Source organism: Mauremys reevesii, linkage group 12 (assembly GCF_016161935.1).
Source record: "Mauremys reevesii isolate NIE-2019 linkage group 12, ASM1616193v1, whole genome shotgun sequence".
Lineage (NCBI taxonomy): Eukaryota > Metazoa > Chordata > Testudines > Geoemydidae > Mauremys > Mauremys reevesii.
Genome location: NC_052634.1, coordinates 25,184,363 through 25,235,262, shown reverse-complemented (window position 1 = coordinate 25,235,262; position 50,900 = coordinate 25,184,363). Strand labels below are relative to the sequence as shown.

At 49.7% G+C, this 50,900-nt stretch overlaps 13 non-coding genes across 13 annotated transcripts; 6 read left to right on the top strand and 7 right to left on the bottom strand.

Annotated features, from left to right (window-relative positions):
* Positions 1 to 329: 329 nt before the first annotated feature.
* TRNAS-AGA lies at positions 330 to 411 on the bottom strand. Its single transcript has one exon. It is a non-coding gene; the product is annotated as a tRNA-Ser (tRNA).
* A 5,068-nt stretch (positions 412 to 5,479) lies between these two features.
* TRNAK-UUU lies at positions 5,480 to 5,552 on the bottom strand. Its single transcript has one exon. It is a non-coding gene; the product is annotated as a tRNA-Lys (tRNA).
* A 6,312-nt stretch (positions 5,553 to 11,864) lies between these two features.
* TRNAR-UCU lies at positions 11,865 to 11,937 on the bottom strand. Its single transcript has one exon. It is a non-coding gene; the product is annotated as a tRNA-Arg (tRNA).
* Positions 11,938 to 13,091: 1,154 nt separating this feature from the next.
* TRNAF-GAA lies at positions 13,092 to 13,164 on the top strand. The gene has a single exon. It is a non-coding gene; the product is annotated as a tRNA-Phe (tRNA).
* A 2,520-nt stretch (positions 13,165 to 15,684) lies between these two features.
* TRNAI-UAU lies at positions 15,685 to 15,778 on the top strand. The gene is made up of 2 exons: positions 15,685 to 15,722; positions 15,743 to 15,778. It is a non-coding gene; the product is annotated as a tRNA-Ile (tRNA).
* Positions 15,779 to 17,175: 1,397 nt separating this feature from the next.
* TRNAS-AGA lies at positions 17,176 to 17,257 on the bottom strand. Its single transcript has one exon. It is a non-coding gene; the product is annotated as a tRNA-Ser (tRNA).
* Positions 17,258 to 19,290: 2,033 nt separating this feature from the next.
* On the top strand, positions 19,291 to 19,454 carry LOC120376286. Its single transcript, XR_005587184.1, has one exon. It is a non-coding gene; the product is annotated as a U1 spliceosomal RNA (small nuclear RNA).
* Positions 19,455 to 21,391: 1,937 nt separating this feature from the next.
* Positions 21,392 to 21,507, bottom strand: LOC120376021. The gene has a single exon (XR_005586947.1). It is a non-coding gene; the product is annotated as a U5 spliceosomal RNA (small nuclear RNA).
* Positions 21,508 to 25,214: 3,707 nt separating this feature from the next.
* On the top strand, positions 25,215 to 25,378 carry LOC120376092. Its single transcript, XR_005587012.1, has one exon. It is a non-coding gene; the product is annotated as a U1 spliceosomal RNA (small nuclear RNA).
* A 1,935-nt stretch (positions 25,379 to 27,313) lies between these two features.
* On the bottom strand, positions 27,314 to 27,428 carry LOC120376053. The gene has a single exon (XR_005586977.1). It is a non-coding gene; the product is annotated as a U5 spliceosomal RNA (small nuclear RNA).
* Positions 27,429 to 36,065: 8,637 nt separating this feature from the next.
* LOC120376214 lies at positions 36,066 to 36,228 on the top strand. Its single transcript, XR_005587119.1, has one exon. It is a non-coding gene; the product is annotated as a U1 spliceosomal RNA (small nuclear RNA).
* A 4,731-nt stretch (positions 36,229 to 40,959) lies between these two features.
* Positions 40,960 to 41,075, bottom strand: LOC120376058. The gene has a single exon (XR_005586981.1). It is a non-coding gene; the product is annotated as a U5 spliceosomal RNA (small nuclear RNA).
* Positions 41,076 to 41,975: 900 nt separating this feature from the next.
* On the top strand, positions 41,976 to 42,049 carry TRNAN-GUU. Its single transcript has one exon. It is a non-coding gene; the product is annotated as a tRNA-Asn (tRNA).
* The last annotated feature ends 8,851 nt before the right edge of the window (positions 42,050 to 50,900 follow it).

Here is a 50,900-nt window from a genome sequence, read left to right as displayed (position 1 = left end):
CCCTAAAGTTCAGAGTGGGGAAGGAACCTTGACAGAGGGTGATGGAATAAACCCTCTAACAAGTACGTCTTTCAGGGTGTGAAAAACCCCGGATCCAGTATAATTAAGCTGACCTAAGCCATGGTTAGATAGTGCTAAATGAAAGGAAAGATTGTTCTGTCAATGTAGCTATTACAGGGATGGAAAACCCCTCCAGTCACTGTAGCAGCTGTCTAGTCCCCAGTGCTACAGCAGTATTTTAAGTGTAGACAGTCTCAGAGTGACATCAGATCTGGCTCCATAGATGCTCAGGCACTAAGACAACACTAATTACAATGCACTAATGTTTCCGTAGTTGGCAGGATTTTAACCTGCGTGGGGAGACCCCAATGGATTTCTAGTCCATCGCCTTAACCACTCGGCCACAACTACTTGATGTCCAACTGCTGCACTACACCATGATTCTCTTCTCACTGAATTGTCACTTCAAATTGCTCAGACCAGCTCCCCCAGCACACTCACGGCTGCATTAGTGTAAGTGTGTCCATGGCTGAACAGCAAGAGTTCCTGCCCATTTCCCTTCCAGCTGGAGCATGATTAGAGTGTGTTTGTGTGAACGACATTGCTATAAATTGTTGTTCATTCCCCACACTGACAATTCACACAGTCCCTTTCCTATTCGAATCTCCACCAGATCCTTCCAATAGCCAGGGTCAGGATTTCTCAGGGGCACTGAAATGTTTCAGGGGTTTGGTGCATGAACTCAGCCTTGCATTCCATCCCTGATGTTTCATGGACTAACAACAGCAGCAGAAAGAAAGAGCGGAGCCAATATCTCACTGTCAGAGGTGAAGGTGGCCACGTCCCCTCTGTCTGACCATTGCCATTGCAGGAGAGAAGGTTTCAATACAATTGAATGCCCTGGCTCAGACAAGAGACACAGGGAGGTTTTTGCTGTTCATGGATCTGTGCAAAGGAAATTGTGTCTCTGTGTGAAATTGAGGAGGGAAAAGAAACGTCCACATGGTGGCCCAGTGCCTTAAGGAATGTGGGTGAAGGACTCTGGCTGAGAAATTATTTAACAGGAATTTGTATCAATGTATTGCCCTGATTAAAAGCTATGGCTAAAAGGCAGCCACTGTTGTTAGTACTTGAACCAGCGTGGAGACACCCGAGTGGGTCTCAAGTCCATTGCCTTAACCAGGGATAGTCTATTATTTTATCAAGATCCAAATTTCTTGGTCAAGGTCTAGTCAATGTCTAGATGCCAGAGAAAATAATACACTGATGATAATAAGAAGAATATAGAAAGATTTTGCAGTCACTATGGGCATAACTATGATCATTGTTTCATGTTTCACTCTTAATATCTGGCACCACCACTGCCTTTCCCTTTAGTCTTCTAGTTAACAAAGGATAAAACTAAACATCTCTTCAGATACCAGGGAGTGTTTTTGTTCATTCCTGCTAGCTACACAGGGGTTTGATGTAGCTGCTTTCAATCCTCCGGCTCTGCCGGGATAAGTAACATTTCAGGCTGTCACTGAACTGAAGGAGAGAGATCATTTTTTGACAGATGACACCTTCTCTTAACAGTGTTTGGCTGGCTGGCAGCCCTGGTCCCAGGTCTCTCCTGAGGGAAGAAAGTTTCTGTGCAAAATACTAAAACTTTTAACAGAGAGGAGGGAAAGGCGATGGCCACATGATGGGGCCAGTATGTACCACAACATGGTTCTTTTATGTGGGATGACTCTGAACATTGACTGATCTCCACTCCCTTGTGTTTGAAGAGATGTTTAGTTGTGCAGTTAGGAACCTATAAGGCTGAAGCAATGTTATGGATGGTGACACTATGATTGAAGGGTTATTTAATGTTGTAGAAATTGTTAAAAACACTGAGCTTAAACTGGAACTGCCTGTTGTTAGAGGCTGGTTTCCCCACCTCAGTTCCATAAGCTCTGCTAGAAACACCCTGGGTTCTCTCCTGCCTCGGTGGGAACTGGAGGGAATCGTCCCCTGCTGCCCTTGGCTCCAGGCTGGTTTTTCTGGGGAGGGGATGTGGAATTGATTTGTTTGCTGTTGAGAAGGGAGCCGGGCCAGTTCTCAGGGAACGAGAACTCCCAGCATCTTCCCAGCCCAGCCCAGGCTGCTGCCCTGTCCCAGCCTCTGTTCCCCTTGGGGCCCGGCATGTTAAGAACATAAGAACATAAGAAAGGCCGTACCGGGTCAGACCAAAGGTCCATCTAGCCCAGTATCTGTCTACCGACAGTGGCCAATGCCAGGTGCCCCTGAGGGAGTGAACCTAACAGGCAATGATCAAGTGATCTCTCTCCTGCCATCCATCTCCATCCTCTGACGAACAGAGGCTAGGGACACCATTCCTTACCCATCCTGGCTAATAGCCATTTATGGACTTAGCCACCATGAATTTATCCAGTCCCCTTTTAAACATTGTTATAGTCCTAGCCTTCACAACCTCCTCAGGTAAGGAGTTCCACAAGTTGACTGTGCGCTGCGTGAAGAAGAACTTCCTTTTATTTGTTTTAAACCTGCTGCCTATTAATTTCATTTGGTGACCCCTAGTTCTTGTATTATGGGAATAAGTAAATAACTTTTCCTTATCCACTTTCTCAACATCACTCATGATTTTATATACCTCTATCATGTCCCCCCTTAGTCTTCTCTTTTCCAAACTGAAGAGTCCTAGCCTCTTTAATCTTTCCTCATATGGGACCCTCTCTAAACCCCTAATCATTTTAGTTGCTCTTTTCTGAACCTTTTCTAGTGCTAGAATATCTTTTTTGAGGTGAGGAGACCACATCTGTACACAGTATTCAAGATGTGGGCGTACCATGGATTTATATAAGTCTTATTATATAAGTCTTATTCTCTATCCCCTTTTTAATGATTCCTAACATCCTGTTTGCTTTTTTGACCGCCTCTGCACACTGCGTGGACATCTTCAGAGAACTATCCACGATAACTCCAAGATCTTTGACTCGTTGTAGCTAAATTAGCCCCCATCATGTTGTATGTATAGTTGGGGTTATTTTTTGTTTGACTATAGAGCAGGCCGGGAGCAGCAGCTGAGGCAGAGGACAGCCTGGGCCAGGCAGATAAGAAGGAGTTTAGCAAGCAAAAAAGGTAAAATGGCAGTGGAGTGTTACCTTGGACTCGACGGCATTTCTCCATTGGTCTGTCTGCTTTGGGGCAGGGACAATAACACGTCCTGCTGCTTTCGTTATTTCAAAGGGCAGTTTAGGATTTTCATTCTCACACACGATGCACAAAGCAGGATCCAACCTTTGGCATCAACTAAACAAGCTGCTCAGAGATTCTGGCAGCCACAATGAGCATTTGGGTGAGAGCTCAGACCAGCCCCTGTCTCAGAGGGAGGGATCATCTGTGTGGGGACTGGACCACTGAGCTATAGCTCTTAACTCCCAAACGTTCAGTAACTCTATTATCAGTGCCTGTGAATGTAATTTAAACCATGAGAAAAACCACACTGGGCCAGACCAAAGGCCCACCTAGCTCTGAACCTTGTCTTCTGACAGTAGCCAAAAGCAGGTGCCCCAACAACCAGTCAACAAGGCACCACTGGGAGTTGAACCCAGGCTCTCCTGTTTACAAAACAGATGCTTTAGCCAGCTAAGCCATCATGCCTGTGAGAGACTAAAACACACTGTCTGCCCACACCTGACTCCCTGCCATCACCACCAGGGCCTGATAAGCTTTGCTTGTGTTTGGATTCTGCAAAGCAGAGGAGCAGGTGACGTTTTCCTTGCAAGCTGTGTGTGAGTGAATCTTTGGCCAGGTCTGCACTACAAAGTTGTTTCAGCAGAATTATATTGCTCAGGTGTGTGAAAAACACACAACGCTCTCTCGGTCGGTAGCTTGTGGCTAGTGTACACACTGCAATGCCACGTCTGGCGACAAAAGTGCCCTGTTTTGCTGACAAAATAAAACGACTTCAATGAGAGAGCTAGAGCTTTTTGCAGCAAACTTTAAGTAACAGAGTAAATGCTCCTGTTCATTATATCACCATAACTGGCCTTCCCCAGTATCCCACAATGCCCGCTGTGAACTTGCCTGCCCTGCATTCCTGCTACAGAGGCTGGGCCCCTCCCCTTTCATCGCTCTGGGAAGTACTGACAGCTGAGCCTGCTGCTCTGCTCCGGCAGCCAGGAGCAAATCACTGCCGTGGATGCTGCTCTCTTCCACCCTGCGAACACAGAGCAGGGTGGTGGGAACTTCCTTACATTGCGGGGGGTTATCTGAACTGTGACATGCCCATGACACCCCTTCCCTCGAGGAGGCTCTTACCTTCTAAACAGGGACGGCTGTTTTCTAGTAAAATCACTAAAAGGGAAGGAGAAAACTCAAAAGAGGTTCCTCCTGGCGCTCACGTACATGAACCCAAATACTCCCTCAGTCCTCAAAGAGAGACCTGGAGAAGGAGACTTGCTGAAGCAAAGCCACAGGGGTCTCTGAGGTTTCCCTGGCCCCTCGCCCCTGTCCTGCCTGGCTGATGTCAGCATCTCTCTGTGAGGTCACCACCTCCCCACCACCTTTGACCAATAGTCTGAGGTCCTGCAAAAGGCCTTTGTGATGTCACTGCCACACCCCTCCCTTGCTGTGCTAATGTCCTGCTCCTGGCCAGGCACTTTGGAGGTTTGAGCTACTCCCTGTGGATAACCCCACTCAAGGAGCGTTCGTTCTAGGAAGCAAGCCAGCTAGACAGTAAAACATCAGATGCTGCTCCCAATGCAACACTCAGTTTTTCAGAAATTAGTCGACTTTATGGCCAGAAAAGACCATTAGAGCATCTAATCTGACCCCCTGCATATCACAGGCCTCCTGTATGACCCAATAGCTACTTTTGGGCAAACACATTCCAGAAAGGCATCTAGTCTTCATTAAATGACATCAAGAGATGGAGAATCCACCACTTTCCCTAGAAGACATTTTTCTCCAGCCCTCAGAACATTTGGTGGCTCTTTGCTATTGAACGAGCTCAACCTGTTTAGCTTATCAAAAGAAGATTGAAAGATGATTTCACTGAAGTGTTGAAGGGCCTTAATGGAGAGAAAAGACTGGGTATGAAAGGGCTCTTTAATCGAGCAGAGAAAGGCATAACAAGACCCAATGGCTGGAAGGTGAAAAGAGACAAATTCATATTACAACTAAGGCACAAATATTCAACAGCCAGGACGATTCACAACAGGACAGGAACAAGCTCCCAAGGAAAGTGGTGGATTCTAATTCTAATTCCTTATGAATATTCTGTGTGTTTGTGTGTGCAGGGGAGGAACATGCTATATGCCCAGAGGACTTTATTCCTCCAGCCTGCAAGGACAGAGGGGATGTCAAGGAGTTGTTCCTTCAATCCCCGCCACAGAAAGGCCCTTCTTAGGAAAGGCAAAATCCTGGAGAGAAAGAGTAACACTGAACAAGACTCCAGAAAGACAGATTTTTATAATCGCAGTGAGAAGTTTTTCACCTGGCCAGGGACTTGAACCCTGGACCCTCAGATTAAAAGTTTGATGCTCTGCCAACTGAGCTAGCCAGGCTCACATATGAAAAACACAAGTTGGTGCAGAGGTGAAAGCTAGTCAAGAAAAAGCGAGACAGCCACAATAGGGGAAACTTGCTGTGCTCTCTCTCTTCCCAGCCCTGGCCTGGCTGGGTATTAGTGCTGGTTAAAAAGACGGGAAAATATCGGCATCTACCAGCCTTTCATAGCTGTACAAGACTCAGGCACAATACAGAGGTGCCCATCTGCAAGTGCCGAATGGTTGGATTGGCTAATGCAGCCTGTAGACGTCCAGGGCACTCTGGGATACTCAGCCAAGTGTCCATCACCATCATCATTTCAAAGGGATAATGATAATGGTAGCAAGGTTCACAACTGACTTAGCAGTTGCATACAAAGGTGCATGTTTGGCAGTTACGTTGGCTCAGGTTGGCCACCCCGGTCTAGATGTAGAAGTTACAACATTTAAACTTGAAAGAGGAGCCAATTTCTCCATCATTTCCCACCTTTACATCCAAACACGATGAAGGTAGCAGATAGAGCCAGAGCAGGTTGTCTATGGGACCAAGTATATGCAGAGTATCCTCGACGGAGGTTTGTTCAACCTGTTCTTAAAAACCTCTGAGGACAGAGACACCACAGACGCCTTTGGGAGCCTATTCCAGAGCTTAACTGCACTCAGAGTCTGACATTGGTGACGTAGGAGGCTGAGAAAAACAACACTGGCTGTCAGAAAAAAACAGTCCTCCCTGGTCCTTTAAGCAGTAGGCTCTGGTGTTTTAACAGCCATGGCCTGGGTTCAATTCCCCCTAAAACCCAGAAGTTTTTCAATGAAAATCTCCATTCATTTCGCATTTGAAATGGAAAGGCAAAGAGGGCTTCTTGTCCTTATCAACAAGGCAAAGAATGGCTTTTTGCTCAGTAAATATTTTTAAAAGGTGCTGACTCGACCTGAAGATCTCATTTCATTTGTATTTACAATGGAATGATTCTCTCTAGGATAGACAGTAATTCTTCAGCTAGACTCGGATTCCATGGGAATACGAGAAGCGATTGTGTCTAACACCTGTCTTTTTCCGGACAACAGTGATGTCCAAGTTTTCCATGGACATTTCCCTTCCAGCACCTCAGGCCCCATCCAACAATACAAGAAACTGAAATGCACAGAAAGTTTCTCACCATAGAATTCACTGACCAGGTCGGGGGAAAAGTTTTGCCGTTTGAAGATGTTTGAATTCCTTCCAACTTCTCTCATACAAATGCTAAATAGTTGGTGGTGTAATGTTACAGGAGAGGTTGAAATTAGGCTATTTCGTCAGATAGAAGACAGTGATTGTGTCAGGAGTGGGATGTGAATGTGCACGTACATATGGAGCCTAGAGCAACAAATGACAGTGTTAGGGGGCTTATTCCTTCACCCTCCTACTTCCCTGGTCCTTCTCGCATGAACAGAGAGCAACAATATCCGAAGTCCAAAGGCGCAAACAATTTGATGTTTATTGGGGTGAACGTCCAGCAAGCAATGATTCCAGTTTCCTTCCTTAGTGTCCCCCTTCCCAGCTCTGACAACACAGAGCGTTGTCTGTGTCCCTGTTTCTGTTCCCATCCCCTGTTCCCATTTCCCCCTGTAGCAAAACAGGATCCCAATTCCCCCATCCCCAGTACCTGGTCCCATTTCCCCCCTCCCCCCACCTTCCTGATTGACTGCAGACTATATAGTAAAACCTGAGTTCTGCTTAGCTATTCCTTAACCAATCATTTTACTGAAATTTAACTAACCAATCTTAATATACTGTAACATGGTTATTTAACCAATTATATTCCACCACCTTCATTGGTTTACACCCAACAAAATTAATTATACAGCAGACAGAAACAATCACAGACCCAGACAGAGACCATGTAAATAAACATACAAAACAATACAGAAGGGAGGATTTCACAACTACATCTATACAGACATAAGGGTTTTCCAGCTGTGTCTATTGATAAGTGAGTTCTTGCCAGGCAGGATGCTACCAAACTAAGTTTCCCTTTCTCTGGAGGTGATGGAATATCAGGACAGGATTGTATTCCTAACAGCCCAATCGCACCTTATTTCAATGTGACTAGTTGGGAATGTGAGGATGTGACCAGACACTTCCCACCTTATGGCTGCCTTTGCTGCTTAGCCGAAGAACCAGGCCTCAGACTGTCACAGTAAGAGAAGGCCATTACACAGATAGACAGTGATTTTTTATTCTTTCTTTTATATCTTTATAACTAGCTAAGTGATAAAAATACACCTAAATTCTTACAGTACAGGCCTTTGCAGACTGGCCTGAATCTCTGTATCCTAACAGTCCTCGAAGTCAGGCAGCCTCTGGGTAAGGGGGTGGGGACTCAGATCCTTCCACTGGCCAATTCCACCAGGGTCGTGTATAAACCAGGCAAGTTCCCCACAATAGCCAGACCAGATGCCCCCTGTACACTTGTGCTCTGTCCTCATTGCTTCTCTGTCTCCCTTCCCCCCATCTCTGCTGCTCCCCCTCTGGGCTTTCTCAGCACCTGCCCCCACAGCACTTCCTGCCAGCCAGAGACACTGTGTTCTAGGCCTGCTCCAGTGGATGTGGCCTCTCTCCTGATTCCTGAGGGAAGGAACCTTTCCAGGAAATGGCCACAGCTTCTGGGAATCCCTGTGTGGCTGTGAACAGAGTTTGGCTCCTGGCACACAAGGCAACTTAAAAGCTGAGCACCCAGACAGGGGCTTGAACCCTGGCCCTTCAGATTAAGAGCCTGATGCGCTACCAACTGAGCTACCTGAGCTTGTTAGGAAATATCTTCACTATTCACCACAAGAGTGATTATCCCAGTGTGCAGGCAAGAGTGAGCAGGCAGGTAAAAGAGAGGCAAAAAAAAGGCCCAGGAACCCCTCCTCTTTTTCTGCACAGCCACTGCCTGTCAGCACGATTCCTCCTCCTCCTCAGGGAGACAAAATCTCTGTGCCTAGACAGCCGGTCCATCCGCTGCACCTCAATCCCCCATGCCCGAGCCTCCCTGCCAAAGCCCTGCACCTGGCCCCATACAATTAAGTCTCACTTGTCGCTGGGAACTTAACTTCTTGTGCCCAGAGCGTCTCGGCCCCCCTCAGCAGATGACCTGAGAAACACAGTGTCTGGCTTTTCCAAAGAAGAGGTTAGACCCCCTCATCATGTGGCCTAAAGGATAAGGCATCTCCCTGTGGATCCGATGATTCAGGATTTGAGTCCCCTCGTGGTTGTGCTCACTTTGTGCTGCAAGTCCTGCTCCCTTCAGGGCTGGAACCTCTTCTTGGCCGCTCAGGCCAATGCTCTGGCTTCAGCTAGAGCTCCGGGAAGGAGTTGGGGGTTGGGTGTCACAAAGGCTGGGACCTGAGTCCCAGGTGCTTCCAGTCTCACCTTTGCCCTTCCTGACTTGCCAAAGAAAATGGGCGGCTCCACTTCCAAAGTGAGCACCATGAGTGGGAACGGTCAGAGGCCCCACCAGGGGGGCTGGCCCTGCTTTCCTACCCTCTTCTGATGTTGGCCACAGAGCATCAGCAGCCGCCCTGCATGCTGGCCTGTGGGTGGCCTTCAGTGGGGTTCAGCACAGCGGGGAGCAGCCTGGCCCTGTGGCTGTCTGCTGGCCACACATAGGCATGGTCCTCTCCTCCTCTTCCCTGACCTCTGCTGCTTTTAAGCCTTCCCTTGGAGCTGTCAGCACCAGCCGCATCTGCTCTAGGTGCCCAGAGGAGGAGAGGTGCCGGACTCCCACCTGCCCAGCCCTGCTTCCTTCAAGCACAGTGGCAAGTGCCAGACTTGTGGGCACCAGGTGAAGCTGTGAGAATCCCAACCCTCAGGTGTCAGTTCTAGAGCCCTGACCCATCCAGCAGGAGGGGAAAAAATTGCTCTTGCAGAGCTGGAGACAGGGAAGTGGAGCAGTGGGAGCTCCAGGACTTTACCACAAGGTCCCACTGATATTTGAACTCAGATTGCAGGATTTAGAGTCCTGAGTGTGGCCCGTTACACCATGGGACCAGCTCACGCTGCCTTCTCTGGCCATCAGTGACCCTCATGTGGCCGGCTTGAGTAAGGGACTGTTGGCCCCTTATTAAAGCTTAGTGGGGGTTTTGGTTGGCTAGTTCCCAGTCCCAATAGAAGGGGGAAAGGGCCAATGGGAAATCAGGACCCTGAGACCGACAGTCCCCAGGGGCAATGGGGAGAGGCCAAAGCTCCAAGTTAGCCGCACTGACAGGCCAGGCAGTGTAATGAGGGAGTCACCAGGCCAGGGGGTCCCATCCTCCGTGGGAGCTGGAACTGCCTGGGACAGAGTGGGGCAGAGCTAAGGAGAGAGCAGGAGCCCGGGAAGAGCCGGGGAGCAGAGCTGCACAGGTGTAGTGCCAGAAACTGCTCCCTGTAGGACTTTGCTACCTGCAGCAGTTACTGAGACCTGAGGTTGTTCTTATTTGCTGACTTGTCCTAATTGGCTAAAACTTGACAGTGGTGGGGGATGGAAGCATAAAGGCTTCGTCCTCCAAACAACCCTGCCTGGTGTCCATCTGTATCTATTACCTCTTAATACCGAATTGTAAAAAATAGAGTGAGGTCATTTAAACATCATTTATTTTGCAGCTTCATTTACTGTGCTAACAATGTAACATCCTGACACCGATACTTCTGCCCACGTGCCCTGTGGGTTGGCTTCATTTTAGTGGGACGCGGGACATGTGGAGGATAATTTAAACTCTTATTTTCCTTATGGTTTCCCTGCAATATACTTCTCTGCTGGTGCAATTTCTGACCATTGCACGTCTATTGTATTTATTACAATAGCACAAGTAAGTCACACAAGTGACATAGTCTAAGGGCTTGGCTACACTTGCAAGTTAGAGCCCATTAAAGCAGCCCCGGGTGCCCTAATTCCTGAGGTGTCCACACTCGCAAGGCACATGGAGCACCTGGGCTCTGCAGATGGAGTGCTCCTGGTAATCCACCTCCATGAGAAGTATAAAGCTTGCTGAGCCCTGCTGAAATACCCGGGCATCAGTGTGGATGACGTGTTGCATCACTGCACTGTGTTTGGCCTCAGGAAATGTCCAATAATCCCCTGAAGTCAAGTGCCCACTCTGGTCATTGTTTTGAAATTGGCTGCAGGCATGCAGATATCCCCTTTCAAAGCTCCGTTTCTGACAGCCGGCTGCTTATCTGCCCCGGGACAAAGCAACCATTAGTGTGGAATGCTGCTGTTGTGAGTGTGTGTGTGTGTGGGGGGGTCTGCTGATGTCTGAACACACAAGACAGCATGCTGACACACTCTCAGCCCCCCAAACACACTGTCGCTCCCCCCACATACATACAACACACTCCCTGTCACACTCCACCCCCATCCCCCATTTGAAAAGCACGTTGCAGCCACTTGCACACTGGGATAGCTAACACACTACACTGCTCTCTGTGGCATTGCCAGAGCTGCTAATGTGGCCACTCCAGTGCGCTTGCAGCTGTCAGTGTGAACACACAGCAGCAGTTTCCCTGCTGTGGTTTAACTCCCAGCGCTCTACCTCTGAAAGTGTAGCCAAGCCCTAAATTTCCCAAACCAACCGAACTCAGTAACTGCCCTCCACCACCACATGCAGGGAGTAAGGGCACCATGGAGCACACGCCACACTTACTGGCTCAGCCTTGTGCATTCTGGGGTGGCCACCTCCCCATTGATGAGACCTGGTCCCACCATCCCCGCGGAGCTCCAGTCTGCCCTGCTGCCATCCCTATCTGTGTTGTCTTCTCTAGCAGTTGACTGGAAGGTGAGCACTGGCTGCATGCCATGTAGCCGTGTTGTCTCGAAGGGCGAAAGCAGGAGGAATGGTGCCTTCATAGCCCACCCAATATTCCATAACATAGTTAAGGAAAATATTTCTCAATGAATTCTCAGTAAAAGATCAGAAGCAGCCAGTGTCTGCATCAGTCTACGAGCATTGGTATTTACTTGAAATTTGTCAGACCAACCTAACACCTAACACACATTTGAAGTTCTTCTTTTCACACTGTTGCTCATTCTCAGGTTCTGCTTTGTCTGCAGACAGATCCATTCTCTTTCAGGACAGCCTTGTTCTTTCTGTCTGTTTCACTCACTGAGGTGTCGGAGTAAACACTCCCCTTCCTCTATTCTCAGACAAACACTAGTATTAACTGTTTGCTACTGATGGGTCTAGACAGCATTTGTCAAGTGGAAGATACCGTTTCTGGGGGATTGCTCCCAAGATCCAGTACTTTGGGTTCAAACGTCTCCCAGCTTCCTTGGGGAAAATAACACCAAGGCTTTGTTGCAATATACAAGAAGGAAGGAGTTTTGCCACCCCAGATGGGACTTGAACCCACAATCTCTGGCTTAGAAAGCCAATGCCTTATCCATTAGGCCACTGGGGCCCTGAAGAGCAGTAAAAAGAAGGATGGAAATTCCCTCTCATGATTGCACATTCCTCACATTCTCTCAGAAGCCAAATACCCATTTAATGGCCTTACAGAAACGTCTGCATCCCCTGGCAGCGAGGCACCTGGGCAGGTGGCTGACAGAGCTGAGCACCACCTTTCTGCCAGCCATCGTTAGAGAAGAACCCCACCCTAGAGTCACCCCTCCCTCCTTCAGCACCTCCATGGCTGTGGCTCTGAGCGGCAGTAGGATGATTAGGGGGCGAATCCGGGGCTGGAAGGGGGGTAAGGTCGGCCTGTAAGGAGTAACCAGGTGGGGCAGACCCAGGGGGAGGCTGTGGGCTGCTGGTTGGTTGTAGGGATCCAAGCTCTAGATCAAAGCTGGGCAGTGACCTGACACCCAGGGTTATAGGGCCGACATAGTGACCCCCTTACTGGCCTCGGTGACCCCCAAACCCTTGTTACTAAGGGCATTGAGGAGTCTCTGTCCCTTAATAACTTCTGGGAGCTCCCCAGCAGGCTGCGGGCGTCAGCCGCCTCCTGCCGCACAGGTTAGACTCTTGGCGCTGTGCCAGCCACCCCCCTCGCTTGCAGGCCCAGTGTAAGAAGCAGGAGGCCCGGTGCTGGCAGACGAGGGTTTTGATTAATCGAGCTCTGTGTGATGGGCACAGGACGCTTCCACTCAGTAGCACAGCTGGGGGGGAGCAAGGGGAGCAGCTAAGGGTGTCGGGTTCCTCCGGTGGGGGTGTGGAGCAGCCGTTCGTTTTCCTGTTCACACTCCTCTGCGGTGTGAAAATCGGGGAGGGGAGGCAGAAGCCCCACTTCCCTCCCGAAATGACGCCCAGTGGGGGAAGCCAGGACAACAGGGTGGGGCGGCAAGCGGTGGCCAGACTCTCGCCGCCAGGGTCTAGCCTAGCTCAGGGTCCAGCTCAACTTCCTCCCCGCGCCACTGGTCCCCAGTCCCCTTCCACCACCAGGTCAACCCGGGCACTAGGGCAGGAACGGGGTGAGGCAGCAAGTCAAGCCGAGCAAGGCAGGTAAAAGCGAGTCTTGTCTTCATGGGCCGTTCCCAATGACGTCCTTTTTGTGTGCAACTGCTGCAAAAACATCCTGGACAGAGAAGCAACAGGCCCAAACATTGCCATGCAACTGCCAAAGTAGCTCAGTTGGGAGAGCGTTAGACTGAAGTTCTAAAGGTCCCTGGTTCAGTCCCAGGCTTTGGCAGGTTCTTTTATCCCTCTGTGTGCAGTGGTGGCTTGTTTTCTGGGAGCACAGTGGTCCCTGCACCCAAGGTGAGTCCCTGAGCTTGGGCTCTGCAGTAGGAAAGAATATTGTGGGCTTCTGCCCCTAATTGGCTGGCCTGACATTTAACAATGAGGGACAGGAGCTGTCTCTCCTAAGTGAGTTATTGGTGGACCCAATATGGCAGGAAGAGAGTGCTAGAGGGGGTGCTGGGCAGTGACAGGCAGGAATAGAGGATGAAAACTCTTCTGTGCAGCTGAGGGAGGGCAGTGCCAGGGAAGGGGCATGTGTGAAAGTGGCCATGTGGAAGGGAGTTGGGGGCCCAGGAGGAGGCACTTGATGTTCAGTGTCTTGGAGCAGCTGGACTTGGCCATGGTGGGTGTTCAGGAAATGCACATTAACAACTCTAGGGTAGCTTGATGGGCAGAGGGTGATTGGTGGAAGGGCCCATCTCTCTGGTCCTCCAGGCCAGGGAAGAATGATGGGGTTGGAGTCTTGTTCTTCACATTAGCAGTGCGAGTACAGAAGGGGCTGGAGCTCCCACCAGGGAGGGCATTACTGGTGGCTTTGTCCTCCGTGTCACTGGTTACTGCTATATTAGTGTGTATGGTCCCCAATTAAGGCATGAAAGGAAAGTTCTATGAAGGAACTGGCTCCCTTCTTCTAGACTGCACGGTGTTTGGTGTCGGGGGGGATTTCAATTGTTGCACCGGCCTGAGGACTGCTGGTCCTGTTTTCCCGACTGTCAGAGGAAACTCTTCTATGATGAGCACTACCTGGTGCAGGTCTATAGCGAGGTCGGCTTAGAGGACGTGTTTCTCCAGTGGAACCAGTGGATGGTGGGCAGTAACCTCCTATTACTCTGACCCGAGCTCACACCAGCCGCAGAGGGGATACACCTTTCTGCAGGGACAGGCCAGGAGTCACATTGACCGGATTTACGTGAAGGAGAGCACGTCGACAGCCCAGTGCAGGGTGGTGCCAATGGACTGTTCGGATCACGCAGCTCTCACCGTGTGCTCAATGTGGGCAATTCCCTGACCCAGGGCAGAGGATATTGGAAGCTGAACATCTAGAGCTTGCAAGATAAAGGAGCAGGGGGGCGAGGCCTGGAGGTGTTGGCAGAACGGGAAAGCATCAGAGGGTTCTGTGGTTACCAGGGGGATTGGTGGGAGTCGGTGAGGGAGGAGTTGGCGGCTTTGTTCCGGCGGTCGGGCAAACACCACAACATTAAAGAAACCAATGGTGCCACATCCTGCAGTGTCGCCTGTGGGATTTCCACAAGAGCATCCAGGCAGGGTAGCCAGTCAGCGTGTGACTGTACGATCGGATCAAGTGACAGCTGCCCGAGTTCCAGGAGATGAGGCTGCAGTTGGCTGATATGAGCAGGAGCATCGAGTGAAGGGAGGAGCAGACTCCCCTGACATTTTTGCAGCCTGCAGGGAATGGAGACAAAGCAGGGGGATGCAGGGACTCAGGGCAGGACCGACGGATCTGGTAGTGCAGGACCACAGTCACTGGAGGAGGAGAGAGAGTCCTGCGAGAGGAAGCTGCTGGTGGGAAGCAATAAGTGCAGAGTGCAAACCAGCCAGCTGAGAGTCACAGGGGTCTAGAAAATGAAATAGTAGCTGGTCCCATGGTGTAATGGGCAGCACTCAAGACTCTGAATCATAGAATCTGAGTTCAAATCTCAGTGGGACCTTGTGGTGATATGTTGCTTTGCTACACAAGCCCTGGAGCTCAATGTGCTTGGTTATCCTCTCTCAGGGTGAACTAGAGTGAGTTTTTTCCCTCACGCTGGGTGACTGATGCCCACTGGAGATAGGTCTTTGGTCTGGCTGGTTCAATGGGCTGGCGGCTATAGGTTGGGGTCCTAGAACTTAACAGTCTGGCTAGAGTTTCCTGTGGATTGATCATATGGTTGTTTCTTGCTGCTTCACCTGATGTCCACAACTTTGGTCCCTGCAGCTGCCACACTCTTCCTCTTGCCCACGTGGCATTTAAAGGAAGGAGGGCCAGGGCCAGGCTTCATAGTCAGGGCTAGGCAAGAGGGAGGCAGAGTCCCAGGCTGGAGCCCAACACACCTCTCCTCCTCTGGGCACCTGGGGTGTTGTTCCCCCCTGTTCAGGCACCCCTGGGGCCCTGCACTTCACACAGCTCTCCCTGATTTCAGCTGTTAGTGAGGGAGCCTCACTGCTAGCGCAGACTGGGCAGTTTCTTGCATGAAAAACACTGTCCCAAAGCAGGACTAATGCTTAGAGCTGGTTATCAGTGATTTCAGATCTGTTGGTCTGCAGCAAGACTCTCCATTGAGTCTTAACCAGCTCTGTTATTACACAGGGAAGAACAAAAGGGTCAAATGGGGCCTGGAAGCCTTAAGAAGAATCCACCCCACCCAGTACAACACTTGTCGCTACCTACTCTCAGCCCCACTGAGAATGTTTAGGGGTCACCCGTCGCCTGTATCAACCTAGGAGTCTCAGAGAATTCTAATTAACAGGTGCTCCAGTGGCGCAATTGGTTAGCGCACAGTACTTATGGGGCAGTGCTGAGAGGAGCTATGCTGAGGTTGTGAGTTCAAACCTCACCTGGAGCTCTGGTTTTCATTAACCAAGTGGTGTCACCCCCTCATTTGGCCTGTGGAATGTAGAATTCAAGCCCTGGGTACCCTCAGGAGGGGGCTAATAAAAATGCCCCCTTCACTTATTACCTCCTCTCCAGGTCAGAATCTACCATCCTTTCTCCCCCCCAGCCCCTGTGCCAGGATCCCTCAAGCAGAGCCTGGAGTCCTGCCCTGTACTATTGACAAAGACTAAGTGTCAGGGACAAAACACTCAAATCCCGCCTGGTGCGGGGAGCCAGGTTTGCTCTTCAAATTCTGTCCTTGGTACATTTCCAGGCCTGGGAATGTCCCACAACAGCATTTAATGGGAAGCTGCCTGCAGAACAGTGACACTGCACAGAGCTCCTGTGGAGGAGGGGTAGGAATTAGTAACATTTTGAGGATCGTTTGGGAAATGAGCCTTTGCTGACAAGGTTTGTCTCTGTTCATATTTCACCTTCAGGTGTTATGTTGAGGGATCTTTAGTATATTTTTGTGAGGTTAATAACTATCTCCTCAACTTTATTTACTCAACTCAAAAATTGGTCACTTGATTTTTGCATCTCCCTGTGAAACTACAACTGACACGTGTGGCTTTCTACAGGGGGTCATGATGTTAAAGTTGGGGAATTCAGTCTCTGTACTTCTGGGGGGGTGGGTTGCTTTTTTACAGCTGCCTCAGGGCCAGGCACACCAGGCTGTTAGCTGCACCCACTGTCCTTGCCAGGGGCCCCTGCTGAACCCTGGGCGGCTGCACTGCAGTGCTGGGGTGACTGCAGGTAGAGAAACTGCTGTGGAGCAATGAATTAGTCATCACTGACAAGATTTGTCTCTGTTCCTATTTCACGCTATGGTGTTAGTTAGAGGAATCAGTACAGATTTTTACTATATTAATTAAACACTTAATTTTATTTAATCAAGCCAAAAACTTAGTATCACTTATTTTTTCTCTGTCCTAGCAAGAATGAATTGAATTTTGTGACTTTCTGGAAATGTGGGAAATTCAGTCTCTGTGTTTGTGAGCTGATGTTTTCCTCTCACAGGTCAGTGCCTGCATTGAAATACCCAGAGGGATCTAAGGGCAGGTGTACGCTGGGCACTGAACTGGCAAAGTGATGTCTCCCAGGGTGTGACCCCCCCCACAAACCCATATAGTTAAGGTGACCTAAGCCCGGGTTAGATAGTGCTAAAGAAAAGGAAGAATTGTTCTGTCCATGCAGCTATTACAGGGATGGGAAAATCCCTCCAGTCACTGTCTACTCCAAAGTGCTATAGCAGTGCCACAGCAGCGTTTTAAGTGTAGACACAGTGAAAGTAGATTTATCTCCAGTTTGCACTATGGATGCTCAGGCACTAAGACTACGATAATAACAACAACAGCGCAGCGCTTGCGTAGTTGGCAGGATTCGAACTTGCGCAGGGAGACCCCAATGGATTTCTAGTCCATCGCCTTAACCACTCAGCCACAACTACTTAACATGTGTCTGTTTCACTGCATGATGATTTTGTTCTCACTGAATTGTCACTTCAAATTGTTTGCTCAGACCAGCTTCCCCAGCACACTCACGGCTGCACATCAGTGTAAGTGTGTCCTGGGCTGAACAGCGAGAATTCCTGCCCATTTCCCTTCCGGCTGGAGCAGCATGAGAGTGTGTTTGTGTGAACGACATTGCTGTAGATTGTTGTTCATTCCCCACTCTGACAATTCAGACAGTCCCTTTCCTAGTCAAATCTCCAGCACATCGTTCCAATAGCAGGGGTCAGATTTCTCTGGGGCACTGAAATTTTTCAGAGGGATGGCGTGTGAACTCAGCCTTGCATTCCACCCTTGATGTTTGATGGACTAACAACAGCAGCAGAAAGAAAGAGCGAAGCCAATATCTCCCTGGCAGGGATGCAGGTGCCATGACCCCTCTGTCTGACCGTCGCCATTGCAGGAGAAAAAGGTTCACTGGCATCGAATGCCCTATCTCAGACCAGAGACACAGGGAGGTTTTGCTGTTCATGGATCTGTGCAAAGGAAATTGTGTCTCTGTGTGAAACTGAGGTCAGAAATGAAACGTCCACATGGTGGCCCAGTGCTCTAGGGAATGTGGGTGAAGGACTCGGGCTGAGAAATGATTTAACAGGGTTTGTTTCAATTTATTGCCCTGATTAAAATCTATGGCTAAAAGGCAGCCACTGTTGTTAGTACTTGTACCTGTGTAGGGACACCCCAGTGGGTGTCAAGTCCATTGTCTTCACCAGGGGCAGTCGATTATTTTAGCAAAGTACAAATTTCTTGGTCAAGGCCTAGGCTCCGGAGAAAACAATACACTGCTGATAAGAAGAAGTACATCAAAAGATTTTGCAGCCACCATGGGCATAACTATGATGTGTCGTGTTTCACTCTTTATAGCTGGGGCCACCTCCTTTCCCTTTAGCCTTGTAGTTGACCAAGGGCAAAGCTGAACATCTCCTCAGATACCAGGGAGCGTTTATGTCCATTCCTGTGAGCTACACAGGGGTTTGATGTTGCTGCTTTCAGTCCTCTGGCTCTGCCGGGATAAGGAACAATTCAGGCTGTCACTGCCCTTCCCCCAACACAGTTGCATGGGAACTGACCAAAGGAGCCTGCAGCACTGCCAACTCCTTTAGCACCCTCGGATGCAGCGCATCCGGCCCCACGGATTTGTGCTCATCCAGCTTTTCTAAATAGTCCCGAAGCACTTCTTTCTCCACAGAGGGCTGGTCACCTCCTCTCCATGCTGTGCTGCCCAGTGCAGCAGTCTGGGAGCTGATTTTGTTCATGAAGACGGGGAGGGGGGAGGGGGGAAGCATTGAGTACATTAGCTTTTTCCACATCCTCTGTCACTAGGTCGCCTCCCTCATTCAGTAAGGGGCCCACACTTTCCTTGACTTTCTTCTTGTTGCTAACATCCCTGAAGAAACCCTTCTTGTTGTTACTCTTCACATCTCTTGCTAGCTGCAACTCCAAGTGTGAGTTGCCCTTCCTGATTTCACGCCTGCGTGCCTGAGCAATATTTTTATACTCCTCCCTGGTCATTTGTCCAATCTTCCACCTCTTCAAACGGCGCTGCCTGCCAGTGCACTCAGCCTCACTTGGCAGATAACAAAAGGGATCGAGTGGCCGTCCAGTTTCTGGAGAGTGGCTGACAACACCCGACCTTCTGCCCTGAGGAGAAACTGACGTGAGACAAGGCAGGGGAGGTCATTCTTGTATTGGACCAACTTCCGGTGGGGGGAGAGAGAGAGAGAGAGAGAGCGAGAGAGAGAAGCGACACGCAAGCTGCGCTCTTTCCCCAGCAGCAGGTGGGCCACGTCGTCTCTCTGCTGGCCTGGCTACCACCGGTATCTCGGCGTGGAGAAGAGAGGGGCTCCGGGGGATGCGTCGGGGCAGCTGTCGGCAGTGGGGGCCGGTGTGGGCGAGGCCGGCGGTCGGTCTGCCCCATGTGTTATAAGTGCGGGGCGAGCGAGGGCGGGCGGCGGCCGGGTAGTAGGAGCTCATACTTATCTGGTGGAGGAGATTCCATGATCATGAAGGTGGTTTTCCTAGGATGAGGCTCATCCATTGCACTGCGGGTGTGCTGATCTCTGCCATTTCCCCAAATGCAGGAAACTTGACTGCATAATTTGTGGTAGTGGGGGACTGCATTTGTGCTCTCCCCTGGCAATTGGTTGGAACAACAGAAAACCAAAAATGTGCTGCTTAGGCTTAATGCACTGCAAAGCAAACTCTAAAGAAAGCAGGGTTTTTTTCTGTATCTTTGGGAGTGCTTTTTTCCACAGGTCTTGTACTTTTGGGCACCTTTGTCCTTCCTCCTTGTAAGCAAAGCTCAGCTCTGAAACTTTACTCGGGCCTTATAAGGCTCTCTGTCTTCTTGGGTTTTCCTGGTCTTTTGCAGCTGGTCTGCTCTCTAGTCTGCTTTTGGGGGTCTTGGACCGGTGCCTTCTTTGGCTCTAAGGGGAGCTGCCTGCCTGCTCTGCTTCTTTGCCTGCTTGTAGTTTCTTGCCCGGTGCTCCTTCTCAGGCTCTTCCACCTTTGACGGGAGGACGGCCTGTCCAAAACGCCTGTCCCACCTGGTCCCCTCGTCCAAGAGGCAGCCTCGCCCCCTGCCCTGGGGCCGCTTTGGCTTTCGCTGTCTGTTCCTGTCTCTTGGTGGCCACCCTGTCTGTGCTACGGAGACTAGGCTGTCACAACCCCATGCTGGAGGAGGGCTTTCCGTTGCTTGAGGCCCACCCACCGCCTCCCCGAATGCCCTTTAGCTACGCTGCGGGTTAGGGCGGCGTGGCCGTGTCGCCCAGCAGCGGGTTTTCCCTTTTGCACACCTCTGACGGACGGAGCTATTTTGACTTAACTGTTCAGCACGCACCGACCCTCGGGCCTGGGCTGCACGGGGAACGTAAATCGGCGCGGCTACATCAGTCCGCGCCTTGGTCGGAAGAATTCTTCCGTCGACCTAGCTCCCGCCTTTCGGGGAGGTGGATGGCCAGCACCAACGAGGAAAACCCTCTCCAGGACCCTTCTCCGGGAACAGTGCCCTTCCGTTTGGGGAGATTATGCTGCTTTAAAAAAGAGAAATTGTTTAACTGCCTTTCTCTGAGGCAAGGTTGACTTTGTATTGCTTCCCTCGTGGCTCCTTATAGCAGTTGTGTTCTGAAATCTTTAGGGTTTGACTTCATTTATGATGAAATCTTGCTGTAACTTTATTCTAATTTTCAATGAGTAACTAGACCTGAGCTGTTTGGTGTGTTAGTGGAGGATTGTTTAAAAACCTGGGATTCCACTTTCGGCTGCCTTTCCATTACATTTCCTCTGAAAGCCCACCGAAAGCCTCCACTTCCCACATAACTCTCTCAAACCTGCAGTCATCAGGCATACAGAAGATGCTTACAGTTTCACTCCATACGAGTCCAGTTCCTTGCTGTTTCCTGTCTAACCACTGCACACATATGGTATCCCCTCCCTACCCGGAGCTGCTTCCTGGCTTTTCCGCTCAGGGCAGGAAAACGAGAATGGAGAAGTAAGCTGTGCAGGGAACTCTTCCTCAGCTCGCACTCCACCCCCCAAGGGCCTTTCGAGGTCTTCTACGGACTTCAGGTTTCATTTGATTTCCAAGGTTTATGGGCTCGTTAATTAGCCATCTCTCCTAATGCAGGGATCCCACGGGTCAGACCAAAGATCGATGGCCCAAAAGAGCTAAGAAACAGAAATAAAGGTGAGAGCTAGGCGTTACATTCAGATGAGCATCCAGAATCTGACTGTGCCCTGGCATGTTCAACGCTGCCGAAAAGAAGGAGCTCGTCAGGTCCCTCTGCTAGCACCCAAATCTGGTGGCTAGTCGGTCTGCTGGGAAATAAGGAAAAGGAAAAGAATTAAAGGAGTCAGGCAATAACAAGGAAATGAAAAGGTTTGTCGAAGGGGTTCTGTCTGATTGACCGTCTTCCCAGCTACCCGTCCAAGTTAAAGACCTAGCCCAGTATCCTGTCTGCTGACAGCAGCTAATGCCAGGTGCCCCCTACTATACTTTTTTCATACTATAGAAAAGCTTCAGCCAATGACACCAGCTCAGGGAGCACTCTTCTGTTTTTCTCACAGCAGGCAACAGCCTTGCTAAAGCAAAGCCTTAAAAAATTGGGTACAAACTCATCAACATTCCTCTCCACGGAAATCTTTAGTAAAAGGCGAAAGATTTATATGAACTGAAGAGAAAGCAGAGTATGTAGAACTTGTGGCAGAGGCGCTGCCGGGGCAACCGCCTACGCTCCCAAAAGTCAGGGTGACTACTCTCCCAGCCCGCTACACCGCTAGCTTTCAGAGGAAATGGAATTGAACCGATTGGCAGCCCGAGTTGGATCATCGAAACCGGGGACACAGGGAGCAAAACCAGCCCCTCGACCAGGGACTCGCTTCGCTGCACGCAATGCACTGTGGCTATGCAAATAAGATGCTCCGGCCGTCTCCGGCGCTCAAAGGAGTCTTTTCTCCGGGCTGCCTCTGCTCCTTCCCCGGCTGGGCGGAGATTGGGATGGGGCAGCTGCTCTCCTGAGACAGTCCCGCTGATGCCCAGGCGCATGGAGGACGGAGCCCGGACGAGAAGCCAGAGGGCACTTGGCCCACAGCTAAAACCCGGAGCAAACGCACACACTTTGCAAAGTAACAGGAGCCGGGATCTCGCACATGAGATTCTATCTGCCGGCCGGGGTGCGACCCCGCGTTGTACCTGCTGCTTGGTCTGCCTCTGCTGCAAAGTAGCTCGCCTCGCTCAGATCCTTGGGGTTCGCTGAGCTGCAGCTCACCTTGATACACGGGAACAGCTTCAAATCATGGAATATCAGGGTTGGAAGGGACCTCAGGAGGTCATCTAGTCCAACCCAATCCCCAACTAAATCATCCCAGCCAGGGCTTTGTCAAGGCTGACCTTAAAAACCTCTCAGGAAGGAGATTCCACCACCTCCCTAAGGAACCCATTCCAGTGCTTCACCACCCTCCTAGTGAAAAAGGGTTTTCCTAAGATCCAACCTAAACCTTCCCCACCGCAACTTGGGACCATTGCTCCTCGTTCTGTCATCTGGTGCCCCTGAGAACAGTCTAGATCCATCCTCTTTGGAACCCCCTTTCAGGTAGTTGAAAGCAGCGATCAACTCCCCCCTCATTCTTCTCTTCTGCAGACTAAACAATCCCAGTTCCCTCAGCCTCTCCTCATAAATCATGTCTTCCAGCCCCCTAATCACTTTTGTTGCCCTATGCTGGACTCTTTTCAGTTTTCCACATCCTTCTTGCAGTGTGGGGCCCAAAACCGGACACGGTACTCCAGATGAGGCCTCACCAACGTCGAAGAGAAGGGAACGACCACATCCCTCGATCTGCTGGCAATGCCCCTACGTATACAGTCCAAAATGCCGTTAGCCTTCTTGGCAACAAGGGCACGCTGTCGACTCATATCCAGCTTCTCGTCCACTGTAACCCCTAGGTCCTTTTCTGCAGAACTGCTGCCTAGCCATTCGGTCCCTAGTCTGGAGCAGTGCAGGATTCTTCCGTCCTAAGTGCAGGACCGGGCACTTGTCCTTGTTGAACCTCATCAGGTTTCTTTCAGCCCAATCCTCCAATTTGTCTAGGTCCCTCTGTAGCCTATCCGTACCCTCCAGCGTATCGACCGCTCCTCCCAGTTTAGCGTCATCTGCAAACTTGCTGAGAGTGCAGTCCACACCATCCTCCAGATCCTTAACGAAGATATTGTACACAACCGGCCCCAGGACCGAGCCTTGGGGCACGCCGCTTGAGACCGGCTGCCAATTAGACGTGGAGCCATTGATCACTACCCGTTGAGCCCGAGGACCTAGCCAGCTTATAGTCCACCTTATAGTCCATTCATCCAGCCCAAACTTCTTGAACTTGCCGACAAGAATACTGTGGGAGACCGTATCAAAAACTTTGCTAAAGTCAAGGAAGAACACATCCATTGCTTTTCCCTCATCCACAGACCCAGTTCTCTCCTCACAGAAGGCAATTAGGTTAGTCAGGCGTGACTTGCCCTTGCTGAATCCATGCTGACCGCTCCTGATCACTTGCCTCTCCTCTAAGTGCTTCAGAATTGATTCCTTGAGGACCTGCTCCATGATTTTTCCAGGGACTGAGGTGAGGCTGACTGGCCTGTAGTTCCCCGGATCCTCCTTCTTTCTTCCCTCTTTTAAAGATGGGCACTACATTAGCCTTTTCCCAGTCACTTGGGACCTCCCCCAATGGCCATGAATTTTCAAAGATAATGACCAGTGGCTCTGCAATCACACCCGCCAACTCCTTTAGCACCCTCGGATGCAGCGCATCCGGCCCCATGGATTTGTGCTCATCCAGCTTTTCTAAATAGTCCCGAAGCACTTCTTTCTCCACAGAGGGCTGGTCACCTCCTCTCCATGCTGTGCTGCCCAGAGCAGCAGTCTGGGAGCTGATTTTGTTCGTGAAGACAAAATCACGAAGGGGGAGGGTGGGGAAGCATTGAGTACATTAGCTTTTTCCACATCCTCTGTCACAAGGTCGCCTCCCTCATTCTGTAAGGGGCCCACACTTTCCTTGACTTTCTTCTTGTTGCTAACATCCCTGAAGAAACCCTTCTTGTTGTTACTCTTAACATCTCTTGCTAGCTGCAACTCCAAGCGTGAGTTGCCCTTCCTGATTTCACTCCTGCGTGCCTGAGCAATATTTTTATACTCCTCCCTGGTCATTTGTCCAATCTTCCACTTCTTCAAACGGCGCTGCCTGCCAGTGCACTCAGCCTCACTTGGCAGGTAACAAAAGGGATCGAGTGGCCGTCCAGTTTCTGGAGAGTGGCTGACAACACCCGACCTTCTGCCCTGAGGAGAAACTGACGTGAGACAAGGCAGGGGAGGTCATTCTTGTATTGGACCAACTTCCGGTGGGGAGAGAGCGAGAGAGAAGCGAAATGCAAGCTGCACTCTTTCCCCAGCAGCAGGTGGGCCACGTCGTCTCTCCGATGGCCTGGCTTCCCGGGACGGGACCCGCTACAACTTAGATAATTTTTTACCTCAAGGTTCCCAAGACACAGACAAGGTTTTCATCTCGAGGCCAAAAGACCAAAAACATCAAGACACTTGATCACGGCCTTGGATAGGCCAAGATTTAAAAGTTTATTAGAAAATATTTGAAAATGAACGATACAGAGAGTTGAAACGTCAGATATTGGTCATCGGGGGTGACATACAGAGTATAGGGCAATTTTAGTTTTAAATGTTTATTAGAAAATGTTTAAGAATAGATACAATTTAGATAATGCTTTCCCAGCCAGAAGGACAGAGAGTTTGTAACATCAGTTACTGGTCATCAGGGGTGACATAGAGAGTATAGGGGGATGCTAGCACTTTGGTATTGGACAGCACATAACTTTTATACAGTGTGCAATGTCCCCAATGTGGGGTATACTGTGGGTGAGTTCAAGATACCTTCAGCAAGCAGTGAGGGTACATCACGCATACAACAGTTAAAGACAGTCATAGGTATAAATAAGCAAGCCAGGTAATGGGGATAGAATGACCCTCACATGGCAAAGTTAAGGTCTGTCGCACTCGATCTGAGCACTACACCCCATCTGAGCTCAAAGAGCTGAGCACGCAAGAGCGGCGGCCCGGGCGGGCAGGGGAGGGCCCAGCGGAGGGGCGGAGCCGCGTGAGCAGGTATGCAGATCTGTGTGCGAGCAGAGAATCGTGGGAGCGGACGCAGGCTGCCAGGCAGGGCCCGACTTTGGCACCGGGAGCTCGGGGTGGGGAAGGGACGGTCTCCGGGGGCCGCGTCGGGGCAGCTGTCGGCAGTGGGGGCCGGTGTGGGCGAGGCCGTCGGTGGGGGCGCGGCGGTCCGCCCCGTGTGTTATAAGTGTGGGGCGAGCGAGGGCGGGCGGCGGCCAGGCAACAGGAACTCATACTTACCTGGCAGGGGAGATACCATGATCACGAAGGTGGTTTTCCCAGGGTGAGGCTCATCCATTGCACTGCGGGTGTGCTGACCCCTGCGATTTCCCCAAATGCGGGAAACTCGACTGCATAATTTGTGGTAGTGGGGGACTGCGTTCGCGCTCTCCCCTGCTGATTGCTTTGAACAACAGACAACTGACAGTGGGCTGTTTAGGCTTAGTGCACTGCAAAGCAGATTCTTAGGAAAGCAGTTGCTGTTCTGGGCTTTTGGGAGTGCTCTTTTCCACAGGCCCTGTACTTCTAGTTATCTTTGTCATATTTTCCTTCTTGTAAGCAAAGCTCAGCTCTGAAACTTTACTTGGGTCTTTCTGTGTTCTTGGCTTTCCCTGGTCTTTTGCAGCTGATCTGCTCTCTAGTCTGCTTTTGGGGGGCTTGGACCGGTGCCTTCCTTGGCTCTATGGGGACCTGCCTGCCTGCCTGCTCTGCTTCTTTCCCTGCTTGTAGCTTCTTGCCCGGCCCTTCTTCTCGGGCTCTTCCTCCTTTGACGGGAGGACGGCCTGTCCAAAACGCCTGTCCCACCTGGTCTCCTCGTCCGACAGGCAGCTTCGCCCCCTGCCCTGGGGACGCTTTGGCATTCGCTGTCTGTTCCTGTCTCTTGGTGGCCACCCTGTCTGTGCTACGGAGACTAGGCTGTCACAACCCCATGCTGGAGGAGGGCTTTCCGTCGCTTGAGGCCCACCCACCGCCTGCCCGAATGCCCTTTAGCTACCCTGCGGGTTAGGGCGGCGTGGCCGTGTCGCCCAGGAGCGGGTTTTCCCTTTTGCACACCTCTGACGGACGGAGCTGTTTTGACTTAACTGTTCAGCACGCACCGACCCTCGGGCCTGGGCTGCACGGGGAACGTAAATCGGCGCGGCTACATCAGTCCGCGCCTTGGTCGGAAGAATTCTTCCGTCGACCTAGCTCCCGCCTTTCGGGGAGGTGGATGGCCGGCACCAACGAGGAAAACCCTCTCCAGGACCCTTCTCCGAGAACAGTGCCCTTCCGTTTGGGGAGATTATGCTGCTTTTAAAAAGAGAAATTGTTTAACTGCCTTTCTCTGAGGCAAGGTTGACTTTGTATTGCTTCCCTCGTGGCTCCTTATAGCAGTTGTGTTCTGAAATCTTTAGGGTTTGACTTCATTTATGATGAAATCTTGCTGTAACTTTATTCTAATTTTCAATGAGTAACTAGACCTGAGCTGTTTGGCGTGTTAGTGGAGGATTGTTTAAAAACCTGGGATTCCACTTTCGGCTGCCTTTCCATTACATTTCCTCTGAAAGCCCACCGAAAGCCTCCACTTCCCACATAACTCTCTCAAACCTGCAGTCATCAGGCATACAGAAGATGCTTACAGTTTCACTCCATACGAGTCCAGTTCCTTGCTGTTTCCTGTCTAACCACTGCACACATATGGTATCCCCTCCCTACCCGGAGCTGCTTCCTGGCTTTTCCGCTCAGGACAGGAAAACGAGAATGGAGAGGTAAGCTGTGCAGGGAACTCTTCCTCAGCTCGCACTCCACCCCCCAAGGGCCTTTCGAGGTCTTCTACGGACTTCAGGTTTCATTTGATTTCCAAGGTTTATGGGCTCATTAATTAGCCATCTCTCCTAATGCAGGGATCCTACGGGTCAGACCAAAGATCGATGGCCCAAAAGAGCTAAGAAACAGAAATAAAGGTGAGAGCTAGGCGTTACATTCAGATGAGAATCCAGAATCTGACTGTGCCCTGGCATGTTCAACGCTGCCGAAAAGAAGGAGCTCGTCAGGTCCCTCTGCTAGCACCCAAATCTGGTGGCTAGTCGGTCTGCTGGGAAATAAGGAAAAGGAAAAGAATTAAAGGAGTCAGGCAATAACAAGGAAATGAAAAGGTTTGTTGAACGGGTTCTGTCTGATTGACTGTCTTCCCAGCTACCCGTCCAAGTTAAAGACCTAGCCCAGTATCCTGTCTGCTGACAGCAGCCAATGCCAGGTGCCCCCTACTATACTTTTTTCATACTATAGAAAAGCTTCAGCCAGTGATACCAGCTCAGGGAGCACTCTTCTGTTTTTCTCACAGCAGGCAACAGCCTTGTCAAAGCAAAGCCTTAAAAATTGGCTACAAACTCATCAACATTCCTCTCCACGGAAATCTTTAGTAAAAGGCGAAAGATTTATACGAACTGAAGAGAAAGCAGAGTACGTAGAACTTGTGGCAGAGGCGCTGCCGGGGCAACCGCCTACGCTCCCAAAAGTCAGGGTGACTACTCTCCCAGCCCGCTACACCGCTAGCTTTCAGAGGAAATGGAATTGAACCGATTGGCAGCCCGAGTTGGATCATCGAAACCGGGGACACAGGGAGCAAAACCAGCCCCTCGACCAGGGACTCGCTTCGCTGCACGCAATGCACTGTGGCTATGCAAATAAGATGCTCCGGCCGTCTCCGGCGCTCAAAGGAGTCTTTTCTCCGGGCTGCCTCTGCTCCTTCCCCGGCTGGGCGGAGATTGGGATGGGGCAGCTGCTCTCCTGAGACAGTCCCGCTGATGCCCAGGCGCATGGAGGACGGAGCCCGGACGAGAAGCCAGAGGGCACTTGGCCCACAGCTAAAACCCGGAGCAAACGCACACACTTTGCAAAGTAACAGGAGCCGGGATCTCGCACATGAGATTCTATCTGCCGGCCGGGGTGCGACCCCGCGTTGTACCTGCTGCTTGGTCTGCCTCTGCTGCAAAGTAGCTCGCCTTGCTCAGATCCTTGGGGTTCGCTGAGCTGCAGCTCACCTTGATACACGGGAACAGCTTCAAATCATGGAATATCAGGGTTGGAAGGTGTGACGGAGCGATTCTGGCGGGACCCAACTGAGAGTGCCAAATCAGGACCAATTGCTTAAACAGGGCAGTTACAGCCCTAGGCTGGGGTTTTTCCACCTCTAAGGCAAACCAAACCAGCCAGACAAAAAGGACTTTGGTCTCACCCCACTGGCTAACCACAAGTCACACAAGCAATTTCCTTAGACACTCCAGTCTCCCAGTATCACCACCAGTGCACTCGTCCTGGGGATAAATGGTTATGAAAACCAACACCCCAATAAAAGAAAAAGGTTCCCTCGATCCCAAAGGACCAAGCCCCAGACCCAGGTCAATATACACATCAGATCTTACCCACAAATCACGCTGTTGCCAATCCTTTAGAATCTAAAATCTAAAGGTTTATTTACAAAGGGAAAAAGGTAGAGATGAGAGATAGAATTGGTTAAATGCAATCAATTACATACAGTAATGGCAAAGTTCTTAGTTCAGGCTTGCAGCAGTGCTGGAGTAAACTGCAGGTTTAGATTAAGTCTCTGGAGAGCATCCCCCACTGGGATGGGTCCTTCAGTCCCTTGTGTAAAGCTTCAGTTTGTGGCAAAGTCCCTCCAGAGGTCAGAAGCAGGATTGAAGACAAGATGGAGACGAAGCATCAGGCTTATATAGACTTTTCCAGGTGTAAGAATCCCTTTGTCTTCACTGTGGAATTTTACAGCAAAATGGAGCCTTGAGTCACATGAGCCAGTCCCTGCATACTTTGCTGAGTCACAAGGCGTGTCTGCCTTCTCTCCATGGGTCCATTGTGTCCTTAATGGTCCTTAATGGGCCATCAAACAGGCTAGGCAGAGCTAACACCAGCTTGTCTGGGAGGCTTCCCCCAGAAGCACAGCACAAACTTGAAATATTGACAGCATAGAGCCAACATTCATAACTTCAACTAAAAATGATACAGACATACAGACAGCATAATTATAACCAGCAACCCGGAACCTGGTCTTAGACACCTTATATGACCCCCTTTACTTAGGATTTGGTGCCACTACAGGACCTTGGTTGCAACCCATGTTCTATATGGTCCCCATTTATATCAATAACGTCACACCCCCAACGCAAAATTGATGCAGGAAGGGATGACAAAACATCGCTGACTGCATCCCAAGAGCCCCCTTTCCTTGGGTCTGTCTCACTACAGCTAGTGTTGGGCTAGAGGCCGCACCAGTGTATAACCGAAATGGTTTATCAAAGTCATGTTCAATAACATGAATGGATCTCTTTACAAACTTAAGGTATAACTTGGTCAGCTTTTGCAGCATGGTTCCTGTATGTTTCATGTGATCTTGCCAAGAGCTAAAGAAAACAGCTACTTTATCCATACCAGCCTTGGCCAATGTTTTGAACCCAATTAACATTAAACCAATGTAGATATTGATGTTGTTCATAGTACAGGACTCTTGGCATTTAGCCATGAAAGCAATATGGTAGTGTGCCTCAGTTTCCCCTTTCATACAGCACATCAGGTCTGGAATGTATTTTGCCCTGTGAAAAGTTCCAACATTGTTTACATGCATTAACTGTGAAACATCAGTATAGCAAGGCCCTTTAACATAAAGTGTGTTTTCATGTATTCCTTTCAACATGTTTAAGGGATTTTCCAAAAGATTAGGCACATTGTACATTGTTACAGTTCTTGGCCATAGCAACACATTAGTTACAAAAATTAGCATCAGCAATAACAACAAATTCATTGCAAGTGTCCATTTACAATCATATTTGTCATGCCATACCCTTGGCTCAATACCATTGGAGATTGGGCATTTTAGGGTTAACCTGTGGCTTCCCTTTGCAAAATTCAGTCTTCTCTTTCCTTCTTGTCCTGCAGGATGAGACCCTGATTTCTCTTGCTTAACGGAATTCACTGGCTGATGGGGTGGGCCCTCTGTGCTAACAGCTATTAGCAATTCTGTCTTCTCCCTGCCAGCCAAGTAATCCGCATCAACACAGACCCTAGCTTTTAACTCTTCAGCTGCTATGGATTCCAAGGCTGGACTTTGACTTACAGAGATACCACACAAATCCAAAGAGTCTGAGGGTGAGAGCTGGCTTGCTCTCCCCTGCCTCCTCAAGCATTTAGCCATACAACTGTTCTGCTCTGAAACACCAGTAACTGAATCTGTCCTCAGATCCTGAAGCACAGACTGCTCACTTACAGATTCAGCATGGAGACATTCCTGTCCCAACAGCATTGTCTCCCCAACAAGCTGGCTACACACAGCCAGGTGGTTATAGGGCTGCTCAACTTCCTTAACAGCTTCTACTTCACCTGAGACCTTTTCAAAGCTGCCCACACTGGATCTCTCAAAAGGAAAGTCAGTGGATCCATTCATAACAGAAAATTTCTGGCTGTTAGGAACTGAAACTTTCTTGATTAAATCACTTTTACACCCTTCAGTTGCAGTAAACTGCTTGCACAGGCTACCATGAGGATTCCTTTCCCTAGGAGCTTCTCTAAGCAGCAATTCACCCCTCTCAGAAATTCTGCCCTTCCCCTCTTCACCTAGGGCTTGCTCTACAGGAACACTTCCCTGAGCAACCACAGCCGCTTTCTGGGTCTCACTTACACTTAGACTCACTTCAGGCCCCACAGGCGTATTTCTACACAATCCCCTTTTAGGCACATTGCCTCTCCCAACAGATAAGCTGCTGCTCTTTTCACTACACTGAGCTACTTTTAGCAAATCACAGTTACCCATTTCAGGTTTACTTCTACAAGCTGCACTAGCCAACAATCCATTACCCATTACAAATTTACCCTCTCCTTCCTCAGTTATGGATTTAACCTGAGAAACATTTTCCTCCCCAATGAGATCTTTCTGCTCTTGATCTAACTCCAGATTTTCTTCCGAGACATCAGACAGACATTCAGAAACTTCATTCCCAGAAATACTGCTTTTTTGCACAGACAAACCTTTGGAGCAACCCTCCTCAGGCAAATCATTGCCCACAATAGACACAGGTTTAAGATCATTCCTCTCCTGTAACTGGCTATCTGGACTGAACAAAGCTGTAACATTTTCCCCAATTAAAAGATCTTTAGGCAATAACTTCCTGACGCCAGCTATCACTTCATGCTGAGCCCCATTCCACCCAAGGTGGATTCTGGCTAAAGGCACACGGACAGTAAACTCACAGAGGATCACAACATTCACACTCTGATTTGGTAAATAATCTTCCTCTTTGACCAGATCTGCTCTAACAAGAGTGATGTTAGAAGCCATAGTTTGCCCTAAACAGCTTTTACCATTGACTTTTACACTCTCATACATAGCACTGCCACAATTTATGGGGCCACCCCCTACTGAACCCACAGTAACAGCATTGACATAAAAGGTGGCATTGTTGGGGTACATGTGGTTACCCCCAGACAACTGCTCAGAGTGATACAACATACCAACATTGTTACAAACTGGACTTTCAAGAGGATACAGTCTCTGCTGTTCTTCCATTGCTTTTTTGACTTGGAGTTGGAATCTAGCTGTCTCCTGTTGCATCTGTCGAGTTTTCTCCTCAGCAGCCAGCAGCTCCAGACGCCTCTTACGAGCTTTTTCTTCTCTCTTAGCAACTTCTTTCTTTCTCTCATCAGCCTCTTTCTCCATTCGAATTTCTGCCAGTTCTTGCTCATAATCAAACTGCAGGCTGTCTCTCAAGGCTTGCAGTTTCCTTGCTTTTCCTGATGCTCTCTGTCTCATGGTCCCTGATCTTTAACCAACCAAACTCTCAATCCCAAAGTTAAAATTTGGATAGCGTGGGGTTCTGACCCAAAGCTTAATTGACCTGGTTCTGTGGATCCTGCCGACTACGCCACTGTGACGGAGCTGTTCTGGCGGGACCCAACTGAGAGTGCCAAATCAGGACCAATTTCTCAAACAGGGCAGTTACAGCCCCAGGCTGGGGTTTTTCCACCTCTAAGGCAAACCAAACCAGCCAGACAAAAGGGACTTTGGTCTCACCCCACTGGCTAACCACAAGTCACACAAGCAATTTCCTTAGCCACTCCAGTCTCCCAGTATCACCACCAGTGCACTCGTCCTGGGGATAAATGGTTATGAAAACCAACACCCCAATGAAAGAAAAAGGTTCTCTCAATCCCAAAGGACCAAGCCCCAGACCCAGGTCAATATACACATCAGATCTTACCCACAAACCACGCTGTTGCCAATCCTTTAGAATCTAAAATCTAAAGGTTTATTTACAAAGGGAAAAAGGTAGAGATGAGAGGTAGAATTGGTTAAATGCAATCAATTACATACAGTAATGGCAAAGTTCTTAGTTCAGGCTTGCAGCAGTGCTGGAGTAAACTGCAGGTTTAGATTAAGTCTCTGGAGAGCATCCCCCACTGGGATGGGTCCTTCAGTCCCTTGTGTAAAGCTTCAGTTTGTGGCAAAGTCCCTCCAGAGGTCAGAAGCAGGATTGAAGACAAGATGGAGACGAAGCATCAGGCTTATATAGACTTTTCCAGGTGTAAGAATCCCTTTGTCTTCACTGTGGAATTTTACAGCAAAATGGAGCCTTGAGTCACATGAGCCAGTCCCTGCATACTTTGCTGAGTCACAAGGCGTGTCTGCCTTCTCTCCATGGGTCCATTGTGTCCTTAATGGTCCTTAATGGGCCATTAAACAGGCTAGGCAGAGCTAACACCAGCTTGTCTGGGAGGCTTCCCCCAGAAGCACAGCACAAACTTGAAATATTGACAGCATAGAGCCAACATTCATAACTTCAACTAAAAATGATACAGACATACAGACAGCATAATTATAACCAGCAACCCGGAACCTGGTCTTAGACACCTTATATGACCCCCTTTACTTAGGATTTGGTGCCACTACAGGACCTTGGTTGCAACCCATGTTCTATATGGTCCCCATTTATATCAATAACGTCACAGAAGGGACCTCAGGAGGTCATCTAGTCCAACCCAATCCCCAACTAAATCATCCCAGCCAGGGCTTTGTCAAGGCTGACCTTAAAAACCTCTCAGGAAGGAGATTCCACCACCTCCCTAAGGAACCCATTCCAGTGCTTCACCACCCTCCTAGTGAAAAAGGGTTTTCCTAAGATCCAACCTAAACCTTCCCCACCGCAACTTGGGACCATTGCTCCTCGTTCTGTCATCTGGTGCCCCTGAGAACAGTCTAGATCCATCCTCTTTGGAACCCCCTTTCAGGTAGTTGAAAGCAGCGATCAACGCCCCCCTCATTCTTCTCTTCTGCAGACTAAACAATCCCAGTTCCCTCAGCCTCTCCTCATAAATCATGTCTTCCAGACCCCTAATCACTTTTGTTGCCCTATGCTGGACTCTTTTCAGTTTTTCCACATCCTTCTTGCAGTGTGGGGCCCAAAACCGGACACGGTACTCCAGATGAGGCCTCACCAATGTCGAAGAGAAGGGAACGACCACATCCCTCGATCTGCTGGCAATGCCCCTACGTATACAGTCCAAAATGCCGTTAGCCTTCTTGGCAACAAGGGCACGCTGTCGACTCATATCCAGCTTCTCGTCCACTGTAACCCCTAGGTCCTTTTCTGCAGAACTGCTGCCTAGCCATTCGGTCCCTAGTCTGGAGCAGTGCACGGGATTCTTCCGTCCTAAGTGCAGGACCGGGCACTTGTCCTTGTTGAACCTCATCAGGTTTCTTTCAGCCCAATCCTCCAATTTGTCTAGGTCCCTCTGTAGCCTATCCGTACCCTCCAGCGTATCGACCGCTCCTCCCAGTTTAGCGTCATCTGCAAACTTGCTGAGAGTGCAGTCCACACCATCCTCCAGATCCTTAACGAAGATATTGTACACAACCGGCCCCAGGACCGAGCCTTGGGGCACGCCGCTTGAGACCGGCTGCCAATTAGACGTGGAGCCATTGATCACTACCCGTTGAGCCCGAGGACCTAGCCAGCTTATAGTCCACCTTATAGTCCATTCATCCAGCCCAAACTTCTTGAACTTGCCGACAAGAATACTGTGGGAGACCGTATCAAAAACTTTGCTAAAGTCAAGGAAGAACACATCCATTGCTTTTCCCTCATCCACAGACCCAGTTCTCTCCTCACAGAAGGCAATTAGGTTAGTCAGGCGTGACTTGCCCTTGCTGAATCCATGCTGACCGCTCCTGATCACTTGCCTCTCCTCTAAGTGCTTCAGAATTGATTCCTTGAGGACCTGCTCCATGATTTTTCCAGGGACTGAGGTGAGGCTGACTGGCCTGTAGTTCCCCGGATCCTCCTTCTTTCTTCCCTCTTTTAAAGATGGGCACTACATTAGCCTTTTCCCAGTCACTTGGGACCTCCCCCAATGGCCATGAATTTTCAAAGATAATGACCAGTGGCTCTGCAATCACACCCGCCAACTCCTTTAGCACCCTCGGATGCAGCGCATCCGGCCCCATGGATTTGTGCTCATCCAGCTTTTCTAAATAGTCCCGAAGCACTTCTTTCTCCACAGAGGGCTGGTCACCTCCTCTCCATGCTGTGCTGCCCAGAGCAGCAGTCTGGGAGCTGATTTTGTTCGTGAAGACAAAATCACGAAGGGGGAGGGTGGGGAAGCATTGAGTACATTAGCTTTTTCCACATCCTCTGTCACAAGGTCGCCTCCCTCATTCTGTAAGGGGCCCACACTTTCCTTGACTTTCTTCTTGTTGCTAACATCCCTGAAGAAACCCTTCTTGTTGTTACTCTTAACATCTCTTGCTAGCTGCAACTCCAAGCGTGAGTTGCCCTTCCTGATTTCACTCCTGCGTGCCTGAGCAATATTTTTATACTCCTCCCTGTTCATTTGTCCAATCTTCCACTTCTTCAAACGGCGCTGCCTGCCAGTGCACTCAGCCTCACTTGGCAGGTAACAAAAGGGATCGAGTGGCCGTCCAGTTTCTGGAGAGTGGCTGACAACACCCGACCTTCTGCCCTGAGGAGAAACTGACGTGAGACAAGGCAGGGGAGGTCATTCTTGTATTGGACCAACTTCCGGTGGGGAGAGAGCGAGAGAGAAGCGAAATGCAAGCTGCACTCTTTCCCTAGCAGCAGGTGGGCCACGTCATCTCTCCGATGGCCTGGCTTCCCGGGACGGGACCCGCTACAACTTAGATAATTTTTTACCTCAAGGTTCCCAAGACACAGACAAGGTTTTCATCTCGAGGCCAAAAGACCAAAAACATCAAGACACTTGATCACGGCCTTGGATAGGCCAAGATTTAAAAGTTTATTAGAAAATATTTGAAAATGAACGATACAGAGAGTTGAAACGTCAGATATTGGTCATCGGGGGTGACATACAGAGTATAGGGCAATTTTAGTTTTAAATGTTTATTAGAAAATGTTTAAGAATAGATACAATTTAGATAATGCTTTCCCAGCCAGAAGGACAGAGAGTTTGTAACATCAGTTACTGGTCATCAGGGGTGACATAGAGAGTATAGGGGGATGCTAGCACTTTGGTATTGGACAGCACATAACTTTTATACAGTGTACAATGTCCCCAATGTGGGGTATACTGTGGGTGAGTTCAAGATACCTTCAGCAAGCAGTGAGGGTACATCACGCATACAACAGTTAAAGACAGTCATAGGTATAAATAAGCAAGCCAGGTAATGGGGATAGAATGACCCTCACATGGCAAAGTTAAGGTCTGTCGCACTTGATCTGAGCACTACACCCCATCTGAGCTCAAAGAGCTGAGCACGCAAGAGCGGCGGCCTGGGCGGGCAGGGGGAGGGGCCCGAGCGGAGGGGCGGAGCCGCGTGAGCAGGTATGCAGATCTGTGTGCGAGCAGAGAATCATGGGAGCGGACGCAGGCTGCCAGGCAGGGCCCGACTTTGGCACTGGGAGCTCGGGGTGGGGAAGGGACGGTCTCCGGGGGCCGCGTCGGGGCAGCTGTCGGCAGTGGGGGCCGGTGTGGGCGAGGCCGTCGGTGGGGGCGCGGCGGTCCGCCCCGTGTGTTATAAGTGTGGGGCGAGCGAGGGCGGGCGGCGGCCAGGCAGCAGGAACTCATACTTACCTGGCAGGGGAGATACTATGATCACGAAGGTGGTTTTCCCAGGGTGAGGCTCATCCATTGCTCTGCGGGTGTGCTGACCCCTGCGATTTCCCAAATGCGGGAAACTCAACTGCATAATTTGTGGTAGTGGGGGACTGCGTTCGCGCTCTCCCCTGCTGATTGCTTTGAACAACAGACAACTGACAGTGGGCTGTTTAGGCTTAGTGCACTGCAAAGCAGATTCTTAGGAAAGCAGTTATTATTCTGGGCCTTTGGGAGTGCTCTTTTCCACAGGTCCTGTACTTCTAGGTATCTTTGTCACACGTTCCTCCTTGTAAGCAAAGCTCAGCTCTGAAACTTTACTTGGGTCTCTCTGTGTTCTTGGCTTTCCCTGGTCTTTTGCAGCTGATCTGCTCTCTAGTCTGCTTTTGGGGGGCTTGGACCGGTGCCTTCCTTGGCTCTATGGGGACCTGCCTGCTCTGCTTCTTTCCCTGCTTGTAGCTTCTTGCCCGGCCCTTCTTCTCGGGCTCTTCCTCCTTTGATGGGAGGACGGCCTGTCCAAAACGCCTGTCCCACCTGGTCTCCTTGTCCAACAGGCAGCTTCGCCCCCTGCCCTGGGGCCGCTTTGGCTTTCGCTGTCTGTTCCTGTCTCTTGGTGGCCACCCTGTCTGTGCTACGGAGACTAGGCTGTCACAACCCCATGCTGGAGGAGTATCAGAGGGGTAGCCGTGTTAGTCTGGTTCTGTAGAAGCAGCAAAGAATCCTGTGGCACCTTATAGACTAACAGATGTTTTGCAGCATGAGCTTTCGTGGGTGAATACCCACTCTTCGGATGCAAGCAGTGGAAATTTCCAGGGGCAGGTGTGTATATATAAGCAAGCAAGAAGCAAGCTAGAGATAACGAGGTTAGATCAATCAGGGAGGATGGGGCCCTGTTCCAGCAGCTGAGGTGTGAAAACCAAGGGAGGAGAAACTGGTTCTGTAATTGGCAAGCCATTCACAGTCTTTGTTTAGTCCTAAACTGATGGTGTTAAATTTGCAGATGAATTGGAGCTCAGCAGTTTCTCTCTGGAGTCTGGTCCTAAAGTTTTTTTGCTGGAGGATGGCCACCTTAAAATCTGCTATTGTGTGGCCAGGGAGGTTGAAGTGTTCTCCTACAGGTTTTTGTATATTGCCATTCCTAATGTCTGATTTGTGTCCATTTATCCTTTTCCTTAGAGACTGTCCAGTTTGGCCGATGTACATAGCAGAGAGGCATTGCTGGCATATGATGGCATATATTACATTGGTGGACGTGCAGGTGAATGAACCGGTGATGGTGTGGCTGATCTGGTTAGGTCCTGTGATGGTGTTGCTGGTGTAGATATGTGGGCAGAGTTGGCATCGAGGTTTGTTGCATGGGTTGGTTCCTGAGCTAGAGTTACTATGGTGCGGTGTGCAGTTGCTGGTGAGAATATGCTTCAGGTTGGCAGGTTGTCTGTGGGCGAGGACTGGCCTGCCACCCAAGGCCTGTGAAAGTGTGGGATCATTGTCCAGGATGGGTTGTAGATCCCTGATGATGCGGTGGAGGGGTTTGAGCTGGGGACTGTATGTGATGGCCAGTGGAGTCCTGTTGGTTTCTTTCTTGGGCTTGTCTTGCAGTAGGAGGCTTCTGGGTACACATCTGGCTCTGTTGATCTGTTTCCTTATTTCCTCATGTGGGTACTGTACTCTTGAGAATGCTTGGTGGAGATTTTCTAAGTGTTGGTCTCTGTCTGCGGGGTTAGAGCAGATACGGTTGTACCTCAGTGCTTGGCTGTAGACAATGGATCTTGTGGTGTGCCCGGGATGGAAGCTGGAGGCATGAAGGTAGGCATAGCGGTCGGTAGGTTTTCGGTATAGGGTGGTGTTAACGTGACCACCACTTATTTGCACCGTGGTGTCTAGGAAGTGGACCTCCCGTGTAGATAGGTCCAGGCTGAGGTTGATGGAGGGGTGGAAGCTGTTGAAATCATGGTGGAATTTTTCCAGAGTCTCCTTCCCATGGGTCCAGATGATGAAGATGTCATCAATGTAGCGTAGGTAGAGAAGGGGCGTGAGTGGACAGGAGCTGAGGAAGCGTTGTTCCAGGTCAGCCATAAAAATATTGGCATATTGTGGGGCCATGCGGGTGCCCATAGCGGTGCCACTGATCTGGAGATATATATTGTCATTAAATTTGAAATAGTTGTGTCTGAGGATAAAGGCACAGAGCTCAGCAACCAGTTGTGCTGTGGCATCATCAGGGATACTGTTCCTGACAGCTTGTATTCCATCAGTGTGTGGGAAGTTTGTGTAGAGAGCCTCTACATCCATGGTGGCTAGGATGGTGTTCTCTGGAAGGTCACCAATGCATTGTAGTTTCCTCAGGAAATCAGTGGTGTCACGGAGATAGCTGGGAGTGCTGGTAACATAGGGTCTGAGTAGGGAGTCCACATATCCAGACAGTCCTTCAGTGAGAGTTCCAATGCCAGAGATGATGGGGCGTCCAGGATTACCAGGTTTGTGGATCTTAGGTAGTAGATAGAATAACCCTGGTCGGGGTTCTAAGGGTATGTTGATTTGTTCCGGTGTTAGTGTAGGGAGTGTCCTGAGTAGATGGTGCAGTTTCTTAGTGTATTCCTCAGTGGGATCTGAGGGAAGTAGCTTGTAAAATTTGGTATTGGAGAGTTGTCTGATGGCCTCCTTTTGGTAGTCAGACCTGTTCATGATGACAACAGCACCTCCTTTATCAGCCTCTTTGATTATAATGTCAGGATGGTTTCCTGACAACCTGAAGCATATTCTCACCAGCAACTGCACACCGCACCATAGTAACTCTAGCTCAGGAACCAACCCATGCAACAAACCTCGATGCCAACTCTGCCCACATATCTACACCAGCAACACCATCACAGGACCTAACCAGATCAGCCACACCATCACCGGTTCATTCACCTGCACGTCCACCAATGTAATATATGCCATCATATGCCAGCAATGCCCCTCTGCTATGTACATCGGCCAAACTGGACAGTCTCTAAGGAAAAGGATAAATGGACACAAATCAGACATTAGGAATGGCAATATACAAAAACCTGTAGGAGAACACTTCAACCTCCCTGGCCACACAATAGCAGATTTTAAGGTGGCCATCCTCCAGCAAAAAAACTTTAGGACCAGACTCCAGAGAGAAACTGCTGAGCTCCAATTCATCTGCAAATTTAACACCATCAGTTTAGGACTAAACAAAGACTGTGAATGGCTTGCCAATTACAGAACCAGTTTCTCCTCCCTTGGTTTTCACACCTCAGCTGCTGGAACAGGGCCCCATCCTCCCTGATTGATCTAACCTCGTTATCTCTAGCTTGCTTCTTGCTTGCTTATATATACACACCTGCCCCTGGAAATTTCCACTGCTTGCATCCGAAGAAGTGGGTATTCACCCACGAAAGCTCATGCTGCAAAACATCTGTTACTCTATAAGGTGCCACAGGATTCTTTGCTGCTTATGCTGGAGGAGGGCTTTCCGTCGCTTGAGGCCCACCCACCGCCTGCCCGAATGCCCTTTAGCTACGCTGCGGGTTAGGGCGGCGTGGCCGTGTCGCCCAGGAGCGGGTTTTCCCTTTTGCACACCTCTGACGGACGGAGCTGTTTTGACTTAACTGTTCAGCACGCACCGACCCTCGGGCCTGGGCTGCACGGGGAACGTAAATCGGCGCGGCTACATCAGTCCGCGCCTTGGTCGGAAGAATTCTTCCGTCGACCTAGCTCCCGCCTTTCGGGGAGGTGGATGGCCGGCACCAACGAGGAAAACCCTCTCCAGGACCCTTCTCCGAGAACAGTGCCCTTCCGTTTGGGGAGATTATGCTGCTTTAAAAAAGAGAAATTGTTTAACTGCCTTTCTCTGAGGCAAGGTTGACTTTGTATTGCTTCCCTCGTGGCTCCTTATAGCAGTTGTGTTCTGAAATCTTTAGGGTTTGACTTCATTTATGATGAAATCTTGCTGTAACTTTATTCTAATTTTCAATGAGTAACTAGACCTGAGCTGTTTGGCGTGTTAGTGGAGGATTGTTTAACAACCTGGGATTCCACTTTCGGCTGCCTTTCCATTACATTTCCTCTGAAAGCCCACCGAAAGCCTCCACTTCCCACATAACTCTCTCAAACCTGCAGTCATCAGGCATACAGAAGATGCTTACAGTTTCACTCCATACGAGTCCAGTTCCTTGCTGTTTCCTGTCTAACCACTGCACACATATGGTATCCCCTCCCTACCCGGAGCTGCTTCCTGGCTTTTCCGCTCAGGACAGGAAAACGAGAATGGAGGTAAGCTGTGCAGGAACTCTTCCTCAGCTCGCACTCCACCCCCAAGGGCCTTTCGAGGTCTTCTACGGACTTCAGGTTTCATTTGATTTCCAAGGTTTATGGGCTCATTAATTAGCCATCTCTCCTAATGCAGGGATCCTACGGGTCAGACCAAAGATCGATGGCCCAAAAGAGCTAAGAAACAGAAATAAAGGTGAGAGCTAGGCGTTACATTCAGATGAGAATCCAGAATCTGACTGTGCCCTGGCATGTTCAACGCTGCCGAAAAGAAGGAGCTCGTCAGGTCCCTCTGCTAGCACCCAAATCTGGTGGCTAGTCGGTCTGCTGGGAAATAAGGAAAAGGAAAAGAATTAAAGGAGTCAGGCAATAACAAGGAAATGAAGAGGTTTGTTGAACGGGTTCTGTCTGATTGACTGTCTTCCCAGCTACCCGTCCAAGTTAAAGACCTAGCCCAGTATCCTGTCTGCTGACAGTGGCCAATGCCAGGTACCCCATACTATACTTTTTTCATACTATAGAAAAGCTTCAGCCAGTGACACCAGCTCATGGAGCACTCTTCTGTTTTTCTCACAACAGGCAACAGCCTTGCCAAAGCAAAGCCTTTAAAAATTGGGTACAAACTCATAAACATTCCTCTCCATGGAAATCTTTAGTAAAAGGCAAAAGATTTATACGAACCAAAGAGAAAGCAGAGTATGTAGAACACGCGGCAGAGGCCCTGCCGGGGCAACCGCCTACGCTCCCAAAAGTCAGGGTGACTACTCTCCCAGCCCGTGTCAAGGCCTTTTGGGGCTGATGTCATTTGCATGGTTACACCCACACCGGATTGCATGATGGGAATGCTTGTCCAAACGGTCATTTCAGCTGCTGCGGGTTCTCCAGTCTCTTTGTTATTGGGGCAGGAGTAATCCAGTGTATTTTCCTGTTGATTTTGGATCAAGGACAGAGTAACTGTACCTGGCATTTGAGGCCTGAGAGCGTCACCCTCGCCTGAAAAGTACTCACCATTAAGGGGTAGGGGTTCCTAACGGCAGTACATGGTGGGCGGTAGAAGTGGATGTTTGTTGGTCTCTTGCAGGTGCTGCTGATGTCCTGTTTGCTGTCTCTGGTATGGAAAGGCAGAGGCAGAGGCGGTTTTGAGTCTCTTCAAATTGTTGTGAGTGCTGCAGTTGCTCACCCTAAGCTTATGCTGTTAGATCTCTTTCACGGTGTATTTTGGCCCTGAGAGGTAAAAGGTGTGTTGTTAGTGAGTGAGGTAGCAAACGTTAGTTGCAGAAGTGGTACATGTGCCACAGAAATCTTGTGTCTGCCCCTGTCCCTGCTCCCGTTCAAGAGTCCAGTATTTGCATAAACCCACCCACTGACCTGTGACTAACAATCTCGCTCTGCTAACTCTTCCAGCAAAACAGGCCAAAGAAAGTGTATGCGAGCGCTGTACCACAGCCCCGGTGCTCTTTTTGGTTCCTTCCCACAGAACTTTCCCTCCATAGCAGTACAGTTCCTTGCTGTTGCTTGGCTAACCACTGCATGCATGTGCTATACCGTATGCCCTGAGCTGATTCCCAGCTTTTGTGCTCAATACAGCCTTGCCCCCCATGTCTCTGTGGTGCAATGGGTCAGCGCGTTCAGCTGTTAACCGAAAGGGTGGTGGTTCGAACCCACCCAGGGACGACGCTGAGCCCGTGCTACTTCCTTGCTTCCCTGAGGCCTGTGGGGGGGGAGCCTCAAAGGTCCCATTTTGCTGCCTCTGTGCTTTCAGCCGGTGGTCCAAAGAGCAGGCTGGATGCCATTCAGAAACCCATCTGCCAGCAGCCATGCCGGAGGCTCAGGCTTAATCCTCAAAGCCGAGCACAAAAACTTTCAGCCGGGAACGTTTCGCTCCCTTCCCGCCTCCGCCCAAGCGGCAAGGGAGAAGCGGAGGAGACACACCGGCTCAAAGACTCCTCCCTCCCACTTCCCTGTACGCTGTGCAAAGCTCTTGGCCTGCCTCATGCCTCGTCAGGAAAGAGCGGCCATGCGGCCCAAGCCTGAGTCACGTCCGCGGCCTGGCCCGCCCCGGCTGACGGCGCGCAGAGCCACGCGAGTCAATGGCAGGTCGAGTCAGGAGCCTGGGCTCTTTCCCCTGACAGCCACACACACAGCGCTGCCTAGCGCCCCGAGAGCCTCCCTCGTGTTCTCCCGCAGCAGCCGCCTGCCGGTGTGGGTGGGAAAAGGGGACCAGGAAGCACTGCAGCCTCATTCCAGGACAGGAGGCCCTCGCCACGCCCAGGCCTGCCTCTTGCCTTCAGCCCAGGCAGCCAGAGGTGCCAGGGAGCTCCCTGGCAGGCCGCCGCTTTGCCTCAGCCACCTCTTGCCTCATGGCCTAGGCTCTTGGGGCTCTGCTGGTCACCGGCTCACTTGAAGGCCCAGAGGGAAAAGAAACAAGCGCACGTGTAGCAGAGGATGGTTTCGATCCATCGACTTCTGGGTTATGGGCCCAGCACGCTCCCGCTGCGCCACTCTGCTGTTTCTTCACATTCTCCCCCCTGCCACCTAGCTGCCACTATCCGGATTAGTGCCTTACACGCCCTCGCTCTGGCAGGCAGATGTGCAGGCTGCTAGGCAGCTGCCCTGGTCACAGGATTTTACAGCTAGCTTCTACAGGGTCAAAAGGATCTAGTTGGGGTTTGGACCCCATTGGGAGCTGGGTAGCTGAGTGCCGGAGACGGGAGCACTTCTTAAACTGTTTTCAGTTACGCTTGTGGGGGACGAGGTTCAGCCTTGGATCCGTGTCTGCAGCAAGCAAGCACCTCTGGCTCAATCGCCCCCCCGCCGTATTAGCAGACTAAAACGCGGCGCGAACGCACACGCCTTGCAAAGAGGAGCTGGGATCTCGAACAAAAGTCAGCATTTTATTAAGATGAGGTTCAAAGAAAAAAAAAGTGTGCGGTTCAGAGTTTCGGCGTAGAAGTTTCTGGTGCTCAGGGAACAACGTACAGCTTACCCAAGGGGTGCGAAGTTTGGTTTAAAATGGGGTGGCGTAAGGAATATATAATCTGCAATAGCCCTGACTGGGGGTAAAAGGTTAACGTACAGACACTGAGTTAGGAGGGTATGTTGTCCACATGAGGGCTACGATCGGGTGTGGAGTATAACGAGCGGCTACGACGATGAGGATGGATTGACCCGCGTTAGGTGAGTTTTAACGTTCGGTGTTTGGGAATCTTTGCCACAATCTAGTTGAAGCAGGGTCAGTATGAAGTCTACCCTGCCATCTGTTGGTGATCTGTCATCAAGGCCTTTTGGGGCTGATGTCATTTGCATGGTTACACCCACCCCGGATTGCATGATGGGAGTGCTTGTCCAAACGGTCATTTCAGCTGCTGCGGGTTCCCCAGTCTCTTTGTTATTGGGGCAGGAGTAATCCAGTGTATTTTCCTGTTGATTTTGGATCAAGGACAGAGTAACTGTACCTGGCATTTGAGGCCTGAGAGCGTCACCCTCGCCTGAAAAGTACTCACCATTAAGGGGTATGGGTTCCTAACAGCAGCGTGTGGAGGGAGGTAGAAATGGATGTTTGTTGGTCTCTCGCAGGTGCTGCTGATGTCCTTTCTGCTGTCCCTGGTGTGGAAAGACAGAGGCAGAGGCGGTTTTGAATCTCTTCAAATTGTTGTGAGTGCTGCAGTTGCTCACCCTAAGCTTATGCTGTTAGATCTCTTTCACGGTGTATTTGGGCCCTGAGAGGTAAAAGGTGTTTTGTTAGGGAGTGAGGTAGCAAACGTTAGTTGCAGAGGTGGTGCATGTGCCAAAGAAGTCTTGGTCCTGCCCCCGCCCCAGTTCAAGAGTCCAGTATTTGCATAAACCCACCCACTGACCTGTGACTAACAATCTCGCTCTGCTAACTCTTCCAGAAAAACTTTTCTGCCAGGTTCTCATTCCAAACTATATTCCTATGAATTTAAGCTTTTAAATAGCATCAGAGTCCACCTCTTTCAGTATAACTCAATTTTTCACTTATCTGTCTAAGATTTTAAGTGTATGCTTTAACACATTATTTGTAATAGGATAATAATTCTATTTTTCAACTAAAGAGAGAAGAAAACCATAAAATGTGCATTTAGAGAGTTCAGAAGAATCTCATGATGTTAAACACATATATTTTTTTCAATCTTTCTTAAATTGCTATTCTTTGGAACCCATGTCCCTTGTCTAATGATTTTTATGTAGGTTCGGGTGAGTCCCGAAATCATGAACTGCTAAGTACCGTTCTACTGTTTTTGATTCATATGGCCAGGATTACTACATTTTATTACTCCTGCCCTATTAAGAAAGAGTTTGGGGATCCCACAGCAGCCAAAATCACCATTTGGACAAGCACCCCCATCATGCAATGTGGGGTGGGTGTGACCATGCACATCAGCAACAAAAGGCCTTTACAACACATCACCAACAGATGGCAGGGTAGAGTTCATTCTGACCCTGCTTACATCCTCCCCCCAGCCAAGAATTGGTGATCCTGATAAATCCCACTCCCTATTATACCAACTGACTGGTACTGAATGCTGATGTTATTGCTAGCAAAAGTAGCCTCCCATCTCTGCCCTGTAGCATCCAGCTTAGCCCTTGTTAACACAGAAGTCAGTGGATTGTTCTCTGTCCATACCTGAAACTGAGCACTGGACAAGTAGTCTGGAAATTTCTCAGTGATGGCCCATTTCAAGGCCAAGAACTGCAGCTGGTGGATGGGATAGCAAGTTTCGCTATCAGACAGTCCTCAGCTGGCAAAGGCTACAGATTTACATTTACCTTCCACTTCCTGGTAGGAGACTGCTCCCAGACCCTCCAAACTGGCATCAGCATGCAGGATAAACAGTCTGTTGGGTCAGCAAGGACTAGGACTGGCACATAAATCAGGCAAATAATGATTTCCCATAAAGCCCTGTCACATCTCTCATCCCGCCATGTCCCCAATGGAGAGGAGAGGAGCCCCTCCCCTGTCCCAGGCCAGGCACACCAGATCTTTGGGGGGAGGTGTCCATGTCCCAGCCTAGGTGTGCTGGAGCTGCTGGAGAGAGAAGTTCCTTCCTCAGCCCGAGCCCACCAGAGTTGATGTTTCAGTGGGGGAGAGGTATCTCTCACGTGGTTTTTAGATGCTCTGATGAGAGGGAGCAGGAGGAAGATTTTTCTTCTCCTTGCATTTCAAACTCTTCACCCCGCCCCCAGCCATTTTCTGCTCTAGCCTGATCTCTCTCTCACGTCTCCTGGGCTGTCCTTAGCCATAGGCAGCCATATGGGGCACAGCTCTCTAGGGAGCCTGGACAGATGGGAAGCAGTGGAGCAGGCTGCTGGATCCTAGAGAGAGCTGAATGCAGTACAGTCTGAGGGAGGGGATTGGCTGCTGGGGTCTCTGGGAAGGTAAGGGGGGAGGGGTTGAGGAAGGAGCTCACCTGTGAGTGTGACTCTTTTCCCTCTGGCTGAGGTGAGGTGAGGCAGGCTCTGCGGCTCTGGAACCAGTATCCTTGTCCCCCATAACATCCATTCTTCTCCCGCCCTGCCCCATGGAGCACCCCCTCCTTTTTCCTCTGTCCCCAGGAGCATCCCTCTCTCTCTTCTCCCTCCCCTCCATCAGGGCTGGGTTGGGTGAGGTGCTGGGGGGTAGGTGGGGGGAGGCTGGCTACCTGCTGAGGAATGAAAGTGAAAGTAACTCACTTCCTCGGCCAGGATTGGAATGTCACACAGGGCTGGGCTGGGGTTAGCCAGATGTGTGAAAAATCAGGACAGGGGGTTGGGGTAGGGTGAGCAGATATCCCTATTTTATAGGGCCAGGCCCAATTTTGGGGTCTTTTTCTTATATAGGCTCCTTTTACCCCCCCACCCCCTGTCCTGATTTTTCACACTTGCTGTCTGGTCACTCTAGGTGGGGGTAATTGGTGCCTATATAAGACAAAGCCCCAAATATCGGGACTGGCCCTATAAAATCAGGACATCTGGATCTGGTCACCCTAGCTGGGGAGCGCCTCTCCCCCGGGCTGGCAGCTGCCAGTGATCCATCTCATCCGGGGGGAGCTGCACAGGGCAGGATGAGCTGCTGTGGCTCCATGGGTGACCTGTCCCTGAGATCAGATGCTGTGCTAACTTCACCATGGTCCGTAAGGCTGGTGGTAGTGCCCATTGGCGTGTGATTGGACCTGAGGGTTTGCTGCTGCTGTTGCCACTTTGCACCCCAAGAGGTGGATTTTGGGGTCTACTGCAGCTGTTGGACCAGCAGGCTGGGGGTGAGCCAAGCATGAAAGCAGTACTGTGTTGTTATTTAGGTTGTCATTTAACAACTTTGTTTGCCAAAAATTCTTGCTAACAATCCTGAATCCAATTTCAATATCTTAGCCAAAAACAGAAAATTAAGTTGTTGTTGACAATTATTAGTGACAGGTTTGGTTTGGGGCAGGGAGTGGGCCAGTTTTCATCAGAGAAACAAAAAATGTTGACTGACTTTCCTATAGCCTGTTACTCCTGATAAGAGCCCTCCAACAACTGTAATATGCTCATCTCCTTACTAGTGTATAAAGCAGGGGTCGGCAACCTATGGCACACGTGCCAAAGGTGGCAGGTGAGCTGATTTTTGATGGTACGCAGCGGCAGGCTGAGCGGCTCAGCCCATCACTGCTCTGGGTTTCCGGCTGCTGCCCTATTGCCAGCTGGGATACCGGTCGTCGGCCCCTCTCAGCACCTGCTGCTGGCATGGGGACCCCCAGGGAACCCCAGGCTGGCAGCGGGCTGAGCAGGCCGGCAGAACCACTCAACCTGCTGTCAGCCTGGGGTTCCATTCATTCAGCCGGCAGCGGGCTGAGTGGGCTGGAGGCGGGCTGAGCAGGGCCGGTGGAGGGTTGAGTGGCTCAGTCTGCTGCCAGTCTGGGGTGCCGGCAGCACTCAGCCTGCTGCTACGCCGGGGTTCCGGCTGCCGGCCCCTTGCCAGTCAGGAGCCCAGCCCCCAGCCCCACTCTGCCTCCTGCCAGCCTGGGCAGAATCCCAGGCTGGTAGCGGGCTGAGGGGGGTTGGCGGCCGGGATCCTGGCTGGCAGGAGTTGGTGGTCAGAACCCCAGACCAGCAGCGGGCTGAACAGGGCCTGGGATCCTTGTCTAGGGTTCCAGCCACCAGCCCCGCTCAGCCTGCACCCGGTCTGGGGTTCCATTTACTCAGCTGGCAGTGGCCTGAGTAGGACCTCAGATAATAACAATAGTTTATTTATATAATATACACATAGAGAGAGAGACCTTCTACAATCGTTAAAATGTATTACTGGCACGAGAAACCTTAAATTACAGTTAACTTGGCACACCACTCTGAAAGGTTGCCGACCCCTGGTATAGACTGACCATATGTTGTACTAAGATTCTCCTGCTTTTTTTTTTTCCTGTGAGTCAGTATAGCTTTTGCCAGCCCAGAAGTTGGGCAGCCAATGTTTTACGTTTTCACAATGTTTTCTCCAACTTTCATAAAGTAAATACATAGTTAATATGAGTTAAAAAGGCCACGGACACTTCCTTGTGAAGAATCTGTACAGCAGCTCATGCTAGAGCTGTGAAAATGTCAGTTTTTGATGGAACTTTAGAGGCAGTGATTTATCATGTATTTTATCATATGAATGTGCTGCTATTGCTAATGTCTTTCCAAACAAAATAAGGCACAATAGGACTTCTGTAACATTTCTGTGCTTCCTTAATCTAGATGAGATGATTCTGTGCTGACTTCATTTTGGTCACTTTGTGCTTTACCTAGCAATAAAACTAGGGTTATATTTTCCCACTGTTTGGAAACCCAGCTTATTAAACTGATTTTGCAGCCAAAAAAGCCAGAAAGATTGCTTTTAATTAAAAACAAATCTTTGTTTCAATACCTCTTCATATAAATTTCCAATACAATTTTGACAAATTAAAAAAATTATATTATTTGCATCATTCTGTCAAATCAGAATTTTTTCTATAGTGCTACTTCTTCAGTGCTAGTGCATCAGCATTACAGTGTGCTTCATTAAGTTAAACTGGTTTTAATACCGTGAATGTGGCAAGTTTTCCAATACTGTATGCTTATATTTGTGTTGCTAAGAGCAGATCAGGCACAGGGGCACCAGTTTAATAATCTCACCTAGGGCACCATAAATCCTAAGGACGGCCCTGCGTGCCTCAATTCTCTTTTTCCTGGCCTTGTTCCAGAGCCCTCACAGCCCAATTCTCTACCCTAACATTGAGCCCTCTACTGCACCCTGAACCGCTCAGTCCAACCCCACCCCAAAGCCTGCACCCCCTAGCCAGTGCTCTCATCCCCCTGCACTCCAACTCTCTGTCCCATGTAGCCTGATTTATTAATTTGGAAAATATGATGAAAATGTAATTTATTAGCTTACATTTAATTTAATGTAATTGAGTTATAAAGTTACAGTTGCATTACTGCTATTCAAAAGATACATATGGCATTATATGCAACAAAGGTTTGGTTAATATACTCACACCTTTCCTTGATAACCTGGTGGTAAGAGACACAGGACCAGCCTTGCAGTTCAGGTTTTCAATTCTTGAGTGAAAGATGCAGTGCTTTGAAAAAGCTAATGTTACTTAGGGTTTACTTGACTAGGTTAAACTTAAAATCAAATCCTAATAAACAAAGAATAAAAACTTAGGGAAACCGAGCTTAGCCGAGTTACTTTGAAACTTAAAGTTTAAGAACAAGTACAGCCTACTGATAGTAGATAGAGAGTGGAGGAAGTAAGTCAGAATGACAGAGCGATGTGCTCTAGCGAGGTGGGTTACCTCTTTTATAGGGCACAAGCGCCGGAAATCCTTCCTCCTATGCCCAAATTTCATTCCTTACCCACAAAACATTAGGGTACGCTTACTTCATAGGCTAGTATGTTTGTGCGTGTTGATGACATGTACATATGCACATAAGTTCCCTTGTGGTGTACCTGTTAATTCTGTGGGTACAACACTGAAAAACCCCTTATGCCATTCTCCATTGTCGATTGGTCTAGGTAAAGGTCTTAGACAGGCGTGGGTACTTCTCTATTTAAGTAACAAGATAAAGGTCAATTTTCCTTTCTGAGTAAAAGGTCACACTATAGAGATGCTCACTTTGCCTTAGCTTAACATACAGGATATGGCCTGTAGGTCCTCATAAGTCATGTGCCCCAACCCCCTAATCATTTTGATTGCCCTGTGCTGGACTCTCTCCAGTTTGTCCACATCCCTTCTCATGTGGGTCCCAACCCCAAAAGTACTCACATTTCACCCCAATGGCCCCAAAATGTACATAGGGTGCTGCCATGGTCAAGTCGCCCTTGAGCCTGCTGGCAGAGAACAAGGTGAAAATTAGCCAGGACGTCGCTCAGTCAATTCCCTCTGCTCCCAGCAGGTGGTATCAGAAAGCTCCAAGATGGCTCACTTCCCTTTCTCGCATCAGCTTCAGGCCCCAGGGTTACAAATGCACAAACCAGTTGGGATTCTCCCCTGGGCTCAGGGGGTGGGGCTGCTCTGAGGCGATGGACTTGCACACTTGGGATATTAGTACAAAGATACAATTTCAATTTCTCATAGAGAAAACTGAGGGCAAATTATATTTGGTAAAAATCTTATTTAGTGAAAGGAAAGCTGCAGTGACAGCCTGGTTACTGGGGTGCAAAACACTTTCCTCCTGGGAGAAACAAGAAGTTAGAATTAGAAATTTACATCATTTGTTCCAATGTTGGCACAGGTTTAATTTTGCTTCTGTGTAGGTTTGTTTCAGGCTGTGACTCTTTGGGTTTATTGGGTTGTTTTGTTTTTTTAAGTTGGAATGGAGCTTTTAATTGACATTTGCTGGATTCGAATGGCTGACCTGCAACACCAGTTTTGACATAGTTCTGCATATTTTATACAGATTTGGCCAGTATTCAAGGATTCGATTCCTTTATAGGAGGTTTTAGTGGTCAGGCTTATTTATTTTATGTTATTTTCTCATCCTGCTGTAGCACACCTTTTTGATAAAATGTTGAAATTATTAATTTATGGTATTTGTTAGTTTTTATTTTTAAAAACAAAGTTTTTCTTAGTGTTTGGGTTTTAAATTAAGCATTCTTTTTGGTTTCAATTTTTTATTTTGGCTTTGGTTATTGATGGGCTCTTTAAAAACTTTGTATTTAATACTAAAATTTGGACAGATTTAGATTATTTAAAGTAAACCCTGTTTACTATTTTATTTTAATAAAGGTTGTATTGCTCTAAACCCTGGCCAGGGGGAGAGGAGATGAGCCTGGCCTTTAACTGGGAAGGAGCAGAGGCATGGGAGGCATGGCCCCCGTGAAGGGTGGGGCCAGGTGATGGGGGGGCACAGCCCCTCCAATTTTTTTTGTCTAGCCCACCTCAGTCCCCCACCAAACGAGAAGAGTCTGATGCCACCTGCTGGTCACTGGGTGTCACTGCTGCTCCATGGGAAACATGCTCTGTGCATTACCCAGATTGGTGGGAAACACACTCTGTGCATTACCGTGACTGGTCCGTGCGTGTCACTGCTC